Source organism: Phoxinus phoxinus, assembly GCF_949152265.1.
Source record: "Phoxinus phoxinus genome assembly, chromosome: 6".
NCBI classification, from domain to species: Eukaryota; Metazoa; Chordata; class Actinopteri; order Cypriniformes; family Leuciscidae; genus Phoxinus; species Phoxinus phoxinus.
In genome coordinates this window covers 43021372-43093460 of record NC_136881.1, presented here as the reverse complement: position 1 = coordinate 43093460, position 72089 = coordinate 43021372, and the positions used below count along the sequence as shown (strand labels likewise).

The following is a 72089-nucleotide window of genomic DNA, read 5'->3' as shown; positions in this document are numbered from 1 at the left end:
AAGAAAAACACACTGTCACGACTGTTTTTTAAATAAAAAAATCAGACCCTGGATTAAACACAAACAGTATGCTTTTGACAGGTTTTATCCACTGTTCTTATCAAAAATAAATAAAAATAAGCCAGTCAGGCTAAGTACTGAAAAGACAAAATAAATAAAGGTAGGCCCTATTTGGTAGACCTATTCAAAACAAGCAATCCTACTAGGCATGTGCGGTATCAAATTTTCATGCTGCGATTAATTGATTGAGCTTTTATCACAGTATACGGTATTATCACGATATTTTAATTGCACAAGAGACACTGGTTAAAAAGATAAACAAACTTCAGTGTTGTCCACTCAGTAACTTTAATAACTTTTTAAATAACAAAAAGTACCTCAAACATTTAAATACAAATAAATATAAATAAAACAATACACAACATAAAAGTAAACTGAGTAATTATATCAAAGAGAATAATGTGCAAACTGCAAATGAACAACATTGATGTCCTTGGCCCGATGAGGGTGCATATGAGACCCAATTACGATTTTTTTGCGGGATGTGTTAACATGTAAACAGGAAAAAAATGCATGCATTCAGGATATTTCGAAATCGGTTTCAGGCCTCGTTCATAATGCGCCTGTCATGTAAACATGACTGTCATTTTCTGAGGCATTTGCGTCTCCGCGGTTTAATGACGAGAGGAACCCCGGCGGGCCGACGCGCATCTGCAAAGAGAGGGAATGGCCCGACGAAACGTTGTGTCGTCGTAGTTGAGGAATGTGGACACACGTGACACAACATATCAAAGGTTGGCTTGCTCATCCTAAAATTTCGGACCATTTCATTTACAAAAAATTATGCCCATAACTGGTTCATAAAGGCTGCCTAATATTCGTTCGAATATCATTATTATTTTAAATGAAAATCAATCATTGTGTGAAAGGAAGACCATGGCTCTTTCTTGATTAAATAATACTTAAAATCCCAAAGATAACCATCCAACAATGGAAAAAAAGAGTACAATTGCCTTACGATCATAATTGAGCCACTTTCAACTAGTGGTGTGGGAAAAAAATTATTCTGTTCAGTATCGCGATATTTTGCGCACACAATTATATCAATACAGTAGCACAACGTATCGCAATATTTATTTAGAAAATTAGTTTTACTTTCGGGTTTTCCATTAGTTTTCACAGAGTTTACTCTGAAATACTCGCCTAAAACAGGTTCGAATATTAAAGGCTGCCTAATATTCGTTCGAATATCATTATTTTTCTTAATATTCGAATTGTATTCGAATAACGAACTTCAATATACACAGGAAGATATTAATTACAGATATAAAATAAACATATGTTTAGGCGTATTTATGTTTAATTCATTACCGTAAGAATATCATTATAATACATTATCATTATCTAAAACTTAAATGTGGCTGCTGTATTTAAACAGATTTCAGAAATTAAAAATGATAATGTGATACATACTTGTACTCGTTTCAGCATTGAAAATTAAACATGTTAACTATGGTTTTATTACAAATATCACAGTTAAAACACAGAGCTGTAGTAAGAAGGAAAGGTAAATGTGTGTTAACAACTAACGTCATACTATTATTTATTATTACAAATACGAAAGCAAAACTATGGTTACTGTGGTAAAATCATGGCGAATTCGTTTTTTATGATAAATGCGAAGAAGTACTTCATTTAAAGGTCATTAAAACACTACAGACAGAAAATCATCAATCACACAAACAGTTCAAAACATACCTCAGTTTCAGCGCGCCAGGCTTCCTCTTCTTCAGTGGCTTTACCGGCGGACTGAAGTGCGCCACAGCGACCTCTACAGGCTTCAGATATCGTGTTTACAGCAAACTTTCTCCGTCGTTTTCTTAATCAAAAACAAGCTTGAATTCCTGTGGTGCAGCTACGAACGTGAATTCATGTTTATGTTTTCTCTATGGTAAAAGTTAAATTGTTCAATTGATGACCACGATGTAAGATTTGTCATGTTAACTGCACCATAGGCTAACTTGATTTCCGTTACTGTATGTGTTGTATTGCATTTCTGTGTCTGAATCAGTTCTTCTCTGTAACATGAACTGAGGTAAATATAAAGGTCCTTTCTTGCCCTGTACTGCCATGTTTTTAGTATTACTGCTAAAAGATTTTGTGTTTACTCAAGAACAATATGCCAAATAAATAAATATATTTTAGGCTATAGACACTGGTCTGCACATTAAGCCGTCAATAAAAACAAAACAGTTTTTTCATCCAGAGGATTAATTTCTTTGCGGTAACATGGTGGCACAAATGCTCCGAGAAATCAGATGAAATTGAAAATCAATCATTGTGTGAAAGGAAGACCATAATTATGGCTCTTTCTTGATTAAATAATACTTAAAATCCCAAAGATAACCATCCCTACAAAGGAAAAAAAGAGTGCAATTGCCTTACGATCATAATTGAGCCACTTTCAACTAGTGGTGGGGGAAAAAAATAATTATTTTCAGTATTGCGATAGGCTACTTTGCGCACAAAATTATATTGATATGTAGCAAAACGTATCGCAATATTTAATTATAAATTTAGCTGTTTTACTTTTCGGTTAAACAGTTTACTCTGATAATTTACATTTGCGTATTACATCCACAAGGGATGTAAGAAATGTCTACATACAGTCCACTTGTTATTACTACACTGTACAAAAATATGTGTAAAAAAAAACAGTGAACTGCATGGCAGCACAGGGTGCCAAACTTTATCAATAATGGTGACAAATATCATTTTCAATAAATCAACATCTAAACCTCTGTTCATTTTTAATAAGAGCTTCTGTAGACGTCTGACAGAAATAAAGTCAGTCTGGTTATAATATTAAGCTGGTAATGCTGTTTGTGGAATGTCTTTTGTCTTCAGTTGATAAAATCACAAGGCTGTGGCTGGAAGTCAGTGTTACATGTCTACACTAATACATTTTTGTTTTAAAACGCATCTTTTTCTCTCCGTTTTGGCCGTCTGTCCATCACCATATGGACTGTGAACACTGTGACAGCGTTTTGAGTCAACGCAAACGTAGCGTTTTGAAAACGCTCTACAAATTTGATCAATTTGAAAATGCAGTATTTCCATCACCATGTGGACTGTGAAAACGGAGGCTTTTGAAGACGATGACCCATTTCTAATCATGTGATGCAGTCATGTGACCAATTCAGCCAAGATGGTGGACGACATCGTACAGCTGTTGTTTTTTGACGGAGACGGAGGTTTACTCGCAGTTGTTGTTCCGCGGCGAAACTCGAGGACAGTTGCGTTTCAGACCTGGGGCCTGTTTCAGAAAGGAGGTTAAGTGAAAACTCTGAGTATGTTAACCCTGAAATGAGGGAAACTGTGGGTTTCCCGTTTCAGAATGGGAGGTATATCAAACCCGAGAAAGCAGAGTAAGTCAAGCCCGTTTCTGAAAGAGAGGTAACTTATACTCAGAGTCAGTTACCATGGCAACTAACCTAACCTGGTCGAGAGCAGGTTTTCTCCGGTAAACCCAGAGTTTCTTGCGGTCTCCTCCCCTTTTTTAAAGAGGAACCGGTGTTTAAACACCGTATTCATTCTTTCTGTACATTTATTCATTCCTGTTTTTTTCACGGCTGTTTTTTTATTTTATTATAAGATGAAGTCTATATAACTCCTTAACTGGCAACTTAAAATACAGTAGATTAGAGTTATATCATGTAGTTCTAAACAAATTCTACAGAATTAAACTGTGGCATTTACTGAAAATCACTGAAGTGTGTTCATCTGTGCTCCAGAAGTTGATGGAGGTGGTGAAGGGTGTGTGATGATGTGCGGCTATTTTAATTCCAAAGGCCAAGGGAACTTTATCAGGATGCACAGTATCCTGGATCCATGAAATAACTGGCCTTTACAAATATAAATCCGCCGCCTCTATGGGGATTTAACACATAAAATAGAATATTTTCAATACTTCGACCTGACATTTTTCTTTATCAACTATTGCTTGCAAAATGATGGACAATGGATCACATTTTAAGCGTGTCCCATGATAATAAAGTCAAGTATATTATTAGGCCTAAAGTATTTACACATGCGTTTAAATTAATATACGGAAGTGTCATCTGTCCTCTGTGTTTCTCTGCTTGTCTTTCACACATATACACTTCACACATATCTTAACACTTTCTGACCGTGCAGATCTGGGTGTAACCGTTATAGAGAATAAGGAAGCAGAAACGTGAGAGAGACTGACGCAGGATCTGTGGACTTCTAATGATAGAGACTTACACCGCATTCAAGGAACACGTTTGATCAGTTCTTGCTTTCACTGGATTGTGATCGGATCTGGTTTTTCTCTGGATATCTGAGACTGAAGTCAATCTGGAATGAAGACTGCCATCATCATCTTCATTTTCATCTTCATCACTCTCTGCCTGATCTCAGGTCAGTTCTTTACTACTCAGTGTGGGACAAATAATATATTATATTACCCAGATTGAAGATAGATAATAACTGAGAGCAAATGATCTTGTGTTCGGCAGGTCAGGTACTGTGTTTCAATGTGTTTGGATGCAGTGGAGGGAGTTTAATGTTCAAGTGCATGTACACGACCAAGAGCGAGACTGATGATCAACATAAAGTGAAGAGTTTCTGCAGAGACAGGAGGTGTAAGACGGGCATCAGTGCTGATGTTCAGAGTCGATGGGTTTATAACGGGAGATTCGCTCTGTATGATGATGAAAACAGCAGATTCTTCACAGTGTTTATCAGGAACCTCAGCATAGAGGATGAATGGCAATATACATGTGGAAACAGTCAGACAAGGAAGCATGATGTTAAGTTAGTGGTGAACAGTACGTATGCTTTCTAACTTATGGTGCGTTCAAGTCATGTAGTAAAGATCGTATTTATGAGTTGAACGCACATGAACGCCACCACAATGTCGTAAACACGAGTGGAAAGCTCGGGAGTTTCTGTAAGCCCTGATCTTTACGAGTTGGGTGCGTGTCCCATGAACTAAAATTATAAAAAAATCATCACACCCCTGATGCACATTCCTTGTTCTTCATTTTCTAGAAGTAGAGTTTAAGAGTTTAAGAACTTTGCTGTATCTTTGTGTAATTAATTAAGAGAAAGTACATCGCCATCTTACGAAAGTAACTTGAACGCACATGACGTCATAAACACGACTTCCCACATCGTATATAGAACTTCCCAGGAGGACTTGAACTCACCATAACTACAGTAATTATTAATTATATTTCTATTAAAGGTGCAGTACGGAAGATTTTGAGTAATTTTGAACAAAAATGTATTACTTCCATGCCTTACACTAATTCACAATGGTCACCTTATAATAATAATTCATAATTAGAGCTGGCAGGTTGGATTATTCAGGGAAAATGACAGTTTTATGTTTTATGTCATTATTCTTTTGCATGTTCATGTCACTTTATTAAAAAGAAAAAATATACCTTACTTGTTCAGGTGTATGTAGGCTACACAGGGACCGTGAAGACACTGAATTAAACAAAACAGTCCTCATAATAATCACAAATACACTTACATTTCTATAAATCAGTGTTTATGAATGAATGGCTTGCTGTAATTGCTCTGGTCTTCGTCAACAACACGCGCTTGCACCCCCTGCTGGCGAGGTCGACTAACAGCAGATGGAGATTATGCTCGGTAATAGGCCCTATGCACAGCTTCACTACTTCCTGAACTTAAGCAGGGTCCTTTGTTTCCTGTCTGCCAGGATTGGCCAAACTGATTAATCCAGGTGTGTCTGATTATTGTTGTTGGTCAGACACACCTGGATTAATCAGTTTGTCCAATCCTGGCAGACAGGAAACAAAGGACCCTGCTTAAGTTCAGGAAGTAGTGAAGCTGTGCATAGGGCCTATCTACTGCTTTTCCTGCAGTTCCTGGATGTCAATATTGAATTTACTGTCGAATTTGAACCACTGAATTTGTGGAAGCGAATTTGTAAAGCGAAATAAAACGGACCGAAAATTGCCTGTTGAATATGATGTATTTTTAAACAGTTTGAATATTTTGGAAGTGAAATATGAAAGGTGAATATGGATAATTTAATTTTTAATAATGAAAATGTATTTGAAATGTTTTGAATTGAAATATTCACAGCTTAAATATTCAACCATGTTGAATTTGAGCCAATAAAAATTGCAAGTCCTAAAAATATAATGCATTAAAATGCAAGCATGGTAAATGAAATGCAATTTTTTTCAAGTAGTGCAATTCAACAGGCTTTTTGTTTCAAAAACATTTGTCATTAATTTACTTTTATAACCTAAAAACTACCACAATCCACGTAAAAATAAAAACTCTGCAAGGAACATGACATTGTATGTTTCACACAGAGATGGCGATAGAGAGGCCAAAGTTTCCAGTGCACCTTTAATAACACTAATAATATGTTAGATTTCAGAGCGTCACAAGGTTTTGTTGGAATCATTTTCAGGGTCTCGTTGTGGGAAGTCAGTTATCCGGGACGGGTATCGTGGACAAAAGAAGATCACTTTCCGCTGTGAATATGAAGAGAAGTTTAAAACACACACCAAAGTTTTCTACAGACTGAATGCGGATCCTGTCCATGTTCTGAACAGCTCACGATCATCACAATCATCCGAGGAGAAGTTCATTCTGTCGGACAGTCATAAAGATCATTTTAATGTGACCATTAGAGATATTTCTGCAGCGGACGGAGGAGTTTATTTATGTGGAGTGGAGAGAGACGGGTCAGATCATCGATCTTCAGAAACATCAATTCCTCACATATCCTTCAGTACAGAGATTCAGCTCAAAGTTTATAGTGAGTTTAGTTTCTTTTTAATGAAAATATCCTTACAGCTCTAAATAAGAAATGTAAAATTCCTCCTGACTTTTAATAATGTAATAAATCAACATATAAATCTCTCTTTGCAGGTCAAACGTCTGTCCAGGTTCAGGCCTACTCCAGTAAATCAGTCTTCATCACCTGTACATTTCCACAAGAGTTCAAAGGAAACAAGAAGTTCCTCCAGAGAGATTCACAGAAGAAGATATTAGTTGATGAACAGAATAAATGGGTTCATTATGATAAACTGCACATGTTTGATGATTCCAGTGAAGGACGTTTGCAGGTTTTTATCAGTGATTTAACCGCGGCTGATGAAGCGACGTACAGATGTGGAGTGAATATCGCTGATGATGAAGATCTGTTCTCTGAGATTAAACTGATAGTAAAGCAAGGTAAAGAGCTTCTCGGAGGACCTTCATTTTAGAGACTCACAATAAGAAAATTATATTTTGATATTACATATTTTTCATTGTTTTTGGTGTATAGTTGATAATTTTCCGGCATCAAGCAAAGCATCTGCTGTTATTGGTGAAAGTGTGAAGCTCACCTGCAAGTTCCCCGAGAAACACAACGAGACCTTCACACACTTCTGCAAAGAGAACAAGGAGAAGATCTGTGAACGCATCAGTTCATCAGAGAAACGCTTTGAGTTTTCTGCCGGTCCAGCAGGAGTTTGTACAGTGAGCATCAGTAATGTGAGCGTGAGAGACGCTGGAGTTTACTGGTGTGGAGCCGAAACCAGACACACAAACCTGACGTCTGTCTCTCTCACCAATCGACATCTACTCACTCCAACTCGTACACAGCAAAATCCCCAGTGTTAAATTAACACTGCTCGGAGCATATATGGTCCCACTCTACAGAGTGTTAAAATAACACTGAATCAGTGTTAAAGTTAATGAGATAATTAAGTGATTAATCAAGTGATGATTGAACATTAATGATGGACACCTGCTGTTAACAAGCAGAATCACTGAAGAACAGAGAAACACAAGAACTACAAATGACTTTTAGTCACAGCTTTAAATTAAATCAGCTGAAGATAAAAATAAGACATTCAATCTCTAAAGATTTCTGCAGAGGAGGATTAAACAACTCCACAAACAGCATTACCAGCTTCACTTATTACTAACCAGACTGACTTTATTTCTGGTATATGTCTATGGACAAAAGTTTAGATGTCGATGTAAAAAAAAAGGTCACCATTATGGAGATCAGTATTTCATTTAGTTGGGCAGTTAGACTCATAACATTTTAAGTGCAATTTTGCTCTTTGTAACAATATTTACCAAAACTCATAATATGTTACAAAAGAAGCTAAAAATATTACATGTCCTGGTGTAATCATTTTCATTATTATAAAGATGAAAGATTCATTAATCTTATCCCTGACAAAAAACAAAAGTTGTTATTAGTTATTAATAAAAGTCACTTTTTTTTACACAGAGCAGTCATCCTGAATTAAAAATTTGATATACATTTCCGATTTTTTTTGAAAATTATTATTTTTATATTAGAAACGACAGACATCAAGAATAAGTGTATGAATCTCAACAATGGTGACATGCTTCATGCTGCAATGCATGCTGGGAGCCATGATTTTTATACTATGGTGCCTCCCATAATGCATTGCGGCATAAAGCATGTCACCATTAATGAGATTCATACTCTGATTCTTGATGTCTGTGTGTTTGTCCAAAGATTATTTTCCCAATATTTAATAAAATAAAGATTCAGCTTGATGACTGATCTATGGAAAGAAATGAATGTTATTGAAAATCTATTAATACCAAATAACCATTTTCAGTAAATGATAGCATTTTTTAATATTTGTACTTGTTGAAAACTATAGGCCTATCACCTGACCATCTTTGTTGCTGGCTTTCTTTGCAACCTTTGTGTGTTTTGGTAAACACTGTTACAATGACCATGAAATCAAATAATAAAAAAAGAATCAAATTGCACAACTAAAGGCAACACTGTTCACCATAATGGTGATTTTTAAATGGTGACTAAAACATCAACATCTAAACCTCTGTTAATTCTCAATAAAACTTCTGTAGACATTTGACAGAAATAAAGTCAGTCCTGGTTAGTAATAAGTGAAGCTGGTAATGCTGTTTGTGGAGTTGTTTAATCGTTCACTGTTGAGATCTTCACAGATTTAATGTCTTATTTTTATCTTCAGCTGATTTAATTTAAAGCTGTGACTAAAAGTCAGTTGTAGTTCTTGTGTTTCTCTTTCCTTCAGTGATTCTGCTTGTTAACAGCAGGTGTTTATCATTAATGTTCAATCATCACTTGATTAATCACTTAATTATCTCATTAACTTTAACACTGCTTCAGTGTTATTTTAACACTCTGTAGAGTGGGACCATATATGCTCCGAGCAGTGTTGATTTAACACTGGGGATTTTGCTGTGTACGTACAGCAACCATAAACCAAATAACATTTATATTACAGCATATAAAAACTAGGTTTCACTTTATTTGGATGGTCCCTTTAACACATTCTGTTATCTATAAGTAACATTGCCCCTTCATGTCTACTAACTATCATTAGTGTTAGTAGAGCATTAGTAGACTGGTCGGGTTAGGGTTAGAATAAGTTGGCATGTAGTTGCAAAGTTACTTATAGTCAGTAGAGTGTGTGTTGGAGGAGCATCACGATAAAGAGTTTGCAGATATTAAAGGAACACTTCACCCATTTGCATTAGACTTTGTATCTTTAGAAACCCAGTCACGTTTTCGAATGGTCATGGTTTATTCCCTTATTTTCCCCTGAGATGGGAGAAATAAGGATTTAAGTGTTCCACTTCAACAAACTTCTTTGAATAAGGGTAAGACTACAAACACTAGCTCATCATTTATCCAGTAGAAGGCGCTGTTCCGCATGTTTTCAACCCGCCCATGGAGGGATCTCACTCACAGAATGTACATATAGTGTCAGCCATTCTTTATTTGGAAGCTAAGCTAACAGTTTCTTATTCTGTGGAGAAAGCTGAGTAGTAGCGGTGACCATCCTCTTTTTCCCGGACATGTCCGGCCGTCGAGATCGTCCAAATTGTCCGGGATTCGGCTTTTGCTTTCTGCAGTCGCATTCATTGTTTACATGCACACCTTTTGTTTCAATCTAACGTTAACTGAATTCATTCCGATTGGTGAATCTGAATGTAGTGTTTACATGAACGCTAAACAAGTGATCGTTTGATGTGCGTTTTAACCTTGCTAGGAAAATTCCCGCTCCTCCGTGAGAGATACGAGACCGGTGCGTCTCACAGGCGCCGGCGCCGCTTATCAGTAATCACGCCACCGGGCTCGCATCGTTCTCCCACTGCTGTCAGTCTCGCGTCGTTCTCCCGCGGCCGTAAAGTCTCGTTCCTGCTCGTCACAGTAAACATGAGGAATGGCGACTGTAGAACGCAAAAGCCGAATCCTGGACATTTTGGGTGACATCAAAATACTGGGCAGACTCACGGAGACTCACTAGTAGCATAGCCTTGTTGTTTACTGCGATCTCTTACCGGTAGGCGTGGCTTCCTAGGGCAGCGAAGCAAGTGCATTCTGGGAGTTGTTGTCTTTCATCCCCATAAGCCAAAAATACATTTTCTGGCTTTTCTCAGTCTAGAAGGCTCCAAATTCAAAAATAATTTCACATTTCTTCTACATAAATGACCCATTTTAAATGCACATTCATCTTTCCAGAGGTGAAGTGTTCCTTTAAGCAGACAGTCGACTAATACTCTAATGACAGTTAGTTGACATGTAGTTGCACAGTTACTTATAGTTAACAGAATGTTCAAAAGGGACCATCAAAATAAAATGTTACCAAAAACTTCTCCTTTTCTTTGACTATTAGTGCCTCCAGTGGTCGGACGTGAAGGAGATTCTTCTGAGATCAAATGCCCTTATGATGAAAACCATTCAACAGAAATAAAGTTTCTGTGTAAAGGAAAGTGTTTCACTCCAGATGCTCAAAATATCATCCGATCCGATGAAGCCTACATTAAAAAATCAAAGATTTCCGTAAAGGACGAGACTGAACTCAATCTCTTCACTGTGACCTTGAGTGACCTGAGAGCAGAGGATGCTGGGATATACTGGTGTGCAGTGAAAGAAGCGTTTAATCTTCCCATAAAGCTCATGATCCTGAAAGATGGTGAGAGTGTTTTCTGGAGAACATCTCAGTGTTTTCTGTCCTCATCCTCACGTGTGTGTTCTCTGCAGCGCTCCTCACTCCTGAAGCGTCTGTGGGAGGATCGGTGTCCATCAGCTGTAAGAACGTCACGGGTCAAACACTGAGGCTTTTCTGCAGAGGAGATCAGCCCAACATCTGTGTGCGAGACGGAGTTCGTGTTTCATCCAGTAACAGAGCAAACGGCCGATTCTCTCTGACTGACGAAACCTCAGCCGGAGTCTTTACTGTGAACATCAGCGGTCTGACAGAAGAGGATTCTGGGAAATACTGGTGCGCAGAGGAGACTTCAGGGTCATACGTGTTTACTGAAGTTCATCTACGTGTGATCGGAGGTAAAAGATTGATTTGCTTAAAAATATATAATTGCAATAATTTGTCACGATTGTTCTAATTTCAGAAATATTTTTTTTACATTTAAATCACAATTTTTTCACTATCAAGTAAGTACAAATCATCTGATTTATTATATTTATCATATACATTAACACACTGTAAACAAAACCATGAATCTCTCAAAACCTTAAACAGTGAAATTCCTGATAAACAAATCCAATAATTCCAAATTCTGTTAATGTTTCACTTTGTATCGTCACATAGTAAGTGCATTTACTCAGAAATCACAAACAATAAGGTCGAGATCCATGTTTGTATTTATTACAGTTCATCACTGAAGGTTTGATCGCAGATTTAGTCTCACAAACAGCACAAGCGGCTCGCGACAGAACAGACCGACTGAATGACACTTTTATTTAACAGAATATCTCAAATGGAGATCGAGAAACTCCAGCTTGTTTGTCTGTGTTTTCAGATCTGGGATAAACGGATGTCGATCACAGAGAGTGTGCATGCAAATGATTGACAGATTGCAAAGATAAAGTAAAACTAAGACATAAAATGCATAATTTTAAAGAGAAAATGTTTGGGGATTTAAACTCTTGACATCTGGCAACTGCAAGCATGGAAGATATTGAAGGCTTGATACCAATGCAAAATAACTGAATGTAAAAAATAAATAAAGTTTTCAGGATAAATAACCAACGGCGCAAAATTGAAAAAAATATTTTTAGAAAAGGAGAAATCGTAATCACAATAAAAGATTTATCATGTAGCGCTTCTTTCTACAGCTTTGTTTCTTACACTGTTAGACCTTACCGTTTTTTTTTACAGTAAAATACTGGCAACACTGTTGCCAGTAATTTACTGTTAATTGTACAGTTCTTTACTGTAATCTACAGTATTTTACTGTAATATACAGTTTGTTACTGTAAAATGCACTAAATTAAAACTTGAGTTAAAACTAATTTCACTTGCAGAAACCGACTGCCTTAAATTGACCAACTGTCATTTAAATGTATTAACTAAAATGTGTAATGCATTAATAATGTGAGAAAAGAGTTAAGAACTTTCATTAGAAACCACTAAAAAAGTACATAAAAAGATTTCCACTGGACCAGCAACTACACAATCACCGCCTGTTAAATAAAGCAACATGCAGCGTTTCATCAATATTAATAGATCTTCTGCTGGACTGAAGCACAGGCTCTACTCTTCAGCACAACGGTGACCCAAAAAAAATACATTTTACAGTTAACAACTGGCAACAGTGTTGCCAGTATAAACCTGTTTTATAACTTACAGTTTATTACTGTTAAAATACTATTCGTGGGTGTGTCTTTTTATCTTACACTGTTAACCCTTTCAACCCCACAGGAAAATCCACACTACAAAGAGTAAAAAGTAACATTGATAAGATAATGAAGGGAATATATAAGTGATTGTTGAGCATTAGTGATGAACACCTGCTGTTATCACGAGCAGAATCACTGAAGGAAAGAGGAACACAAGAACAGAAAATAGAGAAACACAAGAACTACAACTGACTTCCAGCAATTACACATTATTACACTTATATTTTTAACCAGTATGACTTTATTTCTGTCATACATCTACTGAAGTTGTTATTGAGATGTTTAATTGAAAATGTTTGATATGAAGTTACCAATATAGAGATCAGTGTTTGCTTTAGTTGGGTTGCTGATGCTACAACATAAGATCTTCACTTGCTGCTTAAGCTGCATTTTAACAAGTCACACTTGTACACACACACACACACACAGTTTGTGAATGATTGTGGCTATATTCAGTACGATAACAAAATAATATAGCCTGTCCATTCACTAAGAAGTTAATTCTCATTCCTTCAGAGTTGAATTCTCAATCAAAAGTGTTTTATTACCACCACTGTGAAACCACAACAATTACAAATTTAATTTTTAACACATGCATAACCAAAAATAACAGAGCTACATTGTCTTTTTGAAACACAGAGATATCACAAATCAGAACATGCATCTCAACAATGGTGAGAATATTTTTTATTATTATTATTATTCATGCAGCAGTGCATGCTGGGAGTTTTATACTATCCTGGAACCCAGCATGCATTGCGACATGAAACTTTTGATCGTCACCATTGTTGAGATTCATACGCTGATTGTTGATGTCTGTGTGTGCCTAAGTCAAGCAGTAGTTAATAAAATTTTAATGCACTATATGATTTCAATATTCTTCAGAAGAGCTGATTACAGAAATATTGCTGAATTTCATGTTGTAGACTATCAGATATATGATATTCATAGCTCCATAAATTCATAGCTTACACACAAAAAAAGAGCAGAAACTCACTCATGGATGATTGGGACATTACAAAACCACAAAATCCTGATCAACATCCTCTTGACTTTTTATTGCAGTAACAAATGTGCTTTATAAACTCACTGTTAAAGCAGCCAAAGAGATATGATTGATAGAAGTTTTCCAGTCAAGGTACAAGAGACCAACTAAAGCAAATACTGATCTCCATCATGGTGACAACAAACTTTATTATTAACTAAATCCCTGTTCATTCTCAACAATAACTTGAAATAAATAATGTTAAACTGGTTTCACACTCAGTGTGGCTGGAAGTCAGTTGTAGTTCTTGTGTTTCTCTTTTTTCTGTTCTTGTTTCTCTGTCCTTCAGTGATTCTGCTTATCAGGTGTTCATCAGTGTCTCAATTCACTCACTTCTTTTCATTCAAGTGGACTATATTAGTGAACTAGTGTAGGGAATAGTGAATGAGGGTATAGGGTGTGATTGGGAACACAGCCTCTGAGTGTCGACTTTGAGCGCTGTTAATTCACAGTATATTCCTGTAGGTATATTCCTGTATATTACTGTTTTAATGGTAAATGGTATGATATTGTAAGAATGTGGGCTTTTTCTACAGTAAGGGCTAACAGTGTACAGTGTGATCATGTATGTACTGTCTCTTTAAGGCAACATGCTGTGGTCAATTCTGCAGATTCAGGGTTATTTTCACACCAGCTGAAAACCACAGACAACATGACGCATCAAAAAAAAAAAACGACTGATTTTTAAAACACTCAAAAATTACTTTATTTGGATTAGTCCAAAGTACAAAAAAAAGGTAAGCATCAAAAGGTTTCAGGAGGGGATAAGGCCAAAACAATAAAAATAGTACTGACTTTATGGGGAACACTTTCTTAAAGGATTAGTTCACTTTTAAAATGAAAATTCTGTCATCATATACTCACCCTTAAGTTGTTTCAAACCTGTATGAATTTCTTTCTTCTGCTGAACACAAAGGAAGATATTTAGAAGAATGTCAGTAACCAGACAGTTTTTGGTTCCCAATGACTGCCATAGTATATTTTTTTCCTACTATGGCAGTCAATGGGACCAGTTAACTGTCTGGTTACTGACATTCTTCTAAATATCTTCCTTTGTGTTCAGCAGAAGAAAGAAATTCATACAGATTTGAAACAACTTAAGGGTGAGTATATGATGACAGAGTTTTCACTTTAAAAGTGAACTAATCCTTTAAGCCACGCCCATAAACACGCTCCGTTCGCTCTCTGTCTCATTCTCCGTCCACATGACGCTGTTTGTTTGTACATGTTGAAGGCTACAGAGTCCTCTGATTGGCTAGAATACGTCTTGGTAACCTTCCTCTGATTGGGTAAAAAAAAAATCCTCCCAGTGGCAATTTTTCCATTGGTGGAATTTGCCTAACAACATCGATTTCATTGGCCTTTTTATGCAGTGGTATTGAGCAACAGCGAAGCGTGTGTATAATACAAACGTGATATCACTGTTTTCAGCGGAATCTGAGGAAGACGGCAAAAAAGACCGCACCTCTCTATCATTAATAGTTTTGAAGATAATTGCACATTTGTAAAAGTATGCCATTTTGGGCGGTACCGCCCAATTCGTCCTCAGAGGGTTAATTAAGTGATGATTGAACATTAATGATGGACATCTGCTGTTAACAAGCACAATCACTGAAGAACAGAGAAACACAAGAACCACAACTGACTTTTAGTGACAGCTTTAAATTAAATCAGCTGAAGATAAAAATAAGACATTCAATCTCTAAAGATTTCTGCAGAGGAGGATTAAACAACTCCACAAACAGCATTACCAGCTTCACTTATTACTAACCAGACTGACTTTATTTCTGGTATATGTCTATGGACAAAAGTTTAGATGTCGATGTTTAAAAAAAAGGTCACCATTTTGGAGATCAGTATTTCATTCAGTTGGGCAGTTTGACTCATGGCATTTTAAGTGCAATTTTGCTCTTTGTAACAATATTTACCAAAACTCATAATATGTTACAAAAGAAGCTAAAAATATTAAATGTCCAGGTGTTATCATTTTCATTATTATAAAGATGAAAGATTCATTAATCATCCCTGACAAAAAACAAAAGTTGTTATTAATAAAAGTCACTTTTTTTGACACAGAGCAGTCATCCTGAATTAAAAATTTCATATACATTTCAGATTTTTTTTGAAAATTATTATTTTTATATTAGAAACGACAGACATCAAGAATCAGAGTATGAATCTCAACAATGGTGACATGCTTCATGCTGCAATGCATGCTGGGAGCCATGATTTTTATACTATGGTGCCTCCCATAATGCATTGCGGCATAAAGCATGTCATCATTAATGAGATTCATATGGGGATTCTTGATGTCTGTGTGTTTGTCCAAAGATTATTTTCCCAATAATTAAAAAATAAAGATTCAGCTTGATGACTGATCTATAGAAAGAAATGAATGTTATTGAAAATCTATTAATACCAAATAACCATTTTCAGTAAATGATAACATTTAGTAAATGATAACATTTTTTTAATATTTGTACTTGTTGAAAACTATAGGCCTATCCCATGACCATCTTTGTTGCTGGCTTTCTTTGCAACCTTTGTGTGTTTTGGTAAATACTGTTACAATGACCATGAAATCAAATAATAATAAAAAATCAAATTGCACAACTAAAGGCAACACTGTTCACCATAATGGTGATTTTTAAATGGTGACTAAAACATCAACATCTAAACCTCTGTTAATTCTCAATAAAACTTCTGTGGACATCTGACAGAAATAAAGTCAGTCTGGTTAGTAATAAGTGAAGCTGGTAATGCTGTTTGTGGAGTTGTTTAATTGTTCACTGTTGAGATTTTCACAGATTTAATATCTTATTTTTATCTTCAGCTGATTTAAATTAAAGCTGTGATTAAAAGTCAATTGTAGTTCTTGTGTTTCTCTTTCCTTCAGTGATTGTGCTTGTTAACAGCAGGTGTCCATCATTTAATGTTCAATCATAACTTAATTAATCACTTAATTATCTCATTACCTTTAACACTGATTCAGTGTTATTTTAACACTCTGTAGAGTGGGACCATATAAGCTCCGAGCAGTGGTGATTTAACACTTGGGATTTTGCTGTGTATCTGATCAGGACAATTAATAGTTCCTATGTTTGTACAGTTTGTATTACTTAAATAATACACAATAAAGCTTAGGTAACGTTAGATCTTGCGCTTCATTGACTTTTGAGTTTGTGAGCAAATAACAGATTCAATCTTCAATGCAATTATTGGATTTTAATAAAAGAGACTAAAGAATACAAAACTACAATTTCACACGGAGTAAATATGCATATATATATAGAGTAAACAAAACACATAAGGTACCAACGAAATAAATCAAATTAACGAATAATATGAGGGGAGAGAGAGAAAGAATGAGAGAATGAATCAGGGAGCGAGTGAGAGAGAGAGAGAGTGAGAGAGAGAGAGAGAGAGATAGAGTGACAATTTTCAATTCAGTTACTTTCCAAAGAGACCCCAAGTATGTATTAAAATATTCGCAGGAATATTCTAGACAACCTTTAAACAGCAGTTTCAATCGTGAGATAAAATACTTGCTTAAATCTGGCTCTCAGAGGTGTGTGTGCTGATTTCAAATTGTCCTGCAGTTTCCCGGAGTTCCTTCCTGACGCAGGTGTTGCGCAATTTCGGCCGCTCACACGAATGTAACACTTTACCGAAAGGTGACCGAACTCAGACGGAAATAAAGAAAAGCCTAAGATGAAAACGAAGTTTTCAGAAAATAAAACGAAGAAGCTCCTTGGCGGAGTTTTCTCGTGAAGATGAGTAGATTCTTCTCTTTGGCGGAGTGCCAAGAATAACGGCAGAGGCTTGACTTTAAAGGCGACTGGGTCACACCTATTTCTCGTGGCTGGGCCAATCGTTGTTCCGAAACGGAGGCGGGAAAGACGTTCTTTGTTTGAATCGTCCCACCCTCCTTACATAATTTAGAGCGATGTCAAAATTGAGCATTTATTCTCAGAAAGATGGTATTTCTGAAATAATGCGTCTTTTTGTGATTTGTCGTCGAGATTCGACGCCGTCGGGTTTTTACAATTCTACAGACACCACAAACGACAATTTTGCGAGTCCGGACACAGAGATATAGGATTGTTTGTAATTCTGGGCATATAAAGTTTGGTTTTCATCCTGCACACCTCAGAGATACATGTACATACATTTAACCACAAAAGCGATACATTTCATACATTTAAAAGCTAGTTTTCAGTGAGAAAAGTCCGTGAATTAGCTCATGTGTGTGTGTGTCTTGGTGTGTGTGTGTGTGTGTACGCGCAGACATTCCTGTTGCGCTGTGTTCCCTCCTCCCCTTGGGTGAGGAGAGCGTTCTGGGGGCTTTGAAGCTCGGTTATCAAGATCTGGGGGTCTGTCTTGTGTTGCGTGGTCATTCACGAGTCGTAAAGGTGTCAAGAGACACTCGGAATCCGGCCACGGTGGAGCCATGGCGGTAATTTAGGTTCTTGTGAGTCTTGATTTACATATCTGAGTTCAGAGGGTGGCAGCACGAAGGAATGTGGATTTTTGCAAAGAGAAATAGAATCATGATTCTGGCCCATTCGTTACACCGACTCCCAAATGATTCGTTCAACGACTCATTTTCCCAAACCCCTCCTTTGCGCGACGCTAATCTGCGTTGATTGGTCAGATGACCCAGCAGTGTTTACAGAGATAATACTTATTGTTTAACACGGAGTACAATGATGCTTTTATCAATTAAATCGTGTTATAATAATGATTATAGTCCACTGCTTTGTAGTTTGTAGTAAAAAACTAAAAATAAGATAAAGAATTTAATGTTATGTTAGCGAGCATAGCCCAGAGTTCATATTGTAAAAGCACAATCAGTCTTTGTTTGCGTTAGCCCGATGCATAAACAACGTTTAAAAAAAAATAAAAAAAAAATGCAGTTACGTTACTACGAGGTATTACTCTATTCTTTAAGACAACTCCGAAAACAACGACAAACACTTCACATATCTCAATACAATTGCCATTGAAGACCTAGAAGCTAAACGGTGATTACTCAACAAACAAAATAATTATTAAGCATGCTACATAAAACATAAAAGCAACAATTATTAATAACACTTACAGGTTGTGATACGGAGGAGGAAGCTGATGCAAATACACTTGGAACTGAACCTTCCTTCAATATCAGCCGGCTCGCGAATCCAAGTTTGAGTGCATTTAAGTTGGTAAAGCAATCGTCTTCAAAATGGCTCGGACTATACTTCTGTGGTATAGTTATATATATGAATTGTAGCCACTTAGTCTTCAAATGCTCCTCCTTGGGCAGATCGCACTTCAGAACACAGCGTCTCGTCGCCATGATGTTTCCCTCTGGAGCGCAATAAGTGGGCGTATCGTATTCAAATATGTCACAAGTTGACGTCATCTAGTGACAGAAAAAGCTTCGGTCTTCTAACGATTCATAAAAATGACTCAGAGTCGACTCTTACTTTTGAAAGACAATAACTTTATATAAGGTGCACTTTCATATTTCAAACTTTGCAGGATGTTTTTGTTCACTTAGATCTATGTTACACACACAGCAAAAACTCCAGTGTTAAATTAACACTCCTGGGAGTGTATATGAGTCCGCACTCAAGAGTGTAAAGTGTTAAAATATGAGTGTTAAATGAACACTCAAGAGTGTTAAAGTTAATGAGATAATTAAGTTATTAATTAAGTGATGATTGAGCATTATTGAAGACACCTGATGTTAACAAGCAGAATCACTGAAGGAGAAAATCACAAATTGTAAGCCACCATTATGGAGATCAGTGTGTGTTTTAGTTGGGCTCTTGACCCTTATATTATTAACTTTAGATTTTGGTTGTCTGCGTTTTCTGATTAGTAACAGTCAGATGAACAACGAGAAAATGTGATCCGATGGTGTTGGTCATGTTTTGTCAATCATATTGTGATATGAAATAAACAAAACTTACTTACATAGTTTGGTTTAACTTGTTTATAAAGCAGCTCTCTGATACTAAAGTGTATGATTTTCAGTATTTTTAATATAATCCGAAATATTTAATAAACATTGTTCTGATCAAGGAACTTTTAAATACTTTATTTAGAAACACAGACATCAATAATCAGCCTGTGAATCTCAACCATGGTGACAATAATAAAGCATGTTGCAGCGGCTGCCACCAATCAACTCATTAATGGCTCCCATCATGCATTGCGGAATGAACAAATTATATGAAGTAATTTCATTTTCCTAATTGAATATTTTGCTTGTCACCATTGTTGAGATGCATAGACTGAATCTTGATGTCTGTGTGTGCCTAAAATGAAGATTTTTTTTTTCAAAACAACTTTAAAATAAATTCTTCAATATTTATTTATCAAAAATGCTGGATATTTATGTAGAATCACAGTTATGCTGTAATAAACAACTGAAATTTTAATCAGAAATAAGAGTTCAGTGATCAAGTTCATATTATGATTGTCATAATATTACCAACAGATCACTTTTTTTCTTTGTTCATCTGTCTGTTATAAATTAATAACAGCAGGCACACAGAATTTTAAGTTAATAATATAAGGGTCAAGAGCCCAACTAAAGCAAACACTGATCTCCATAATGGTGGCTTACAATTTGTGATTTTCTCCTTCAGTGATTCTGCTTGTTAACATCAGGTGTTCATCACTAATACTCAATCATCACTCAGTTAATAACTTAATTATCTCATTAACTTTAACACTCTTGAGTGTTCATTTAACACTCATATTTTAACACTTTACACTCTTCAGTCTGGACTCATATAAACTCCCAGTAGTGTTAATTTAACACTGGAGTGTTTTCTGTGAACACTGGAGTTTTTGCTGTGCACTACATGAAAGGTAAATTTCAAAATTCCATAATAGGTGCCCTTTAAACGGTTTAAACTCAAGGAGAAGACAGTTCTGGCAGCCTGGAGTCAGAAAGGGTCACTCCAAACTGGGTCTTACTCTCCAGCTTTAACCACAAGCTTCCCCAGCCAGGAGCCAATCAGTGGAAACCAGGAGATGATGGTAGTTAGTGTCAGAAAAAAAAAAAAAAAAAAACACCACCAAAACATTGCACATGTTCCAGTCCACTTTTAGACACGCACTTGCGAACTTCCCCTCGGGGGAATCCCTGCTGCCATTTTGAAGTGCGTTCCACTTCGTGAAATGGACGAGGGAAGTATATATGGACAGACCCTTGTTCCCTCGATTTTGACCGAGGGAGAAAGTCTAATGCATATGTACACTTCAGGCACCTATGTGTCCCACAATGCAGTACGATTGTGACATCACCACATATCTAGTCTAATCACCACCACAACAAACAACTCTTACAACTTTTTATTTATTTAAAACAACTTAAACACACCTATATACATTTGGATGCTGCATTAAAACAAATTCTTAAAGGGATTTAAAAATAATAATAAATCAACTCCATAGTTGATTCCAAGTGATAAAGGGCTTAGGACGTTCCAGTTTTGTCCATTGCCGTTTCCGCCAGTGGCACTCATGCAACGTAAGCAATGACGCACATCCGAGTGAACGAGACTGAGGGAAGTTAGCGAGTGAAGGGCATGACGATTTTGGACTGGAACGCAGCCATAATAATAATTACGCCTTGGGACGAATTACGCCTTGAGATTCATGCGTCTGAATAATGTGGTAGAAATTTTTGGGCACAATTTTTTAAAATCTGTCTTATTATCTGATTATGACTGAAACACTGATGGATGATAATTATTAATGTGATAAAAGGCTCTACTAAATGTAATCGTATACAGAACGTTTTCTTCAAACAAAATCACATTTGTGTTCCACAGATGATCTGAGTATATAATGACACAACCTCCTCTAATTTATTTAACCATCTGTCCTCTATGATTGTGTATTTTCAGAAACAACGACACCACAGGATGGAGAAAAGTCTGGTAAGATCCAGCAGACCCATTGCTCAGTTTAGGTTGAAAGTGAAATCTTGAATCTGAAAGGAATGTTTGATGTACAGTGTGTGTATGCATGCTTGTACATGATGTCATAATCTCACCTTGACAATCCCTTTGTGTGATTTCAGGCTTTTCTGTTTTCTGTTTGTGAGGGTTTGATCCTGCAGGCTGAAATACATATGTAAGTGGTGACACACAAACACACACACACACACACACACACACACACACACACACACACACACACACACACACACACACACACACACACACACACACACACACACACACACACACACACACACACATACACACACACTCTCACTCTCACTCTCACTCTCTCTCTCTCTCTCTCTCTCACACACACACACACACACACACACACACACACACACACACACACACACACACACACACACACACACACACACACACACACTCTCTCTAATCATGAGACATGTCTAAAGAAATGCCGAAATTACAAGTTTTAAATAATTTAAGTCAAATTGAAAACAAAATATTCTCTGTTCATGTAATCTGCTTAAAAAAGTGAGATGTCAGTCTTTTGCGAGTCACCTCATTATCCCACGGAGAGCGATGCAAACACCTGTATCAACTCGAAAACACACATTTAGTCAGATTCATCCCAGTGTCAGAAGTCCCCAGTGGTAAACTAACACTCCTCAGTGTACATACATGTCCAACTACAGAGTTTTAAAAGTAACACTAAGGCCCCGTTTACATGTAGATGGTTATTTTGAAAAACTGAGACATTTCCCTTCGTTTGTGCCCCTCGTTTACACGCAAACGGAGAATTCGCCTGGAAAACGATTCTTTCTAAAAACTCCAGCCAGAGTGGAGATTTTGGAAAACTTAGTTTGCAAGTTTGCATGTAAACTGAGAAAAACTGAATTTTAGGCAGCCGACGTCACAGTATGTGACTATTTTCTGGATTCTGGCTTCTTGTGACACTGCCACCTACAGAGTTGGCATGCTCTTAACAGCATATACATGGGTTCGTGTTCGATCACTTTTCTGAAAACTGACAGGTGTGCACGATGTTATTTTTGAAAACAGAGAGGCGTGAAATGTCCGTTTATGAAAATAACCGTCCACGTGTAAACGTAGCCTAGTGTTGAAGTTAATGAGATAATTAAGTGATTAATTGAGTTATGATTGAGCATTATTGAAGACACCTGATGATAACAAGCAGAATCACTGAAGGAAAGAGAAACAAGGACCGGACAAAGAGAACCACAACAACTACAACTGACTTCAGTCTCAACCTTAGATGAAATAAAATAAGACATTAAATCTGTGAAGATCTCAGCAGAGGAGGATTAAACAACTCCACAAACAGCATTACCAGCTTCACTTATTACTAACCAGACTGACTATTTCTGTCAGACGTCTATGAACAGAGGTTAAGATGTTATAAAACGAAGCCAAAAACAAAGGTGTTCAGGTGTCATAGTTGTCATAAATTAGAATTATTCACTATTCTTATCCCTGACCTAAAGTTGTCATTTGTTATTAATAAATAACTATCACCTTTCCTGACACAGAGCACACATTCTGAATTTTGATTTGTATGTACATTGCAGACATATTTTGAAAATCATTATTATTATTTTACTAGAAACAAACAGACATCAAGAATCAGTGTATGAATCTCAACAATGGTGACATGAGTCATGCTGTTTTATACCTCTGGTGCCTCCCATACTGCATTGTGGCATAAAGCATGTCGCTATTGTGGAAACTCATATGTGGATTCTTGATGTCTGTGTGTGTGTGCAAAGATTATTTTACAAATAATTAATCTGATCTGTTGAAATAATGCTGTTGAAAATAATCTATTAATAACAAATAACCACTTTCAGTCAATGATAAAACTTGTGAATTGTTTTACTTTATGATATTGAAAACTATAGGCCTATCAACTGACCATCTTTGTTTCCATCTTTCTTTACAACAAGTTTAAGTTTTATTAACTACTGTTACAAAAACCATAAACACATATAAGAGTCAAATTACCCAACTAAAGGCAACACTGTTCACCATAATGGTGATTTTTAAACATCAACATCTAAATCTCTGTTAATTCTCAATAAGAACTGTAGACGTCTGACAGAATTAAAGTCAGTCTGGTTAGTAATAAGTGAAGCTGGTAATGCTGTTTGTGGAGTTGTTTATTCCTCCTCTGCTGAGATCTTCACAGATTTAATGTCTTCTTTTCTCTTCAGTGGATTTCATCTAAGACTGTGACTAAAAGTCAGTTGTAGTTCTTGTGTTTCTCTTTCCTTCAGTGATTCTGCTTGTTAACAGCAGGTATTCATCACTAATGCTCAATCATCACTTAATTAATCACTTAATTATCTCAATAACTTTAACACTACTTCAGGCCCTGTTTACGCGAGAACGCTCACGGTTGAAAACGTAAAAATATTTTATCACATGTGCCTTTCTTTTAGACGGCGACAGCGTTTTTGGGGCTTAAAACGCAAAAAAGTGAAACCACCCTCCAGAGTGGAAATCTTAAAGACGTTCCACCATCGCGTTCCCGTCTAAAGGGTAAAAACGCAAAAGTGTACTAGGGAGAGAAGTAGAAGGAAGGTTGTACGCAGGCGCGCGGTGTTGTTGTGTGGCAGTGCTTCACATAGCCGCCTGGAGTGCACACTACATCCAATTTCACACACTTTTGCGTCACCATATGCACGCAGATTTCCCCCCCATAACGCTCGTCTAAACGCAGAATAAAAAGTGATAACGCAACGCCACTTTTGCGTTTTCTCTTCAGATCGTTTCCGTGTAAACATAGCCTGAGTGTTACTTTAAGAGTAACAGTGTTGATTACTCTTAGCAGTGTTGATTTAACACTGGGGATTTTGCTGTGTATGTAAATCAGCACTGAAATAAGATAACTTACATAAACTGGTAATTCTTCAGCGTTCAGAGAAACAGTCGGGTCAGTGGGGTTGTACTTCTGCACTGCGGCTTTCCATGATTTCGTCAGATCTTCCTGAATTTCCAGATTTGAGAGGGTTTGTCAGTTTTATAGGGTTAATCAAACGTAAAAGAAAATGTAAATCAATGTGTTTTTCAGTTTCTGTCATCTGTCCAACCTTTGAGATGTTCTCCTCAGTCAGACGAGCTTCTCCCACACACTTTGGCAGTTTTCTCCTGACGATCTTGTCCAGGATGTTTCTGGATTCCTGCAGGTTTTCAGCAGTGGAGGACGAGATCTGCTCAAAGATCTCATCTGACAAAACAACAGAAGATTTATTATTATACATGTACTTCACATGTCCTGAGACACATAACCACATGTCTCAAAGGAGAGAATATGTTTATCCTGGTTTCTGTTAATCTGGTATCTTTAGCTCTTTTTGAGTTTACATGTTTTTCACCAGTACTTTCAGCTGACCTGTGAGTTTGCTGTATTCCTCTGCTGTCTTTATGCCTTCAGAAATCTTCAGCATATCTTCAGGTTTCCCTTCATGAAGATCACGGTCAGCTAGTACGAGCGCTTCTGCAAACCTAACACATAGAAAAACATTTGAGTTAGTGTTTCATACATGTGTAATGGGACATGGCTAGGGCACTACAAGTCCCATCAACCCCAGCGCTATATAAGGAAGTAGTGAGTTTTTTCGCTCTCTCGTTTCCTTTTCTTGATTGTGATTTGTGGATGAATGGATGTCGTGGCACATCTAAAACTTCAAAGGATGGTAGGTAAGAGATATTAGTTTGTTCTCTCGCTTTCTCTTTGCTACGATTGATTGTGAGTCATGTGTAAATGAGCTGAACATATGATACACACCGTTAAGGAGGTAGTCTTATAATTTTATGAAATTATTTTTAGGATTATGTTTTAATGATTTTATTTCCTTATGTTTTTAGTGTTGTGGCTGGATTATTGCCTGACTGGTTGTTGTCTGAGTGTCAGTCAAAATAGAGTATGTTCGAGGGATTGTTTTATTTAAAGGGAATTTTTTTAATGTTTTTTTCTATTATGTGCAGCATTTATCTTTAGTGTGTTTTATTTTATTGATGTGTTTTTTATATATGATAAATAATTATTTGTTGTAATTAACTGTGTTAACGCGGTTACCGTTAACTTTAGATTTAATTGTCTTTGGTTTAGTTTTAGTTTTTTTCAGAGGTGTCAAAAGTATTCACATTCATTACTCAAGTAGAAGTACAGATACTAGGGTTTAAAATGACTTCTGTAGAAGTTGAAGTATCAACTCAAGCTTTTTACTCAAGTAAAAGTGTAAAAGTACTGGATTTTAAAACTACTTAAAGTATAAAAGTAAAAGTAATGCAAGGCAAAAAATGCCATTAAGAACAAAAGCTTAGACCGCGCCAAAGGGGCCTATAGTGCATCCCAAAAAAAAATTCTAAGGCCATAATGACTATAATGTTATATCTATTAAAATGTAAATGTTGAAAAACTTGTGAGGCACTAGGCTACCTGTTTCAGCCACATATACTGTAAGGATTTCAGATATTGCCATCTTTGTGGGGATATTTTGACACTATAATGGTTGCGCTCGCGCGCGCGCACACACACACACACACTCACTCTCTCTCTCTCTCTCACACACACACACACACTCTCTCTCTCTCTCTCTCACACACACACACACACTCTCTCTCTCTCTCTCACACACACACACACACACACACTCTCTCTCTCTCTCTCTCACACACACACACTCTCTCTCTCTCTCTCACACACACACACACACACACTCTCTCTCTCTCTCACACACACACACACACACACACTCTCTCTCTCTCTCTCTCTCTCTCTCTCTCTCTCTCACACACACACACACACACACACACTCTCTCTCTCTCTCTCTCACACACATTCACACACTCTCTCTCTCTCTCTCTCTCTCTCTCTCTCTCTCTCTCTCTCTCTCTCTCTCTCTCTCTCTCACACACACACACACACTCTCTCTCCTCTCACTCACACGTCACACACACGCGCGCACGAACACACACACTAACGATTATGTTTGCCACTTATCCCGCGATTGTCATACAGTAGGCAATATTGTAAAAACGGCTGTCCCCAAAGCAATATTTGACGCGATTTGCTCCGTATTCTTGAGCACAAAACTGTTGATTCATTTCTACCTCGCTTACCGCATCTACAGTAACCAAATGTAACTACAGCGCGCCGCGCGGACAGCCTCTCACAAGTTAGAAAGAAAACACAAAGCCAATCAGTTCAGCGATGTGTGTTCAGGAGGCGGGACTCAGATCTATTGTATAATTGGCCATTTTTTTGAACGACGACAAGCCGAATGAAAACAAGCAGAAATGAAATAGGAGTAACGAGGCTATTTTTAAAATGTAAGGAGTAGAAAGTACAGATAATTGCGTGAAAATGTAAGGAGTAGAAGTAAAAAGTCGGCTGAAAAATAATTAGTAAAGTAAAGTATAGATACCCAAAATTTCTTCTTAAGTAATGTAACGAAGTATTTGTACTTCGTTACTTGACACCTCTGGTTTTTTTGGATGTTGGACCATAATTGCATAGGGAAAACCTAGGCTAAAAAGAATAATAATGCTTTCATGGTGCTGTTTGTTCTACTTGCATTGCCCAAAGTTAATTAAAATAGTTTTTGTTTCTTTTCATTTATTATTTTTCTTTGTGGGTATTTGCATTGAAAGTCTGTTACACCTTTTTAATATGTTGAATTATTTGAATAAAATATGTACCTGTTGATTAAGCTGCACTACCGCCTTGCGCCTGATTATTTGGGTGATAATATTATAATAAACATATATAGGAATCACAGTCGAATGGACCCGTTTATGAAGCAGCGGATGCACCGCGGATCAGATCTGGACCCGTTTATTTAGTGGGTCATTTGGTCTGGAAACCTTTCAGATCCCTCATTCAAAACAAGTAATCTGGCCAAAACTAGCTAAATAAATATTTCAAATCTGACCGTAATAGCAATAGACTCCAGGGCGGATCCGCCCTCAAGCCACCAGGTCCGCTGTTCTCTCAGACTCAATTCGGCGATGAGCACAGAATATGCCCCGCCTTCGGACAGCGCACTGTCAACTCGCGGACTTCGCGGAATTCGCTGACCGAACGCGCCTATTTTCAACTGTCACCATCACTGAATCATTCTCCGCACATATGGCTCAGTGGTTCATGTAGGTTGTCTACAAACCGGAAGGTTGGTGGTTCAATCCCCGGTTCCACTTGACCAAGTGTCGAGGTGTCCATGAGCAAGACACCTAACCCCAGCTGCTCCCGACGAGCTGGGTGGCGCCTTGCATGGCTGACACCGCCGTCGGTGTATGAATGGGTGAATGTGAGGCTAAATGTAAAGCGCTTTGGTGGCCATATCTGTGAAAGCGCTATATAAATGCAGTCCATTTTACCATTTTTTTTTTAACTTGGAAAACACACTCAGAATGGGTTTGCACTCGGCTGCACCAGAGACTGTACTTCTTACGTAGATTGCGTTCTTATGGAGTCAATAAGAAGATTATGATGTTGTTCTACAAAGCGGTTTTAGAAAGTATAGTTAGGTATGGTATTACAATATGGTTTGGGAACCTAAATGTACAGCTTAAGTCTAGACTAGCACACCTGGTGTCGACGGCATTAAAAACTGCTGGACAAATTGAACAGTTGAATCTTCAACATTTATATGATAGTTGCATTCTGAATCATGTACAGGAAACTGTGGGGGACCAAACTCACTTTCTATACTCACATTATGAAATGCTCCCCTCTGGAAGAAGATATCCCAATGTGCAAACTAAATCGGTATAATAATTCCTTTGTGCCTGTAATGTATCCGTACGATTATTGAATAATTGTTTATCTTAGCAGTTTTAAATTTGTAATGTCTTGAATCAACTGTCTTTCTTATATGTTTATGCAACAACATGTAGTCCACAACAAATTTCCTTTCGAGGACAATAAAGTATACTACTACTACTACGACTACTACTACTACTACATCAAGTTAATTCTTATTGATTTAAATATTCATAATTAATTATAACTATTTATACTTAATTAATTAATCAATCCTATTTTCTTTTTGGGCTAATTTGCTGATAACATTGTTTGGATTATTACCATTCTGATTTGTGGATTGTGCATGAATTTGGCATGGATTATTACTCGTGCAGAAATGCTGGCCTCGTTTCTCACTTCTGCTATCAGAGCTTTAACTACTGCTTTCCACCAGTTAATATTTCCCTGTGCTTGATGATACTTCTCAATAGTGCAGTGCTGTTATAGAGCTAGAGAGTTTATAGTTGTTGAATCGTCTACAATTGGTTTCAATCATTTAAGGCAGCATATTTGAAAACTGGTGATCAGCAAACCAAGACAGAAAAAAAGTCACACCAGTGAGCCTTTAAATCTGGATACCAAAGTGATCGATGAAAACGGCTGCAGGATTACATAAATATAGATTTATTCAGCAGAGACTTTTATTGAAAATGATATATGAGAACATTAAAAAACACATCACTAAATCAAAGCAGAACACAAGCACAATCAATACAATTTGTTTAAAAGAAAGCCACAAACAAAGATGATCAGTGTGAAAGCATTATAAAAGACCACAAACTGACATAAAAACTAAAGAAAACACGGTTTCACTTTATTTGGATGGTCCCTTTAACACATTATGTTGTCTATAAGTAACATTGCCCCTTCATGTCTACTAACTATCATTAGTGTTAGTAGAGCATTAGTAGACTGGTCGGGTTAGGGTTAGAATAAGTTGGCATGTAGTTGCAAAGTTACTTATAGTCAGTAGAGTGTGTGTTGGAGGAGCATCACAATAAAGAGTTTGCAGATATTAAGCAGACAGTCGACTAATACTCTAATGACAGTTAGTTGACATGTAGTTGCACAGTTACTTATAGTTAACAGAATGTTCAAAAGGGACCATCAAAATAAAGTGTTGCAAAAACACTGATCACAATAATGTTGACCAAACATTTTCAATAAAACATCAACATCTTAACCTCTGTTAATTCTAAATAAGAACTTCTGTACATGTCTGACAGAAAAAAAGTCAGTCTGGTTAGTAATAGCCGGATACGGGCTGTATCCAGATCAGATGGTGGACCTGCGCCTAGACATGACCACAACGCATCCCTGAAGTGCCAGCAGATTGTGTGAACTAGACTCTCCCCTGTGAAGCTCATCGACACGACAGTCATCGGAACTGATCCTCAACACACCCGTCTCCATACCGGCGTGATGATCTGATCTTAAACCAGATGGAACTGGATAATATTCTGATTGTTCCAAACCAATCTGACTTCTCTGTAATGCTCCTGAATCATAATCATACACTGTTCGCTCATTGGCCAGAGGAGAACTGGCCCCCGACTGAGCCTGGTTCCTCCCAATGTTTTTTTCTCCATTCTGTCACCTGATGAGTTTTGGTTCCACTGTCGCCTTTTTCGCCTTTGGCTTTTGTCTTGCTTAGTTGGGGACATTTCATTTAATATTCAACAATATTATTGATCTGGCTGCATTGACACCATTAACTGAACTGAGCTGGATGATGACATCACGATTTTCGCCAGAGCAGCTATATATTAATTAACTAAATTAATTACTTTTTTTACAACAAAAATGAAACATCACTGAACTTACTTAAGCTGGACTGTGACGCTATTTTCTTCTAGAAACTACATTTATTGCATTATTTCCCTGTTATCTCTGTAAAGCTGCTTTGAAACAATCTGTATTGTAAAAAGTGCTACACTCTAAAAAATGCTGGGTTGTTTCAACCCAATTTTGGGTCAAATATGGGCAAACCCAGCAGTTGGGTTGAATTTTTAAATTAAAATTTTAACCCAACGTTTGGGTTCGTCCATATTTTACCCAAAATTGGGTTGAAACAACCCAGCATTTTTTAGAGTGTATATACATAAAGATTCTGCTTGTTAACATCAGGTGTTCATCACTAATGCGCACTCATCACTTAATTAATCACTTTATAATCTCATTAACTTTAGCACTCTGTAGAGTGAGACCACATGTACTCTGAGCAGAGTTCATTTAAATGTGGATTTTGCTGTGTGTTCAATGAAACTGAATGATTGTTCCAAGTGTCTCAATCATTATTCTCAGTGACGTTCTAGATTTGACTATAAATATCTCCAATGGTAATATTAGTGTGGTGTGTTGTTGTGTTTGACAGATGCATAATCAGAGTCAATCTCATTCTTCCTGAAGACGACTTTAGTGTCACTGAGAGACTCTTCATGCTTCTGGAAACTGACAGATGCGTAAAGGACCCCGTCAGAGGGGATTGTGGGTAACTGGGCTGTTGAGTAAAGTGGATTCTGTAAATCAGAGGGGATTGTGGGTAACTGGGCTGTCGAGTAAAGTGGATTCTGTAAATCAGAGGGGATTGTGGGTAACTGGACTGTTGAATATAGAGGAGTTGATGTAGGATCTGAGTCTTGAACCTGTAAGAGAAGCAAAATCCCCCAAACATGAAGTCTCGGTTCAAAGGTACAGCAAACATGCCCACTTATCTGACAAAATGAACACAGATCAGTTCTGAAACTCACCCTTTCATGATCTCCGGTCTCTCTTCTGTCTGATGATGAAATGATGCCTGTGTGAACAAGAGCCACATCTGAGACTGAGGAAATCAGAGATAATTTAACCGTATGTGTATTTCTGAACAGCAGAGGGCGACACACATTTAATGTGTGTGTGTGTGTGTGTGTGTCTCACCATGTTTACAGCTGTATTTTATTTTGAGCAATATAAGCACTAAACACACCGCCAGCAGGATCAAACCCACAGAAACCGCAACTATCACAAAGGAACCTGAAATCACACAAAGGGATGTGATTTCTCACAAGGTGAGACTGTGACGTTCATTTACAAGCATTCTTACACATGCTGTACTTCAAGTGCTTGTTTATATCATAAGATCACTTCGAACTCAAAAATGAAATATGGATCATACCAGACTTTCCTTTATCCTGGGGTGCCTCTCTTTCAGTGTCGGGTGACGTTGTTTCTAAAAGTACACAACCACAGTGTATTGGTTAAACCAAATAGAAACAGGTTCTGTCAAGAAATCTCACAAAGGGATTGTCATGGAGAAACAAGGTGAGACTATGACGTTCATTTACAAGCATTCTTACACATGCTGTACTTCAAGTGCTTGTTTATATCATAAGATCAGTTCGAACTCAAAAATGAAATATGGATCATACCAGACTTTCCTTTATCCTGGGGTTCCTCTCTTTCAGTGTCAGGTGACGTTGTTTCTAAAAGTACACAACCACAGTGTATTGGTTAAACCAAATAGAGAAACAGGTTCTGTCAAGAAATCTCACAAAGGGATTTTCATGGAGAAACAAGGTGAGACTATGACATCATGTAAGTTTGATGTGACGTCACTGTGACAGTGTTGAGAAACAGGAAGTAGAATCTCCATCAGTGACGATATTTGAACCGCCTCTTCTCAACATTACGAATTCACAATGAGCTCATATATTACTGACACTGAGTCTCACCGTATGAGAATGGTGTGATGTCACTGTGATCATCACATGATCTCACGTGTTGACTGGGACGGACACGTCTAAATGTGGGTGGTGTTGGGACATCTGCTAACAGTATATCACTGCAAAGGTATTTCAGAATCCCTTTTACTCTTGAGCGAAGACAAAAAATAATGTTCCAATGATTATATGAGGGCCGTAAAGCAGCTCTAAACAGACAATAGTCATTATTCAGCTCAATTCAGATCCGTGTTGATTCAGTTCAACTACAGTGTGAATGTTCAAATGTATGATTATTTCGAGAAAATAACTTGTCGAGTATGATATCGAGTATGTGCCAAGACACATCTTTTCAGTGCATAACTATTAAAATTCAGATCAACTATTTCATTGTATGGAAAAGAGCAGCAAGAATGTTAAAAAACATAAAAACATAAAGAAAATAAAAAGAAAGCGTGACAGTAAGGTGAGGGTTATTTTTGCACATCTGGAAACAGAAATGCTTTCTCTGTGATTGTTCATTAAGCTTACAGACATTTCCTTTAACCTTAAACCATTAATATGGAAAATTATTTATTTACAGTAAACTTGGTATATATTTTTACACTGTAAAATCTAATGTTAGTCTTGCTTTAAAAAGCATGCAAACCGATCGCCTTAAAAAGCCCAAGTAAAATAAGAATAGTTTGTTGTACTGACAAATGCTTTAGTTCACTTACACAAGAGTTCTAGTAACTAAAAGAACTGAGAGTTTTCATTACTTCATTCATTCATTATTAATCATTAATTCATTTATTATCATATTAATCATCATTAATTACTTTTTCATTTACTTTAGGTTTACTCTTGACTTAGTATGGCTACCATTGCTTTACCACGGTTGTGTTCTGCTGAATGTTGAAGTCTGTGTGTGACTCAAGCAGGATCTATACTGAACACAAATATATGGGAATATACTGCAAAATATAATGCGATATATTACATAATACATTTTCATATATGGGAAACTAGTGTTCATATTTCCCAATATATGCATTGACAATGTATGGCTATATTAATACTTATAAAGAATTTAAATAATTAAGACAAAAATAGCATTACATGTAATAATCAAAGAGTGTTATCCTTTATTTTGTACATATATTGCACATTCATATTCCCATATAAATGTGAATGTATGTTCACACACACATATAAACACACATTCATGTAGTGAATTACAACAGTGAGTTCCCAGCATGCTTTGCTTCTGACTGTTAAAGGAGAGCAAATGTTAAAATGAAGTGTTATTGAATGTGTTTTGCTCAATATTAATATAGAGGGGAGATTTGTTAGTGTGTAATTTTCTATTATTTTGGAATTTAAAAGGTTGTCTGGTATGTGTGAGTTTTTGTGGTGACCATTGTGCTGTAAGTCTTTTACCTCCGATCACACGTAGATGAACTTCAGTGAACACGAGCGACCCTGAACTCTCCTCTGCGCACCAGTATTTCCCAGAATCCTCTTCTGTCAGACCGCTGATGTTCACAGTAAAGACTCCGGCTGAGGTTTCGTCAGTCAGAGAGAATCGGCCGTTTGCTCTGTTACTGGATGAAACACGAACTCCGTCTCGCACACAGATGTTGGGCTGATCTCCTCTGCAGAAAAGCCTCAGTGTTTGACCCGTGACGTTCTTACAGCTGATGGACACCGATCCTCCCACAGACGCTTCAGGAGTGAGGAGCACTGCAGAGAACACACACGTGAGGATGAGGACAGAAAACACTGAGATGTTCTCCAGAAAACACTCACCATCTTTCAGGATCATGAGCTTTATGGGAAGATTAAACGCTTCTTTCACTGCACACCAGTATATCCCAGAATCCTCTGCTCTCAGGTCACTCAAGGTCACAGTGAAGAGATTGAGTTCAGTCTCGTCCTTTACGGAAATCTTTGGTTTAATAACATGGGCTTCATCGGATCGAGTGATATTTTGAGCATCTGGAGTGAAACACTTTCCTTTACACAGATACTTTATTTCTGTTGAATGGTTTCCATCATAAGGGCATTTGATCTCAGAAGAATTTCCTTCACGCCCGACCACTGGAGGCACTAATAGTCACAGAGAAGATAAAGTATTTATATGCTGTAATATATGCATGTGTTATCTGGTTTATGGTTGCAGTACGTACGAGTTGGAGTGAGTAGATGTCCATTGGTGAGAGAGACAGACGTCAGATGTGTGTGTCTGGTTTCGGCTCCACACCAGTAAACTCCAGCGTCTCTCACGCTCACATTACTGATGCTCACTGTACAAACTCCTGCTGGACCGGCAGAAAACTCAAAGCGTTTCTCTGATGAACTGATGCGTTCACAGATCTTCTCCTTGTTCTCTTTGCAGAAGTGTGTGAAGGTCTCGTTGTGTTTCTCGGGGAACTTGCAGGTGAGCTTCACACTTTCACCAATAACAGCAGATGCTTTGCTTGATGCCGGAAAATTATCAACTATACACCAAAAACAATGAAAAATATGTAATATCAAAATATAATTTTCTTATTGTGAGTCTCTAAAATGAAGGTCCATCCGAGAAGCTCTTTACCTTGCTTTACTGTCAGTTTAATCTCAGAGAACAGATCTTCATCATCAGCGATATTCACTCCACATCTGTACGTCGCTTCATCAGCCGCGGTTAAATCACTGATAAAAACCTGCAAACGTCCTTCACTGGAATCATCAAACATGTGCACTTTATCATAATGAACCCATTGATTCTGTTTATCAACTAATATCTTCTTCTGCGAATCTCTCTGGAGGAACTTCTTGTTTCCTTTGAACTCTTGTGGAAATGTACAGGTGATGAAGACTGATTTACTGGAGTAGGCCTGAACCTGGACAGACGTTTGACCTGCAAAGAGAGATTTATATGTTGATTTATTACATTATTAAAAGTCAGGAGGGATTCTACATTTCTTATTTAGAGCTGTAAGGATATTTTCATTAAAAAGAAACTAAACTCACTATAAACATTGAGCTGAATCTCTGTACTGAAGGATATGTGAGGAATTGATGTTTCTGAAGGTCGATGATCTGACCCGTCTCTCTCCACTCCACATAAATAAACTCCTCCGTCCGCTGCAGAAATATCTCTAATGGTCACATTAAAATGATCTTTATGACTGTCCGACAGATTGAACTTCTTCTCGGATGATTGTGATGATCGTGAGCTGTTCAGAACATGGACAGGATCCGCGTTCAGTCTGTAGAAAACTTTGGTGTGTCTTTTAAACTTCTCTTCATATTCACAGCGGAAAGTGATCTTCTTTTGACCACGATACCCGTCCCGGATAACAGACTTCCCACAACGAGACCCTGAAAACGATTCCAACAAAACCTTGTGACGCACTGAAATCTAACATATTATTAGTGTTATTAAAGGTGCACTGGAAACTTTGGCCTCTCTATCGCCATCTCTGTCTTCCTGTCAAGTAGGAAGAGAACCCTGAAATGGTTCTCTTCCTACTTGAAGGATAGGACTTTTTCAGTCAATTTAGGGGATTATTCTTCTTCCGTTGCCCCTCTTGTGTGTGGGGTTCCACAGGGCTCTATACTGGGACCAATTTTATTTTCGCTTTATATGCTGCCTCTAGGTTCGATTTTTGAAAAATTTGGGATTCAGTATCATCTATATGCGGATGATTCTCAAATTTATTTACCACTGAAACATGGGCATAAATGTGCCATTCAGTCTCTTCATGCATGTTTGGCCGAAGTTAAGTGTTGGCTTGCGAAAAACTTTCTCCAACTAAATGAGGATAAGACCGAGATGATTTTATTTGGAAATAAGGGCTGTGTGGCTGATGACTGCCTGGGGTTGTTTCCTGGGAAAAAACTGTCTAGCGTGAGTAACCTTGGTGTCATTTTTGACTCTGAGCTTAAATTTGACCGGCAAATCAATGCTGTCGTTAAGAATAGTTTCTTCCATCTTAGATCAATATCTAAATTGAAATCTATCCTTTCTTTTGACGATTTGGAGAAGGTTGTTCATGCCTTTGTGTCATCCCGTTTGGATTATTGTAATGTGTTGTATCTGGGTGTGAGTCAGGCTTCACTCTCCCGTTTGCAGCTTGTTCAGAACTCAGCTGCCAGACTTTTAACCGGTACTAAGAAGAGAGAGCACATTACTCCGGTGTTAATTAAACTACATTGGTTACCCATACAATATAGAATTCAATACAAAGCGTTGTTGTATGTTTTTAAGTCTCTGCATGGTCTAGCACCTGAGTATGTTACTGATTTAATCATTCGCTGTCAATCCAGTAGATCTCTGCGCTCAAACGACCAATTGTGTCTCATGGTTCCACGATCCCGTTTAAAATGTAAAGGTGATCGAGCTTTTTCTGTTGCAGCTCCTAGGCTCTGGAATAACCTTCCTCTGTCTATAAAATCCTGTCCTTCGTTGGGTGCTTTTCAGAGTGCGCTTAAAACGTATTTGTTTTCTTTAGCATTTGATAACGCTTTGTAAGTTGTGTATGTCTGCATTGTTTTTATGTTTTTATTTTCTCTTTTATACCTTCTGTACAGCACTTTGGTTCCACTTGTGGTGTTAAAAGTGCTTTATAAATAAAGTTGAGTTGAGTTGAGTTGTGTGAAACATACAATGTCATGTTCCTTGCAGAGTTTTTATTTTTACGTGGATTGTGGGTGTTTTTAGGTTATTTATAGTTGCCGGTGATCAGAGCAGTGTCATCAAAACATACTGACAGAAAAACGCACTTCTGAATATGTCACCTGAACATGTAAGTTATATATATTTTTTACAAAAGTGACATGAACATGCAAAAGAATAATGACATAAAACATAAAACTGTCATTTTCCCTGCATAATCCAACCTGCCAGCTCTAATTATGAATTATTATTATAAGGTGACCATTGTGAATTAGTGTAAGGCATGGAAGTAATAAATTTTTGTTCAAAATTACTCAAAATCTTCCGTACTGCACCTTTAATATAAATATAATTAATAATTACTGTAGTTATGGTGAGTTCAAGTCCTTCTGGGAAGTTCTATATACGATGTGGGAAGTCGTATTTATGACGTCATGTGCGTTCAAGTTACTTTCTTCAGAGTAAGATGGCGATGCACTTTCTCTTTATTAATTACACAAAGATACAGCAACTCTTAAACTCTTAAACTCTACTTTTAGAAAATGAAGAACAAGGAATGTGCATCAGGGGTGTGATGATTTTTTTTATAATTTTAGTTCATGTATGAAGCCACTGTAAACTTTACCGTTACATATTATAGTTATAATATATGCTATACGATATTGTGCAGACAATTAACTGTAAAAGCCTGACAATATCACTGTTAAATACCTTAAGTATTGTGGTATTCCACCATATTTCTCATTGACACGCACCCAACTCGTAAAGATCAGGGCTTACAGAAACTCCCGAGCTTTCCACTCGTGTTTACGACATTGTGGTGGCGTTCATGTGCGTTCAACTCATAAATACGATCTTTACTACATGACTTGAACGCACCATAAGTTAGAAAGCATACGTACTGTTCACCGCTAACTTAACATCATGCTTCCTTGTCTGACTGTTTCCACATGTATATTCCCATTCATCCTCTATGCTGAGGTTCCTGATAAACACTGTGAAGAATCTGCTGTTTTCATCATCATACAGAGCGAATCTCCCGTTATAAACCCATCGACTCTGAACATCAGCACTGATGCTCATCTTACAGCTCCTGTCTCTGCAGAAACTCTTCACTTTATGTTGATCATCAGTCTCGCTCTTGGTCTTGTACATGCACTTGAACATTAAACTCCCTCCACTGCATCCAAACACACTGACACACAGTACCTGACCTGCCGAACACAAGATCATTTGCTCTCAGTTATTATCTATCTTCAATCTGGGTAATATAATATATTATTTGTCCCACACTGAGTAGTAAAGAACTAACCTGAGATCAGGCAGAGAGTGATGAAGATGATGATGATGATGATGGCAGTCTTCATTCCAGATTGACTTCAGTCTCAGATATCCAGAGAAAAACCAGATCCGATCACAATCCAGTGAAAGCAAGAACTGATCAAACGTGTTCCTTGAATGCGATGTAAGTCTCTATCATTAGAAGTGCACAGATCCTGCGTCAGTCTCTCTCACGTTTCTGCTTCCTTATTCTCTATAACGGTAACACCCATCGGCACTGTTAACAGGGCGGAAAGTGTTGAGAGATGTGTGAAGTGTATATGTGTGACAGACAAGCAGAGAAACACACACAGACAACACATGCGTATATTAATATAAACATATACATTAAGAGTGACAGAAGGGCGTATATTAGTATAACATATACATTAAGAGTGACAGAAGCGTGTAAAGACTTCATCCTGCATTCATCATGAAAACCACAGAGAAACTGACATGTGCGAAACAGTTTTAGTAGACCTGAGTCATCTTAAAACATGCCAACAGAGAGGGTTTAGATTAGGCCACGATTAGGCCTTAGTTAAATTAGGACATTTATCTAAAAAAATAAAAACATTACTGATGTGCATCTAGAGACAAAACAATGACAGTGACATATTTTAAGATATGCCAGTGCAAGTTAAAACAGACATTGAAAGCTTGTCTTTGGAACTGGGGGCAAGTGTCATTTGCATGTAATTTATTACGATCTATTTGTGGATCTTACATTATTTCACTTCTGCTTTAGAGGAAATAAAAATCACCCACTTCTTCTTGGAAGCATTTTCTCTTGACACACATCCATGCTTTAAGGGCATTGCAGAAGCATTTCTTATAATTGTGTTCGCTTATGTCTCATTCATTTAAAATATATATAAACTTATCTCTTTCACGCATATCCATCTTATTTTGCGAGGCGATAAGCTATTTTACAGCCGCTACAGGCAAATTGCTAAAAGAAGTGCAGTAAATGACAAAACTAGTCACGCTGTGTTAATAAGATAAAATGCCATGATATCATACAGTTTGCAATATCAAGCAGAATAACAGACAGTTTTTGTAGAGCTGGAATAACTGGAAGCAGACCGAAGCCTAAGTTAGAAATGGCTGTTCTGCTCTTCTGTTAAAATAAGGTGAATAAAACCATAGATATGTATACGTAGATGACACATTCGACCGCTCCAGACATGTCTCGCACCCGCCATCTTAGAACAGTCAATGTATCGTCACTCACAGTCAGAATCAATGATGTTTCAACATTGCAAAAACACCCGAGATTTAAACTCTCGAAGAAATGGGATAACATTTCACATGTGAGAATATGTTGGTTTGTATTTGTATACATATTAACTCAATATTACAGGGGTTTAAACTTGTGTTAGCTGATGTCTTCATCTTGTTGTATTGTGTTAGTTTAGCATTATCATCTGCTGAAGTCTATTGCAGATATAATATTCATATTTGCATCTACGGTTGCAGACGTTTAGTCCACTCCCTCTCAAAAGTTCACGGACCGGCTTTGACCTTTCCAAAATGGCGGACAGCTTACAGCCTATAGAAATAGCCGCTAATGAGGCATCTATATATATATACTGTATATAGATAGAAGAGTATCATGATGTTTTGCTGCCCTCTGTTGTAATTCGGCAGTCATTACAACAGGTCTCTATTAATTATTCATTTTATAATCTGTCAATAATGCTCAGATAAACTGTCTGTGCAAACAACACCCTCACATTAATACACACTATATCACTCTGTGTGTGTACAGAACCACTCCTGAAATTATGATTGACATGGCAATAACCATAGAAACATTCTGGACTGAACAATAAAACTAGGACAATAGATTATTCATGTGAGATTATTCAAATCACACACAACTACGGCCAGGAATGCTAGGAAATATTAGATCCCAAGCTTTATCTAAACTCTCTTCTGAAACACAAGTTCATGATCAAAAACAAATACATGTTTAGATCAAATTAATCGATTCTCATCCTCTCATTTGCTCTCCTGAGCAGTTTTATTCATTTAATCTGCTTCACTGGATTCACTCATATTATCACATAAAAACAGTGTTTCTTTGTCTTGTACAAGGCAAAGTGTAATACACTGTTTACTTATAAAACCTGAAGCAAGCAAAGTACAACGTTGTATATGTAACTTTTGCACATGTTTTTTTGCAACTTGAAGACTTTTCTCAATTAGATATGACACTCGACGATTAAGGTTATAAGCTAACAACACAAAACTAGAAAACTGGATTGGCTTATCTTTCTCAATTAAATGAAACTAAAACCTCCTGTGATCCAGCTCCCATCATGCACTGCGGCTCTGATGGAAAATGAGAATGATTGATTTACTGCTTTATAGTTTGTTATTGCACTGGTGTCATTGTTTCTGTATCCTTTGAGTTATTTATTGCATTATGTTATTAAGAACAATAACTGTATCATAACTCTATGATATATACAGTGTAATATGTAAAAATCAAATACTCTTTCTCTGTTTGCATTCACCAAAGTCATCTTGAATGTTGAATTTTCAATACAACTGAAAATTTTAAGAGAACATCACATAAGCTGACTTCATAAATTGATGCTGATTTTCAACATCCACGGAATAGGCAATAGGCAAGAAATCCAAAAAACCAAAGAGACATGAAACCAGGGAAAACGCTTGATCATGCAGTGCAACAACATACAAAACTTCGCCGTGAGTGATAGGGTGAACCAGGCTTATATGGGGTGAGCTAAACAAGACAATGAGACACAGGTGAACGTGATAATGGATGAAGAGTCCGGGCAGTGAGTTATGGGAAATGCAGTTTGTGAGGGAATGACAAGAGTCTGATGTGGAGTGCCCTCTGGTGGCTCTCAAGGGCACTCCAGCTGGTGACCGTTACAGATATAAACACACACTGATATAAACACACACTGATATAAACACACACACACTGATATAAACACACACTGATATAAACACACACTGATATAAACACACACTGAAGAATGAGCTGGAGAGAGTCGATCACTGAAGACAATAGAAACCACAGAGAACAGGAACAGAACATACAAAGAACCGAACTAAACACAGAAATACTGACACAAACTCTGGCCTTAATTTTCTTGTTTAACTGTATTGCATGAATATGAATTGAAATTTAGGGAAGCAATTATTTAAAATAAAGCAAAATATGAATTATTTTAAAGAATGACATGCTGACAGGACGGTAGTGTCGCAGTAAATGAGTTTATAATGACAAACTAATCGAGGAGGAAGAGATTAAATGATCATTTCACACAACCTTTGACCAACTTGTTGCCCAGTTAACTCATAAAAAACTTATATGATTGGCCTGATACTTTTATAAGTCCAAAGTCTGTTTGTCTTGCTTAAATTAATAGTATCTAATTAAAGTGACGTTCATTCTGTTCATGTATTCTGAACGGCTTTATATTGTACTAAAAAAAGTGATGAATCACTGGATAAATGTTGGCTTTTATTTATTGTCTCTTGATGGAATCTCAGTCCATTTACATTCACACTGTTGCTGTTGTTGCTATTGTTGTTGTTGTTGTTGTTGTTGTTGTTGTTGCTGTTGCTGTTGCTGTTGTTGTTGCTGTTGTTGTTGTTGTTGTTGTTGTTGTTGCTGTTGCTGTTGCTGTTGCTGTTGTTGTTGTTGTTGTTGTTGTTGCTGTTGCTGTTGCTGTTGCTGTTGTTGTTGTTGTTGTTGCTGTTGTTGTTGCTGTTGCTGTTGTTGTTGTTGTTGTTTAGACCCAATTCACAACATATTCTCAACGTTATCTCTACATATTGTTGCTGATGGTTTGTAAATTTTTATATGATTTTGTGGCTTTGGGTTTATATTTTAGGTGAATTGTTGTCTGTATTTAAAGTGATATTTTAGGAAATATATTCAATAAAATAAAATAATATAAATGACTCATCTGTGTGTGTCCTTGTTGTACGGTAACCACAAAGTCAAAAATATGTTGGCATTATGAAATGGTGGAGTTCATGTGGAACATAAAGTTGCATTTCGATGGAAGTGAAAACACGATATCAAAAGGCATCAAATGGATATTTTCTTTTCAGAAGCACCAGCCTTTAACAGACTAACAAACTCATTATAATATCAACATGAACATAAACTGCAACAGCAGAAAACCACTTAGCCGACTGAAACTAAACATTTCTGCAAATGTTGGATTTTTTTAAATGATCAAATTCACCAGTCAGTGTGACACACCATCTTAATTTAAAGCCAACAAACTTCCTGATAACAAGCTGTAGTGTTTTGAGTCTGTGAATTTATAAGCTCGACACAATCTAAGTTATTGAGTTTCCGGGTCGAGAATGCTGTGCGCGACCGGCTGACGCTTCATACATGGATTGTTGTTTGTGTGTCTACATCACCATTGGGATTAGTGTGCTGTTCGGATGACTCCACTTCTAACTGCTGGTGCTTTGGACTTGACTGTTGTTACGTTCAGAGATGCATTATTTAATGTGATGGTCCATCAGAAGAGTGTGGTCTTTAAGTGTTTCTCCGTGTGTTTGCTCTTTGGCTCCTACTCAATCCTTCTGCACTCAATTCTTTTTTATGTCTAAACATAAAATTTATGTATTTGAATTGCATATAGAATTTCCATCCATTTGGATTAGTTTTAACATAAACAATTAATAATCGGAATATGATTCATATTATTAAGTCATATATAAATGAAACAGATAAGATTTATGTAATTGTATTAATAAACTGAATGATTCATATTTGTCAGTCATATGTAAATGAAATGGATAAGATTTATGTAATCATACACAGAAAAACGCCCATGTTAAATTAGCACTGCTCAGTGTTCATATGTGTGCACACTACAGAGTTAAAGTACCATTGAAGCAGTGTTGAAGTTAATGAGATAATTAAGAGATGATTGAGCATTAAATATGAACACCTGATGTTAACAAGCAGAATCACTGAAGAACAGAGAAACACAAGAACTTCCACTGACTTCAGACATAGTCCCATGTTGATATATACTGTTTATAAAAGTTGCTTAAGCAGAATGTAATCAAATTGGTTTTATAAGTTGTTTATGTATAACTTTTCTGTTCATCACATCCATGTTTCCATCATTGAATTCTAGAGTCGATTCCTGACACGAGAACGTTTATGGAGGTTAAATGAGTCAAACATCACACTCATTTATATTTACATGTGTTTGTTTATTTGTTTAACAGGTTTTTTTAACCACAGTAACTTACAAATGAGGACAAATGCAAGCAGTGATTCAATGGAAGGAAGAAAAAAACATTTGAAGCGCTGCAATTTTATATTTTAACTTTTGCACGATACTTTATTTTTTTTTTCTTTGTCATTTTATTTAACTCAGATATTACTCTCATAAATTACACAATATTAAATACAAAGCCTGAAGAGATTGTGAAAGTGAAAGTGTGTATGGAAATACAACAACTTATTTGCTCATCTGTTCAGGAGAACCAGATTGACTGGATTCACCGCATTAAAGCACTGAATGTGTTCATTGTTCTTGTGAACACTTGAAGGAAACCTGATCTGACCTGTTTATTCTGAATGACTTTTAATCAGTAATGACTTACACTGTTAACCCTTGCTGTAGAAAAGGCCAAATTCTGACAATATCATACCATTTTCCATTAAAACCGTAATATACCGTAGAACATAAAAGCCTACACTGTAAAAAATTAAATCTTAAAAAAACAGTAGTAGTTATTAACGGGCACTATGTGTCAAAATGATTGATGACTTCCGGTTGACCTTGACCTTTGACCTTTTCCGGTCCCGCCTTTTCCGGTATCTACTGATAAGGATTGACCTATTGACCTCACCCTCCAATCGATCATGTGTTTTTGACAGGTTGTGCATCGGGTGTGTATTGATAAAGATTGAGCAGTTGACAGTTTGACCATCCGGCCTCTATAGATAAGGGATTGAGCGGTTGACCTATCTATCCGATCAATCAAGTGTTTTGACGTAAGCTTTGTGTGTTTTTATGGCAGCAAGTTTGAAGCGGTTGTTATAGGCCATGTCAGCATTCCAGACTGCATTGTGGTTTCCTGTGTAATGTGAGACGGAAAAGTCATTGTCACAGAGGCTTCCCTCCCCTCCGTCTGCAACTGTGTCACAGGGATTTCCTAATTCTAATTTATTGTATAAGTATAAAAAGTTTAAATTAGATCTTTTAAAAATAAAAAGATTGTTTAAATTCAATTCAATGAACTAATAAAAACAAATGTTGGACATTGATGGTCTATGGAAAAACTTGACTTGAACTTAAAGTATATTTTTTTATTTATCAGGTTGCATGTAAAGAACTTTGAAATGTTTGGGTCTCACAAGTCATCTCACGCATTATGTGAAATGTTCAATAATTCCTTAAATAGTATCTGTGAGAAGATCACCACATAGGCCTAACTTTAGAGAGAGAGCAACAATGAAGACATTTTAGAATCTGTGATGCCTCAGACCGACCCCCATCGGCTGCTCATAATGTCCTTCCGAACCCCCGCACATCTTCACAGAAATACCTTACTTGACAATAATGTTATCTTCAGGATATAGGGTGACAGAGCAGATGAGCCTCTGTGCATCCTGTAATGTTAGTCTGCTAACTCCTTTCCAGAGCCAAAGTTTTGTTCGTACTACATTTATTTCAAAGCATAATCGTAAAAGTTTAAATATGATCTTTTAAAATGAAAAGATTGTTTGAATTAAATCTTTAAAGTTTTAATACATTCGTTTAATCTATCTTTTAGAAGATTACTGTAATGATTTTGTTTAACGGTGACCCTAAAGTATAATTGTTATTAAACAATGTCTGTTCAAAAACTTGTTGGAAAACTGTACTTAGTCGTCTTAAATTTCATTTATGAAAAGATTCAATCAGCATTTTTTGTCCATGCGGGGGTTACATTTTTATGGTGCGGCTTTCCACAGCCCTAATGATTTGTGTACCGTAACTATTCTATCCCATACACCTAAACACGACCATCACAGAAAACTATGAAATAAATAAATAATTTAATATCCTTTTTAAGCTGTTTTGCACCCAGCAAAGTTGGTTCTATAAATGAACTAATCTCTATTTTTAAATGAAATTAATAAATAAAGTATATAACTCAATGAATAATAACAAATATGTTACTAAAATGTATTCAAACAATTTATACATAGTTTTAGCTAAATGAATATATATATAAATAAAAATTATTTATATAAACACTTTACATTTTCATAGAGCTGAAGAAGTAGTTCTTTATGCAATGATAAAAAACAATCCGAGTTACAGGCCAGATGAGCCTCTCGGGCACAATGTCACAGCATATATACAGTTAGTCTGCGTTCCAGAGCTTTATTCATACTAAATGCATTTAAAAGTTTAAATTAGATCTTTAATTTAATTAGATCAAATCTTTAAAGTTTTATTAAAATCGTGTCTTCTATTTATCTTCTTACAAGACTTCTGTATGATATATGATATATATATATATATAAGGTATAATTTTTTACTAAACAACGTATGTTCAAAAATAAAATAAAAAATGTTTTAATGCAAAAACTATGTGCTTTGGTGTCTTAGATTTATAAAAAATATTCAATCAGCACTTTTGTCCATGCGACATGAAACATGCACTGTAAAAAATTGCTGTAAAAAAACGGCCACATTTTACAGTAACATGCTGTTTTTCATTAAAACAGTAATATACCGTAAAAAAATGCATTCTGTGTGATATTTGTCGTTTTCGAGAAACTAGCCTACAGGAATATACTGTGAATTAACAGCGCTCAAAGTCAACACTCAGAGGCTGTGTTCCAAATCACACCCTATACCCTCATTCACTATTGCCTAGTTCACTAATACAGTCCACTTGACTGAGTGAATAATTTCATAGTTAATTCAGTTAATTTTCCAAGTTAATTGAGACACTGACACTGAACACCTGCTGTTAACAATCAGAATCACTGAAGGAAAGAGGAACAAAAGGGACAGAAAAAAGATGAAATCAAGATAAAATAAAAGAAATCTTAGCAAAAGATCTTAGCAGAGGAGGATTAAACAACTCCACAAAAAGCATTACCAGATTCACTTATTACTAATCTGACTTTATGTACGTCTACAGAAGGACTTATTGAAAAGTGGCAGAGGTTTAGATGTCATTTTATTTTCATTTGATGTTACCATGATGGTGATCAGTGTTTGATTTAGTTGGGCTCTTGACCATTGACCTTTGAACAATTAGATTTTCTTCGGCTGCGGTAGCTGTGTCTTAAAAATACATTTGCTATGGCTCAAAAGCTGAAAGAACACAGGATCAGATGATTGTGGCTGTTAGATAATGGTCTCAATCATCATATAGTGGCCCAATTCACTGATCTCATTTGTTGTATAATGTTAATATCAAGGCTTTATATATTTTTTATTTTGGTGTTATTATAATTTTATACAATGAGAGTTTACAAAAATTTGTCATTTAGAAAATAAGAAGAATTTAAAAAAGTTTGCGCTAAGAACATTTTGAATTTCCGGATCAGCTATAAACACACACAGACATCAATAAACGGAGTATGAATCTCAGCAATGGTGATAATCATAAGTTTTATGATGCAATGCTTGTTGGATACCAGCATAGTAAAAAAAGAAAATCAGCCATGACTCCCAGCATGCATTGCAGCATGAATAAATTATGCCGCTGAATTGTCTGGTTTTTTTCTTTAATTTGTACTTTTTGCTTTTATTTTTGCTGTTGATTTGTGTTGACTTTTAGCAGCGTATTCTGTGATGTTCAGATTTTATGTTATCTTTTTTGTTGATTGTTACCATTGTTGAGATTCATTGGCTGATTCTTGATGTCTGTGTGTGTCTAAGTGAAACCATAGTTCAACATTTTTTGATGAATGATGAGTTTAAAAATCTGTCACAACCGATTGCTTAGCACTGCTTTGTCTTCCGCAGTAGTTTCACAGCGTAGTAATATTAAATTAAGCTGTGTTAATAAAAAAAAAAAAAAACATTTTTGATAAGTGATTAGAAACTGATTGAGATCAGTGCCAGAAACATTATGTGATGACATAATATTCAACACATAACCAGCAACACCTAATCTCATTTTTGTTGGCTTTGCTTCTGCCTCAACAAATGTGTCTTATACATACACAGTTCAAGCAGCCAAATAAAAACAAATGTTAAAGTCAAGGGTCAGGAGGCCAACAAAAGCAAACACTGATCTCCATAATGGTAATGTCAAATGAAACAAAACAACATCTAAACCTCTGTTAATTCTCAATAGGAATTTCAGTAGACGTATGAAAAAATGAATTAAGTCAATCTGGTTAATAATAAGTGAAGCTGGTAATGCTATTTTTTTGAGTTGTTTAATCCTTCTCTGCTGAGATCTTCAGAGATTTCATGTCTTCTGTGGCTGAAGTAAGTTGTAGTTCTTGTGTTTCGCTTTTTTATCTTCTTGTTGTTCCTCTGTCCTTGTCAGGTGTTCATCACTAATGCTCAATCATCAGTTAATTAATCACTGAATTATATAATTAACTTCAACACTGCTTCAGTGTTACTCCAACACCCTGTAGTGTGGACATACAAGTGTTCATTTAAAACTGAAGATTTTGCAGTGGGGTTTAAAGGGTTAAATGTGTCAAATAAAAAAAAAACAGAGTGAAGTGTAATTTAACGGTAATCAACTGTAAATTAATTTACGGCATAAAACTGTAGAAAAACAGCATTTTACTGGCAACCCCAGCTGCCAGTAGATTACCGTAAAATCAAGGAAAAACAGCAATATTCTGTAAAATTTAACAGTCAGATTTACTATACAAAAGAAGTTAATTTCACTGAAATATTAGTAAAAGTTCATAGAAAAAAGTTATGCGAAGTCAATAACTGATAAAGAGAATAAATATTAAACTGAAGTGTTTTATGTGTTTTGCACAAGATGATACAGGAGAGATCTGTTAGTTTAATTCATTAGTTTTGTGGGTCACCATTGTGCTGGAGAGTAGAGCCTGTGCTTCAGTCAAAGATGAGCAGAGTAACACTGATGTTATGCTGCCCGTTGCTTTATTTAAACGCAGTAACTGTAGTTGCTGATGCAGTGACAATCTCGTAGCTAAATACTTTAGCACATACATGTGTGCTACTGTTCGCTAAATGCGAACTGCAAGATGTTAGTTAATGTCATGTTTTTAATTAATTCACGATTACACATTAGATGTTTGCAGTTTTACATTAAGAGATATTCATTTTCAGTAAGTTCACAATACTATCAGTATAAATACTCGTTTTTAAACTTGAACTGTTTGAAGCAATCGGTTTCCCAAATGATATGAGTTACCTTCCATTGTATTTTTACAGTAACATACTGTAAAAAAGGAGAGCTGTATAATAACGGTAGAGGGCTGTAAATTAACAGTACTTTGCTGGCAACCACAGCTGCCAGTAGATTACTGTTATTTTACAGCGCAATTTTTTACAGTGTGCCGTCAAAGTTTGTCCCAATGTTTTTAAGAAATCCCAGGACTTTACAGTTCTCTAATTTAGATTAAGTTTTATCATTTAGAAAATCACCACATAATTTCAGAGACGCGATGTGCCTCTGTGGCCCACGAGTAAAGTTTGTCTTGAGCGAATATTACATTTTACTCGTCTTAATTCAAAGCATGATCTTACTTTTCTACGCTAGCTATGATCTATTACACGTATAAGATGAATATATAATTTTTTACTTATCTTTTATCTCCTGAATTATCCTTAAAGGTCCCATGACATGGGGTTATTATATTATTTTATAATGTTTCCTGGGTTGCCCTTATAATGTTAGTATGTTTTTTAGATAAAAAATAGTCATAATTTAGAAACAAAAGGCATTTTTCCTAGCCCAGTTTTAGCCTCTGATTTGAAGAGAAGGGTATTCCTGCACAACGGGAGGCTGCAGTTTCAGGACCCCAGTTCTAGGACCGCAGCAGTTTCAGGACCCTAGTTTAATATGACAGCGCCACCTACAGAACTAGATCACCAAAAACACTTTCGCGGCAAAGATCACATTGTTGATCACAACAGATTGTTGTTCAACATTCATTAGCCTACTCGTTAAAACATCACACTCTTACTTATTTTATCTGGACAAACTGAGCATCATTAGAAAGATTTAAGACTCGATAGTGTTTAAAACTCAAACAGCGAACACAGAGAGATCTGCGTCTCCTCTTCCTGATTTGCGTCAGTAATGTACGCAAGTCTCATTCGCTGTACAGCTGTCAATCATCTCACGTGGTTCAACGTGACAATAATCCTGCCCTTCTGCATGACGCGGTCCTGTTATCCATGATAACAAAGCTAAGACACATCTCTTCACCTGAAACAAGAAGCTAATAAATGCACAATTTCGAGTATATGTGGTTTGTGTGTGATTTTCGTGCGATTTTGGGTATTTTCATATGAATTAAGAATGTTTACAGTATTGCCAAGCAAGGTGTAGCCATTAGCTGCATATAAATTGCTTTATTATACCATATTTCAACATCTTTTTATGACTTAAAACCATTTTAAACCGCGACCGGAATATGGTAACTTACAAATACTCGATGGTGGTTTAAAGTGAGCTTTAAGTAAAAGTGTAATATTTATCTTTTAAATTGTGTCGTGTAGCTGATGCTACTTGCTCTAATCCACCTGCTGCAGGAGCTTTTCTTTTCCATAATCTTATTTGTTAAAATATATATTTTTTTCTAATGAGACTTAGGATCAAGGTGGATCTTGATACTATGTAAAAACTAAACCACCTGGATCCTAGAACTGCGGTCCTGAAACAGCAGCTGCCGCTATATCATCCAGTTCGGTAGGTGGCGCTGTCACAAAAAACTAGGGTCCTAAAACTGCGGTCCTAAAACTGGGGTCCTAAAACTGCAGCCTCCGGTTGTGCAGGAACATACTACTGGATTTGAACGCTCTGTTTGAAGGGGCGTGTCTGTGTGAGACTTCAGTGTAACCGGCCACTGCTGTGATTGGCTGACATGCTTGCATATGAAATAGCTACTTATTACATGTGAAACTCTCTCGAATACTTTTTTCCTACAGTTATTATACGTTTTTACTATTACAGCTATCGAGATTAACAAATCGTCAGAAGTTTTTAAAGTATTTAGATCTATTCCCATCACATAAAATGTTGCCGTGATGAGCATTGAGCAGATGACAGTCTGTTGTTGATCGCGAGAATGAAGATCTTATCATTGCAACGCAGTTTCTGCACTCTCTCTGCTTTCACCAATGCAAACACGAGGATGTAAATAACGTTACAGTAAGAGCTTCATGTGCAGTGTAACGTGCGTCATTGATTTCATAACGAGTTTGGCAAGTGTCCAGATAAACTCGATCGCGCTGTGTCCATGAGAAAATGAGCTAGGAAGTATAGGAACGCGTGCGCGCGATTCCTACAAAGATTGTTCTTTGATCGCTTTCTGTATATAATTTATTCACAATTTAAATACGATTATTTTCATCCTACTAAAAGAAACGATGTGAAGTTTATATTTTAGTCACTGGCTTGACTTACTGAGGCATAAACAGTATTGAACGATTTGAGAGAAAGATTACCTGTCTGAACTTGAACAATTACACATCAGAAAGTGTTGCTCGGCTCGATCGATATATTTTCAGACGTTCGTCGAAGCCACCTCTATGACCCAAGTTGAGGAAACAGTCGTCGGTGAAATGTTTGCCGCAGACATGCAAAACTTTGGGGAGTTGTGTCGGCGCATTTCCAGAGAAAATGAAATGAATCCACTGGTTCTTCTGGGGCTTGGATGCAGGAACTAAAAAAAGGCTTCGGTGTTCATTTGTACATCCAATTATTGAGCAATTATTATGCTTCGCTCGCTCAAAAGCCATGATATCTCCGTGGACAAACTAAAATCGCGCGCACGCGTTCCTTCTTCCTAGCTCATTTTCTCATGCGGGAAATATTCTCTGGGCGGGCAAAGCAGAGAAAGGGGAGGTAACATTTCCTCCGTATGACGTCATACGGAGGAGATTCAAGATCAGCCCGATTGAGCTTCCACTTTCTCAAAGGCAGAGAAAGATAGCAAAAGCTCGATTTACACCGATTGAAATTTCTAGAAATTTGGGGACCATATAAAGGCTAGGGGAACTCATATTAATGTTAAAAAACCTCAAAAAGTGAAAATTTCATGTCATGGGACCTTTAATCAGTGTGGAAACACACATGGTGAAATATATGTAGAATTTTAAAATGTTAGCGTTTGTTGATGCGACAGTTTGTCTGTTGGCCGCATGATACTATATCAGGAAGCATGCCCTTTGGCCTCCTCCATTTTGTAGGCTTTTTGTTAATGACCCTAAAGATCGTCCTTAAAGGTTCGCTGTGTAGGAATTTCCCCCATCTAGCGGTGAAATTGTATTTTGCATTCTAACGAATAGTGCTCTCTAGCACCTCACTTTTCAAATGCGTGTTGCAACTACGGTAGCCGTTATGTGCCGAGAAGCGATGAATATGTCTTCCAATAGCACTTCATCGAGTTTAACTAGACATGCTATGCTGCCTATATAATGAATTACACAACCAAGCAATGAAAAAGCTTGTAATTTAGACCGTAACATTGACTTACCTGTCGAGAAGAAAGCAGCGTCCCTTCATTATCTCTTTCCACCTGGGAAAAGCTATCGTGATATCTACCATCGTTTTGAATTCGCCGGTCACGTTTCCTTTAATATATATATATTTTTTTTTTTTGCTTTTTGGCTGCAAGGATACCTTCTCCTGTGGCTCGGCATACTGTAAGTATGATCCTGTATTATGAAGTACCGTGCAGTGTAGCCCTTCAAATTTGCCTCTCACTGATCTCCTCGTCTGCATCAGCTGGTGTCAGTCAGCCGGCTCTGAACCAAAACCTGGTTTGGAAACGCGTTGAGGTAGGCTAGTGCTTTTTGCCCCTATCTGCTATTATATATATTTTTCAAGATGGCGGAACGACATGGAACCCTCCATGGACTTACCCGTCCCGTATGAATAAAGATAAGAAATTCTGTGCTTACGAGGATAAGCCAAATCATTGGCAGAGGTAATTTTACACCAATGAGGACATATTTATGAATCAAGACATTGATTTTAGCTAATAAAATACTTACTCTATACTGTATATAGCGGTCTACACAAGTCATAACTTCAGGGGTCAATGGGTCTCCTGAGAATATGTAATTTCCCTTAAAACCAAAGATTAAGCTAAATGACACTACTTTCCACCGTTCCCCCCAAAATCAAATACTCTATACGATTTCTATTACACTTTTTCAAAGGATAATCTTGCTTTAAAGTTTGAAAAGCATTCCTTCATATTTGCTGTGTTCTGACACAATGTCATTAATTGGTACTTTTTATTTTAATCTTCTTTTAAAATGTACTTTTCTTATTTCTACAAAGGTACAATTTCAATTCATGCAAGTATAATGTAAAAAAATATGTCTGATGCAATGTTTTGCAAAGAAATAGTAACTGCAATACTCCAAACAGTTCAACACAATGACATCATTAAGGATGGACAATGGGTGAAACCATGGCGTGTGTCGGGTAGTTTTCCAGATTTGACCCAACATCAAATACTCTATTACACTATTCAAAGGATAATCTAGCTTTAAAGTTAGAATAAAAAGTTAAAACCAAACATATCTTTATACCTGTTGTGTTCCGACACAAGACCATTAACTGGTTCTTTTTGTTTTATAAATAGACTTTTCTTATTTCTACAAATATCACCCCGATAAATATGGACTTAATATGGACACAATGTTTTTAGGAAAAAGCAGCGTTTTAAAATACAACTAAACCAGATGATTTATTTTTGACAGACCTATGGAAATGCATGTTGGTTTCTAAGTGTCAGGCATAGCGAAACCATGCAATGTTCGAGAAAGCTAATATCGCTGTAATCTTTGCGAGGTCTCACCCACAACGCAAGACTTTGTGTTGGGCTGATCCAAGCATAGTTTTACTAAAATAAAATATTACGGAAGTCATTTTCAAACTGTAATTATACCATATTTTATTGATCAGTATTATGGTATCGTATTGATTTAAAGTGTTGTTTGTTTGTTATTAACTAACACTTCAACATCCAGCACAGAATTAAAGAGATGAATGAGCTAAGGACGTTCTCTGAATAAGCAGATAATGGAATGCTCACGATCTACAATATACAGTTAGATATGTGTATCTGTGCTTAAATATTTAGTGATGCATAGTTCCACACTCTTGTAAAGCCTTTGGACTAACTTTAAAACACGAATTCATAAGTCCAAAACACCCATATAAGATTCAAAATAATTTATATTTATATAAAAAATACACAAAAGTCTGCAAATGATGATTTTATTTATAGATTTATAATTTATTATTTATAGATTATTTATAGATTTCGTCATCTTGTTCAGATAGCAGATGTCACTGTTTCACATTTTGTGTGTTGGACCGTATGTGTTTTAAGTCGTTTCTTTGAGAGTCCTCAACATGCAATGTTTATAGGAATTAAGAATTTAAGTGATACTTTGTTTAGTGCAAGTTTCCCTCTATCTACGATGTGGAATCACACAAAGTATAAACACGAAAATTAAGTTTACACTTAAACTATTACAACAGAATCACATCTGACTATTGCATTGAGAGATCCATATTCATTAAAGCTTGAGGCTGTTGAACAAAGTTCCCCACTCCGCTGAAACCTGCAGATAAAATTGCACAAAAGTGAATACAACATGACCCATTTAAAACAAATACAGAAAAGCCACTTGTGATCAGTTTTGAATGTTTGTAATTGACATTTTATATACTAGTCGATTACGCCGTTTACATCTGGTTTCTTTTTGTTTTTGTACAGTTTGCAAAAACTATAGCCGAGAGTGGTCAAACGTATAGGAATTTATGAAAAAATATAGCATAAAGAGAATTAAATGACGGTCCTTCTACATGAGAGTGTTTAGAGACTAAACAAATCATATTTCTCTTAGAACATCTTTCTGCTATGTCTACGAAACATCGACATGAAAGATGAGTATATTGCTGTTACCTATAAAACTATTACACTTCAAACTCGGCTAACTATCACACATAAAGATGTGCATAGTCACTAAACAACGGCTAAGCTAACGAATTACAGTTGATAAGTGGTATTTTTACGGTAAAAGTGGAATGATTCATTTTTTATTCTGGCCCCACCGATACTTTGACACCAGAGTTTTAGGCATCGGTCTTTTAGGCCTGATCCAGAAAACAGACGTTGTGTTTTATATGTTAATAATTGTTCTTCTTTTTATGAAAAACATGTGGCAAGCAGTTTTTGGCCTCATCGGCAGAATGCCAAAATGTTTTCGTGCATTTCAATTGTTAGATAAATGACCTAACTATCATATCAACAGTTATATGTGAAACGAGCTCAGTCGCATTATTGTTATTGAACAATGGTGTTAGTTATCTCGGCCTCATCAAAGCTCTCACGAGCATACCGACTCTGAAACAAGACCAAATATTAGCATGTAGCATTTTGGACATTTTTGATTTTGTTTGCATTTCTTCTGAAACACACCGTTTTGTAATTGTTTACCAATTTTTAACATATTATTCTTATCACTTTTGAAAAACTATGTTTTTTCCTAGAATGTCGTCAGATGCTAGAAATGTCTTGCGTACGTCCATCTCACACCAATCGTAGGTGTTGCCTAATCTACAGCTAAAGAAAACATTTACAAGAGTTGTATGTGCGTTTGTATGTCGAAATGTATATAAAAAAAAATGTAAATGCTGCGAAACAAAGACAAGAAAACATCTTTCTATAAGCGATCCCTCAAAATATGCGCGTACAACAAAACACAGTGCATCCGTGTACGATGATTTATCAGAAAATTACTTATGTCGCTTTGTTTGAAGAAAAACTTAAATCAGCAGGTGCTTAATAACTATATTGAAGTTATTAAACACCACTGAATTCGGCGATGACGTGTTTTATGCAAAATGTATACCACGTTTTAAGTAAAGTTAACTAAAAAGTGTTAGTTAGAATAATGCCATAAATCCTGTAAATCCATGTTGTTGTTTTAGTTATATTTGTAACTCTATTGTTTATTTAAAGAAACAGAAGCTTTAATTTCATTCTTTATTTTGTAACAGTGACGTGTAAAACAAATGTGAAAGTTCACAGTGGAAACAAACAAAGATCATCTGTTCATCTGAAGCTGCGTCGCCTGTTCTTCACGCAGAACCTGTTTCACTGCAGATTCTTCATAACATTTTTCCTTCGTTTGTTCATGTGATCATTTACATGAAACATTCCTCACCTTACAGTTTGAATGATTATGTCAAAACATAACCTGAACAACTTTTCTCTCTAAGAGTTATAACTCTGATACAAAAGCTAAACAAATCTAAAATAAAAAATGTAAGGGTTAAGAGCCCAACTAAAGCAAACACTGGTCTCCATAACGGTGTCTTAAAAAATAAGTTTTCTCCTTCAGTGATTCTGCTTGTTAACATCAGGTGTCTTCAATAATGATCAATCATCACTCAATTATTAACTTAATTATCTCATTAACTTTAACACTCTTGAGTCTGGAGCCATATCAACTCCCAGGAGAGTTAGGCCTTGTCCACACGAACACGGGTATTTTTATAACCGTGACTTTTTTTACGCGGTTCGCCCGTTCGTACACACGGAAACGCAGTATCAGGTCACTGATCACTGAAACCGAACATTTTTGAAAACCCCTGCCAGGGTGAGGATTTTCAGAAACGCCAGTTGCAGTGTTGTCGTGTAGACAGTAAAACCGGAGTTTTTGCCTTGCGACGTCAAAGTGCGCGCCGTTATCCGCTGTGTTTGACGTCAGATTGTGCGTCGCTGACGGCTTCTGATTGGCCAACGTGGCTTTACGGTTAGGGTTATATCGCCGACTGCTGGTGTGAAATGCTCTTGACGGTGCTTGATAGCGTGTTTTTGCGTTTTCATGTAGACGGAGATTTTTTCAAAAACGCAGGAGGAAAAACTCCGGTTATAAAAATACCCGTGTCCGTGTGGACATGGCCTAAAACCGAACATTTTTGAAAACCCCTGCCAGGGTGAGGATTTTCAGAAACGCCGGTTGCAGTGTTGTCGTGTAGACAGTAAAACCGGAGTTTTTGCCTTGCGACGTCAAAGTGTGCGCCGTTATCCGCTGTGTTTGACGTCAGATTGTGCGCCGCTGACGGCTTCTGATTGGCTTTTTTAAAATAAATTAATTAATTACTTTTTTAGAGTAACTGACCCAACACTATAGTTAGCAGCAAAGCAAGGGCAATTTTGTCTCTAAAAAATGTTTCATATTAACTGACACAAAGGCTTTATAGCATCAGTTATAAGTCACTTTGCTCACAGCTGATTGGTCCAGTTTTAGTCTGACATCTTTTATTCAGAATAATACTGTATTTAACAGTGCAACAGATAAACACAATGTGCCACCGCCCATACTGGACAAACAATACTATCATGACTCATGAGCATACAACAGTCAGTTTCGTTTGTAAGGAAACAGCATTCACAGGCGTGGACACCAAGAGACTGTAAAACCAGCAGATGATCTCACAGTCTTCAGACTCCAGCATAAACCTCATCAAATGGCAACCACAGTAAGTAAACAATTCTTAAAAACTAACATCACACTTATGACAGACACAATCACGATAACATAGTGAGAACCAACTGTAAAACGGCTGATTTTTAACTAATTGTCTTTTAACTATTATTATTAGCTATTATCATTTACAGCACTGTGGCATTCATTCATTAAACTATAATTCATATATAATTCACTATTCAGTAAACTACACTGTAAAAATTAAAACATAGATTTTATTTATATTTAATTAATAAAAATTAGGTAACATTTTACAAGCAATATTATTAATTAAATTTAACAAATTAGAATTGAGTAATAATTAATCGAATTAATTAATTAAATGTTAACCATTTAAAATGAGTAAAAATTACAAAATATATGTTATTGCCAACATTGAAGACACCTGATGTTAACAAGCAGAATCACTGAAGGAGAAAACCATAATTAAAGTCAACATTATGGAGATCAGTGTGTGTTTTAGTTGGGCTCTTCACCCTTTAATTATTAACTTTAAGTTTTGTTTGACTGCTTTACATGAGTTATAACAGCCAGATGAACAAATAGAAAAGGTGATCTGATGATGTTGTTTGTGTTTTAACATCATCATTATTTCACAATCATTTGACCTGAATCACTGAACTCATTTCAATTCACCGAACTCAATTCATGAGTTAAGTTACCTTTATTAACTATAGCAGTACTGGCCTTGTACACCATAATATTATTAACTTTTACAATGTAATCCAAATAAATTATAAAAAGTGTCTCTTATATGATAAAGAGACACACAGACATCATGAATCAGCCTGTGAATCTCAACAATGGTGACATTTATAAAGCATGTTGCAGTGCATTCTGGGTTGCACCAATCAAAACTCATTCATGGCTCCCATCATGCATTGCTGCATGAATAAATAATGAGCTTATGATCAGAGGTGATCTGTTTGTCACCATTGCTGAGATTCATACGCTAAATATTGATGTCTGTGTGTACCTAAAAAAAACTGTCCCAAAAAATGTTTTTTTATATATATTTTTATTGATTGTTTGAATTTCATTGAAAAGGCTAAAAATATTATGCAGCTAAAATTAATAAAATAAACTTAACTCATAAATTGGACTCTATATGAGTTCACCGATTCAGGTTAAATGATTGTGAAATAATGATGATGTTAAAACACAAACAACACCATCAGATCACCTTTTCTATTTGTTCATCTGCTGTTATAACTCATGAACAGCAGCCAAACAAAATTTAAAGTTAATAATTTAAGGGTGAAGAGCCCAACTAAAACACACACTGATCTCCATAATGGTGACTTTAATTATGGTTTTCTCCTTCAGTGATTCTGCTTGTTAACATCAGGTGTCTTCAATGTTGGCAATAACATATATTTTGTCATTTTTACTAATTTTAAATGGTTAACATTTAATTAATTAATTCGATTAATTATTACTCAATTCTAATTTGTTAAATTTAATTAATAATATTGCTTGTAAAATGTTACCTCATTTTTATTAATTAAATATAAATAAAATCTATGTTTTATTTTTTATAGTGTATAGTTAGTGTAATGCTTAAAGTTTTAGGTTACACTTTATTTTAAGGTGTCAATGTTAGTGTAATTATATATTTAAGTACTTTAAGAAACTAACCAGGACTACTTTCTTAAATAAAACTTCCAGCGGCGAACTCTGACCAGGGAGGTGACCACAGAGTGGGTCAGTGTGTATGCACTATAGTGCCGGTAAGGATTGCATAGAACTTCATGTATTAAATGGGCGAACTAACCCTTTAAGGAAAAGGAAATGTTTTTTTTTATTTTTTTTTTTTATGTTAAGTGCTCACGGAAGAGATGAGTTTCAGTTGTCTTTTGAATGTTGTCAAAAAAAAAAAAAAAAACCCTGGTAAGGTCTAACACTGCACTTTTAACTAACTTTATCTTCTCAGACAGGCTTCAGCGCAAGCATAAATGTACGCAACAAACAAGAGTTATATCTTGAGGGAAAACACATTATCCTTCAAGATCTGAAATTGAGAGATGACTTAAAACAAGAAAAAATGTTCACCTATCTCTCAAAAAACATCCCAGATTATCCGACTCCTGTTGAATTTCACATCACAGAATTGGCCCATGTCACCAAGAAAACTAACCTTCAGAAAATCTGGGACTCGGAGGGATTCAAGGGTCTTGATCAAGATTCACTTTTATGGTGGAGCCTGAAGATCAATGAAGCGGATATAAGAGAAGCTGAGAAGTGGTACCTTAAGAGTTCGATCCAAGACATATCCGAAGAAGAAATAGCAGCTCAGCAGCCGTTCCTGAGTAAATTCACCACATCACCAGCATTCATAAATGAAACCTCATGCTACGGCAACTTCGCATTCACGTTTCCTCTGACTGAACTGATGGAGTCCTACAAGAAGCAGATGTGTGAGGACGAGGAGCCGGTTCTCAGGGTATACGGGACCAAACTTTTCAAGAAGCTGATTGAGTATGTTGTTCTCGTTCACAGCCCGCGGTTTAATGAGACGTTTAGTAAACATCCACTGCTTGCATCCAGCCCACTGGTTGTGTATGAGGGAAATCAGATCATCTGGAGAGCACAAGCCATCTGCGAACTCCACAACTGTCAACTGGAAATCCATGGAAAAACAGCAGACACACAAACCATGGATCCAGTCGAGTTTTATGTGTGGGATCATGTTACTCTTGCCTTTCACGTCAATAAGGATGAGGTCCTTACCTTCCCTAAAACAAGGCTTAAACCAAGCCTCAGTTGTTGTAAAATAGAATCAAAAGAACTTGCAAACGGGGGTATCTCTGACCTTAATGAAGCTACGGCATTTCTTGAAAGTTTGTCAGAAACTAATGAATAAAGTTGGGAAACGAGAGTGAAATAAGGATGTGCAAATTTTGAAACAGTCTTACAGTACTTGGCTTTCTATGTTTTTCCTTTCCACACTTTAAAATCTGACAGTTGTTCTAACACACACTTTTAGTTTCTCACCATCATGGTGATCAGTGTTCCCTTTGGTTGGCCACTTGGAAATGTATCTATATTATTGTAATTCTTTTCCTGTTTATGCAAAACTAAATTATTAACGGTAATAATTAGGCTCCCTACAAAAGGTGATCTAACAATACCATTGATTGGTCTTTTTTGTCATGATAAATTATGATATTTTAAAATGTTAACACTTAAAAATCTTGTGAAACTTTAAAAGTGTTGATATACTGCCTCTATATTTGTGACAATATATTGTTATTAACCATGCTTGTGTCACACACAGACTCACTCATGCACAACACAACAACGGTAACAATTACATTTTATTTAAAGTAAATTATCAAGTACTATCAGTTCTTTTTAGTTACTATAATTATTGTGTAAGTGAACTATACTAACTAACCATTTGTCAATACAACATACTGTAACAATCCACCTTTTTACTTCAGGCTGTGTTATCTTAAATGCACAAGGGGTTCTTTTGAAACATTGACCAAATTAACAATAACCAACTATAACATTTGACAAACAGTATCTTCTGTCTACTAGCATGAAAGGAAAACACTCACCAAACAAATACACTATTACAGCTCACAGAATAAAGCTTTATATTTTCACACATTCAAATGACCCACACAACCCCCCAATAGTTCAATGTCCTTTCTCTTTCAGTCCCGAAATTCACCTAAAAGTCCAAACTAAATGACGGATATTCTGTCCTTTATCCTGATGGCTGCGAGAGAGTGAATAATCCAAGGCCGATGCCGGTCAATTGTCCCATAACATAGCAAACAAAAATAGTAATCCACAAAAGAAAAGAAACCAGTACGCGATCGTTGGTTTGCAGTTATACCACGCACATAATAAAACAAACAAACAAAACAAATCGGTCTCACCAAACTCCGGTGAATCAGTCCAGCCAGCCACCTGGGAAGGTTATTTAGTCACGTCCTCAATTTGGTAACGCACCCGTATTCCACTCATTACACACGGCGTTTAGGTCCCATAGTCTGTTTTCCCAGTTGGAATGCCTTCTTTCTCTCTCCCACCCAAGAGAAAACAGTTTACCAATGCTAGTAGCATGCGGCAGCAGCCCTGAGTACGGGCGCCACTACCTCTGGTTTCACACACCTGGTTTCCTACAGACCGCCCCCTATAGATATAAGTTTGCGTGTGCGGTGATAAACGTATCGGCCGACCAGTGGCCTAATACCAAACACCCTTCATATACCATTACACACAGTGGAATTAAACATGAAAAAAAAGATACATATAAATAAGTACATATACATATCACTCAGACATTATATGAAACCTACAGACCTATATGCCTCAATCAAGTACTTAAACTCCTTGCCGAATTTTAAGAAACATACCTAAACTTATGTGGCAGTGTCACAATACTATTCCTATTTCACTTTACTTAGTTATTTAAGGCAATTGGTTTGCATGTTTAAAAAAAAAAAGTAAATCTAATGCAATTTTAGAGTGTATATAGCTTGCAGAAATAAGTAACTATAAGTATCTAACTAATATCTGGATCTCTTCAATGGCAGACTATAATAAAAAGTGATTTGTTTAAAACCGTTTTGAAACTGTCTGGTTGTGTATGTGTGTGGAGTTGTGGAACAAAATACACAGAAATGACCATTATTTCAGTAAAAACTGCTATCTCACTGGTTCGGATTAATTGAACATCTACAGGATGAACATTTAGAACATTACATCTCACAGCAGTCTGTACTTCAAGATGATTTATTGTGCAACTTCAGTGTATGATTAAGTATGTAAACATAAACAATAAACAAATATAAATAAATGTACAATTACAGATCAATAAAGCAGTATTCAAGTAGTATTTAGACAGATGGGAGGTAAGATGGAGGAGAAGAAGATGGTGCACAGAAAAATCCCCAGTGTAAAATGAAGCAGTGATTCTGCTTGTTATCATCAGGTGTCTTCAATAATGCTCAATCATAACTCAATTAATCACTTAATTATCTCATTAACTTTAACACTCTTCAGTGTTCATTTAACACTCTCTGACTCATATAAACACTGAGCAGTGTTAATTTAACACTGGGGATTTTGCTGTGTGGAAGAGGCTGAGAAGTGCTTCGAGATCTGGTGTGCAGAACATTTTGGACTCCATTAATGTGTGATTTATTAATATCTAAAGTTTATGGCTGAAGAGTCGGTTTGTTTAATGAATGAATTACTGAGACACATTATTATCAAGGAGATGAAATATAATTCATGTCTCTGCTATTGAAGAAATATACAGATTATAAAAATATAATGGAAAAGATTTTAAAATCAAGGAGTGTTCATTTTATAATGGGAATTGCATTTTTATTCAGTCAGAGGAAGAACTTGTCATTGATTTATAATGTGTGAAGCAGAGTCAATCACTGCTTTAAAAAAACAGGGCCAGTTATCTGTTTGACGTGGGTAAATTATGAAAACAAATGTGCTTTTTAACTTCTTATTTAAGCTTTCAGTGTTTCACACATAAGTGAACAAACTCACTGACTAACAAAAAGTTAGTCGTTTTAGCAGATAAGGAACTCCCGCACACTATCCTCACTTGCAATTTAAAATGAATGTTTATTAACACACAACGTTTCGGTCACACGGCCTTCATCAGGAGTTTTACACATTACAAAAAACAATCTATAGTTGAACAGTGATTCACTCTCTATATTTAATACATGTAACTGTTCAATCTTGTTGATTTTTCTGCTGCACAAATGTCATATTTTTACCATGAATGGAAAATAAATGTGTGTCTTTAACACACTTTTGGAGACAGAAACAACATTTTGTCTTTGTTTTTTTTTCTCAATAATAATCTGGGAAAACAAAGAAAAAAAGTCACATTAAAGGACAATATATAAGCAAATAATCTGCATATTAACAAAAACTAAATTCATTAATTACTTCTATATTGTTTACAATTTTTCAAAGAGTTTTTTCTACACCCAGGCCCTCCTAAAATAATATACATTTATTCATAATATTTTATTGATTAATTAACCCTTATGTGCTGTTGTGGCTGTTTTCAGCCACTATGGGGTATTTTTGAGTCTTATTTTGGCCATAACTTTTTCCGTGTTTCAGCAAATGGAATGATTTTTGGTGACAAAGCTTATTTTTACACATATTTTAGGAAAATGCTTTGAAAATTTTCAAAAACTCAACAGTACACTCTGGGCAAATTCACTACCCTTTCGTTATGTTCGTGGCTGAAAACAGCCACTACTTTAAACTGCTGTAGAAATTGATCAGATAAATATTTTTTTGCCATTTTTTTTGCATAAATCTATTAATCAACCTCAGGCCTGTTCAAAACTACTAAATGTTTTAAAAGAAATCAAGATTTTAACTCTTTAATTGCCAAATTCATAAATTATGTAACTGATTTGGGAGGGGAAAAAACACAAAATTACTTATTTTCAAAATAAAATGTGATTGTGGACTGGATTTTTTTTACCTTTTATCACAGTCTTGGACATGTCAAAGATTAGAAACAACATTGGTTTTGATGCATTGTTAGTTTTTGTGCAGCATCAGATTTTAACTTTTTCTCCCTCATTTACTGTTCGTGGCTGTTTTTGCCCCATTGACTTCCATTATAACCAAATTTTTTGATTGCAAAGCCATGACACCATAAAATCATGCATTTTTGATTGTTGGTGGTTTTCCCTGTTGGGAAGAGGTAAAAATTTAAATTTTTACTGTTGATAACCAGGTGGCACCATTAACCCTTTATATAGGCCTGTGCAAAAAAAAGCTTAGTTTCTGGCTTTTACATGGAGTTATATGGAGTATAATAGCATAATAAAGTGTGTGTGTGTGTGTGTGTGTGTGTGTGTGTGTGTGTGTGTGTGTGTGTGTGTGTGTGTGTGTGTGTGTGTGTGTGTGTGCACAGCAAAATCCCCAGTGTTAAATCAACACTGCTCGGAGCATATATGGTCCCACTCTACAGAGTGTTAAAATAACACTGAAGCAGTGTTAAAGTTAATGAGATAATTAAGTGATTAATCAAGTGATGATTGAACATTAATGATGAACACCTGCTGTTAACAAGGAGAATCACTGAAGAACAGAGAAACACAAGAACTACAACTGACTTTTAGTCGCAGCTTTAAATTAAATCAGCTGAAGATAAAAATATGACATTAAATCTGTGAAGATCTCAACAGTGAACGATTAAACAACTCCACAAATAGCATTACCAGCTTAACTTATTACTAACCAGACTGACTTTATTTCTGTCAAATGTCTACAGAAGTTTTATTGAGAATTAACAGAGGTTTAGATGTTGATGTTTTAGTCACCATTTAAAAATCACCATTATGGTGAACAGTGTTGCCTTTAGTTGTACAATTTGATTCTTTTTTTATTATTTGATTTCATGGTCATTGTAACAGTGTTTACCAAAACACACAAAGGTTGCAAAGAAAGCCAGCAACAAAGATGGTCAGGTGATAGGCCTATAGTTTTCAACAAGTACAAATATTAAAAAATGCTATCATGTACTGAAAATGGTTATTTGGTAGTAATAGATTTTCAATAACATTAAATTCTTTCTATAGATCAGTCATCAAGCTGAATCTTTATTTTTTAAATATTGGGAAAATAATCTTTGGACAAACACACAGACATCAAGAATCAGAGTATGAATCTCATTAATGGTGACATGCTTTATGCCGCAATGCATTATGGGAGGCACCATAGTATAAAAATCATGGCTCCCAGCATGCATTGCAGCATGAAGCATGTCACCATTGTTGAGATTCGTACTCTGATTCTTGATGTCTGTCGTTTCTAATATAAAAATAATAATTTTCAAAAAAAATCTGAAATGTATATCAAATTTTTAATTCAGGATGACTGCTCTGTGTAAAAAAAAGTGACTTTTATTAATAACTAATAACAACTTTTGTTTTTTGTCAGGGATAAGATTAATGAATCTTTCATCTTTATAATAATGAAAACGATAACACCAGGACATGTAATATTTTTAGCTTCTTTTGTAACATATTATGAGTTTTGGTAAATATTGTTACAAAGAGCAAAATTGCACTTAAAATGTTATGAGTCAAACTGCCCAATTAAATGAAATATTGATCTCCATAATGGTGACCTTTTTTTAACATCGACATCTAAACTTTTGTCCATAGACATATACCAGAAATAAAGTCAGTCTGGTTAGTAATAAGTGAAGCTGGTAATGCTGTTTGTGGAGTTGTTTAATCCTCCTCTGCAGAAATCTTTAGAGATTGAATGTCTTATTTTTATCTTCAGCTGATTTAATTTAAAGCTGTGACTAAAAGTCAGTTGTAGTTCTTGTGTTTCTCTGTTCTTCAGTGAGTCTGCTTGTTAACAGCAGGTGTCCATCATTAATGTTCAATCATCACTTGATTAATCACTTAATTATCTCATTAACTTTAACACTGATTCAGTGTTATTTTAACACTCTGCAGAGTGGGACCATATATGCTCCGAGCAGTGTTAATTTAACACTGGGGATTTTGCTGTGTGTGTGTGTGTGTGTGTGTGTGTGTGTGTGTGTGTGTGTGTGTGTGTGTGTGTGTGTGTGTGTGTGTGTGTGTGTGTGTGTGTGTGTGTGTGTGTGTGTGTGTGTGTGTGTGTGTGTGTGTGTGTGTGTGTGTGTGTGTGTGTGTGTGTGTGTGAGAGTGAGAGAGAACTCACCTTGATGCGTCTGAGAAAATCAAAATATGCACCTCAGCTCTCAGAACTACATGGAGTAAACAAAAACCAAGTAAGTGTATTTATGCATCTACCTTTTGATGGTGAGAAATGCAGACTAAACAAAAACTAAGCAAGTGGATTTGAACACTTGCATGCAAGCCTGCTGGTCATTTGATGGTGAGAAGAGCAGCAAGCAACATGAGAAAGGGCTTGACTTGTAGTGAAGTTCTAGAGATGATCATGCAGCCGGACCCTCCAGCGAGCTGCAGGATGTATTGTCTTCTCCCTCTGACACCACAGACTCAGGAGAGGCAGATCCTGATTTGGATGTGGCACCCTCATCATCCTCTCTAGCTTCCACTGAAGGCGAGGGGGATTCGGAAGATCCTGGGTCTGGGTGGATTGGGAGAAACGGCGAAGTGTGGTTTTCCACCAACGCGGAGACAACTCCCTTTCTTCAGCCTGCCAGAGGCATGACTTCATGGCCGACGAGATGATTGACCTCATTGTCAGCATGACCAACCTCCAAAACGCAGAGCTCTGGTGATTTCTTGAATCTTGAGAGGGACATGGTGGCTCTAAAAATCGCACGACCACTGTGATCATCCCACAGGCAACGTGTGGACTCCCCTCTGGACCTGTAGACGCCGGCCAAAATCAGTAGCCCCATGTAGGCACGGAGATCTGTGGAGTCCACCCCGGTCCAGTTTCTCATTGTGCGGCGCCCGTAAAAAACAGATTGAACACAGAATCAATGTTCTGGACCCTTGCGATGGCATAGCGCGTCGGCCATGAAGTCACGCCTCTGGCAGGCTGAAGAAAGGGAGTTGTCTCCGCGTTGGTGGAAAACCAAACTTCACCGTTTCTCACAATCCACCCAGACCCAGGATCTTCCTAATCCTCCTCGCCTTCAGTGAAAGCTAGAGAGGATGATGAGGGTGCCACATCCAAATCAGGATCTGCCTCTCCTGAGTTTATTCTTTCTTTATTTCACGTTATCATTTTGAAGACACATACTAAGTACAATATAGAATGGTTATTGTGTGAAAAAAGGGGAAACCCCAAAGAAGCTATTTAAAGCTTTTAGAAGGGGGCCCAATAACAACATACAACATATAATATACAAACAAAAAACTCAATCCATAAACACATATAAACAAATATAATAAATACAACAAAACACAAACACTACAAGCAAACAGACGATCCCAGCTCAAGTATAACACTTACAAAGTGTTCAGAAGGTGTATGTTAAAAGCAATTTTTCCTTAAGATTTTCCTTGAAGATGGAGACAGAATGCAACAATTTAAGATTTTCCTCAAGTTCGTTCCAAATCTGAGGACCTCTACAGACTACACTCAGGCTCGTACATTTCAATCGTCTTATTTTACCAGTAATTAAATGTTTTTCCCTTGTGTGATATGTATGATGGGGTCGACTGATTGGGACAAGTTCACACAATCGGTAATTTAACTGATGAACAACCAAAAACATCATACAGGCATTATGAAAAACATTATATTCGGTAAGTCTTAATAATCCAAGACGATGAAACAATGGACGCGAGGGGGTATTTGGCTCAGACCACGTTAATACCCGTATAATTTTTTTCTGTAAAGACTGTATTTTTTTCAGGTAGCTCGTAAAAGTATTACACCATATGACATTACAATAATTTAAATGAGGCTCAAACAAGGTTTTATATAAGATGACAAGTGCTGACTGTGGCAGAAAATTTCTTACTTTAAAAAATAATCCAACGTATTTGGATAACTTTTTTATTAACTGATCAATATGATATTTAAATTGTAGACATTCATCAATAAAGACTCCGAGAAATTTAGTGGTGTTTACTCTTTCAATAATTTGGTCATTTATTTTAATACAAAAATGCTTATCTGCCAATTGTTTTTTTTTGGAATGAAACACGATGTAGTTTGTCTTGTTTATGTTAAGAGATAATTTATTACACCGAAACCAGATAGCAACATTTTTTAGCTCTCTATTTATTGTTTCTTCCATTTCATCTGGATTCTTATGTGACACAAATAAGTTTGTGTCATCAGCAAATAAAACCTTGTGTAACGCCATTGTGGAATTTTCAAAATCATTTATATATATTAAGAAAAGAAGGGGGCCCAAAATGGATCCCTGAGGGACTCCACATTTAATGGGTTTACTTATTGAGGTTTGTTCATTGATACTTACATACTGCTGTCTACCAAATAAATAACTTGTGATCCAACTAAGGCCTAATCCTCTAACTCCATAATGGTGTAATTAATTCAATAGGATGTCAAAATCAATAGTGTCAAACGCCTTAGATAAATCTAAAAAAATACCAATCCCGCTGTCGCCTTTATCAATGGCATCATTAATCTTTTCAATCAGATCGAGTACCGCCATGCATGTGGTTCTTTTTTTCCTAAAACCATATTGAGAAGAAGCAATAATATTAAATTGATCAAGGTAGCCATATAGCCTATTGTACACTACTCTCTCTAAAACCTTAGAAATTGTGGGCAAGATTGATATCGGACGATAATTGCACATATCATTTTTATTCCCAGATTTATACACTGGTATAATTCTGGCAATTTTTGTCCTTTTTGGTACAATTCCAGAAAGCAGAGAGAGATTAATACAATACGTCAATGGCTCCATGATATTATGTGCTATGGCTATAAGAATTTTACTACAAATTTCATCCTCACCAGCAGTGTACGAGCTCCGTAAGTTTGTAATTATTTTATATACTTCATCACAATTAGTTGGTTTCATAAAAAAAGAATTTACATAAGAGCCCCGCAAGTAATGGTCAAAACTAATACCCTGAGGTTGAACTATTTTGTTAGAGAGTTTTTCCCCAATAGAGTTAAAGTAATTATTAAAATTATTTGCTAAATCAATGTCATGCATGTATTTATTACCCAAGTTAGAGTGTATGCCCACAGCATTTGGAAGCACAGCGTTGTTTTTGCTCTTGTTAAGGACTTCATTTAGCACTTTCCAGGACCTCTTAGAGTCGCCCTGTGATGCTTTTATGAGGTATGTATAGTGGTTATTTTTACTTTTCCTTATTATATTAGTAAGTTTATTCCTGTAACTAGTATATATGTCCTTATTCATTGCACTTGGGCATTTTAAAAAACGTTTATAAAGCTTATTTTTATGGGTGATAGATTTTAAGATACCCTTTGTGAGCCAGGGGTTGAGACCAGTTGCACGGTGTCCGGCGTTTTTTTCAGGGATAGTACAACAAATAGAGTTTGTAATTTCATTTATCAAGTTATCATAAGCAGTATCAGGATTTTTGCAGTCATAGACTGATTTCCATGTTTTAGCCTGTAAGTTTTCACTCAGTAGTTTCAGGGTTCTCTCATTTAGTACTTTAATTTTTGTTTTCCGCCGTGGTAATTCATTCTTGTTTGCAAAATCTAAAAACAATACAATCGGAAAATGGTCAGTAATGTCAGATAACACAACACCAGATTCTAGTTTAGTATTTCGAATATTTGTGATGACATTGTCAATAACTGTCCTAGTGGAGGACGTTACTCTGGTAAATTGATTTATGGTACAAAAAAAAGAAAATGAATGCAAGGTATTAACAAAATCTCTTTTTACAACGTCATCTTTGGAGACATCAATATTGAAGTCCCCAAGTATGACACAATCTTTGTTTTTCTTGTTTATGGAGAATAAAATGTCCTCCAGTTTACTCTCGAAAGCATCAAGGTCAGAGTCAGGTGGGCGATAAATCACTCCTACTATAATTTTCTTTGCATTAGTGAGAATTATTTCAACAAAAAGTGAATCAGAATGATTGTCATCTAAGACAATGTCATCACAAACATTAATATGATATCTGGAGTGAACATATAAACAAACACCACCACCAGTACGGCCAAGCCTATTTTTGATAATGAGCTTATATCCATCCAGGTTAAGAATATCGGTAAAGGTCCTGTCATTAAGCCAAGTTTCACTGCAACCAATGACATCAAAGCTACACTCAGAATTAGAAAGTAAAATAGCCAATTCGTCATGGTGTTTACCCAAGCTTCTAATGTTAAGGTGCAGAAATGAGCAACTGTTTGTATTATTTAAGCTTTTTAATTGTTCAGGAGTGTAATATCTGCAATTTAAATTATTATCTATATCAATACAATTTTTTACATTCTCTCCATCATGATTCAACTCATCAAAGGCCATGTGAAAAGGTAGTATCGTATTTAAGTTGATTAGTCAAAGAGGTTGCTGGGATCATATAAAAATAAAAATAACTTATACACACAAAAACCATACATACATACACGTACATGTTTACACAGATGACGTTAATTTACTGCTACAGTAAATTAAACTAACTCCCTATTTAATTAGCTCTCTACCCACAACATTATGTTGAGAACATTTAAGAAAGAAATAAATTAAATTAGGGCCAACAGTAATGTAATAATCGAAAATATAACTTTACACACTATACTTCAGAAGAAATAAAATTGCTCTCCCCTTTTAGGAATACATGAATTGAAATAGGCTACCAGAACACATATGATAATGGAAGAGTGAACACCTCTGAAAAACATGTCTCAGTAGTATAGTCTTAGAACGTCATAAATAAAAATAAAGCCCGTAATCATCAATACTTTGTTTAACAGTCTGGTGAACATACGACTGTATTGGGAGGATATGCGTACACACACACTCCCCGGGACAGTCAGATGCAATCGTGCACAATGATTAGTGAATAGCGTTAGTTTGACGAAAAGATGCTATATAGTCTTTTGCTTCCGCAACTGATGTAAATCCTTTCCTGCCTCCCTCTTTCAGTTTAATGGTGAGCCTGGCAGGGAACAGCAGGGCTGGTTTAAGTTCTAGTTTATATAGCTCAGTCATTACCTCCCGGTATTGTTGTCGTTGTTCCAAAACCTCCGGAACGTAATCCTCATATATGGAGATCGGGTTATCCCGGTACTTCAACTTCCCTCTCATTGATCGTGCTTCCCGAATTATTTTATCCTTTACCTGGGGATTGTGAAGGCGGATGATAACCGGTCTCGGCCGCTGACCCGGCTGTGGTTTCCTAGCGAGGGTCCGGTGAGCTCTGTCGCATTCCGGCGGAGAGTCAAGAATCTTGTCGCCGAAAATCTCAGCCAGCATATTCGAGAAGAAAGTAGTGGGATTATACCCCTCAATCAGTTCAGGAAGACCAAGCACTCTGATGTTCTTGCGCCGACTACGAGATTCTAAATCAATGACTTTAGCAACAAGTTTAGCGTTGTTCTCGGTTAGCTTGGTACATGTGGTTTCCAGAGCTAACAAGCGTTCGTCCTGCAGATTAGCATTCAATTCGAGCTCTCCGATCTTCACAACGTGATCCGTCTGTGGTGTCAGAGGGAGAAGACAATACATCCTGCCGCTCGCTGGAGGGGTCAGGCTGCATGATCATCTCTAAAACTTCACTACAAGTCAAGCCCTTTCTCATGTTGCTTGCTGCTCTTCTCACCATCAAATGACCAGCAGGCTTGCATGCAAGTGTTCAAATCCACTTGCTTAGTTTTTGTTTAGTCTGCATTTCTCATTATCAAAAGGCAGCAGATGCATAAATACACTTACTTTGTTTTTGTTTACTCCATGTAGTTCTGAGAGCTGAGGTGCATATTTTGATTTTCTCAGACGCATCAAGGTGAGTTCTCTCTCTCTCTCTCTCTCTCTCACACACACACACACACACACACACACACGCACACACACACACGCACACACACACACACACACACACACACACACACACACACACACACACACACACACACACACACACACACACACACACACACACACACACACACACACACACACACACACACACACACACACACACACACTTTATTATGCTATTATACTCCATATAACTCCATGTAAAAGCCAGAAACTAAGCTTTTTTTTGCACAGGCCTATATAAAGGGTTAATTGTGCCACCTGGTAATCAACAGTAAAAATTACAAATTTTACCTCTTCCCAACAGGGAAAACCACCAACAATCAAAAATGCATGATTTTATGGTGTCATGGCTTTGCAATCAAAAAATGTGGTTATAATGGAAGTCAATGGGGCAAAAACAGCCACGAACAGTAAATGAGGGAGAAAAAGTTAAAATCTGATGCTGCACAAAAACTATCAATGCATCAAAACCAATGTTGTTTCTAATCTTTGACATGTCCAAGACTGTGATAAAAGGTAAAAAAAAATCCAGTCCACAATCACATTTTATATTGAAAATAAGTAATTTTGTGTTTTTTTCCCTCCCAAATCAGTGACATAATTTATGAATTTGGCAATTAAAGAGTTAAAATCTTGATTTTTTAAAAAACATTTAGTAGTTTT

The 72089-nt window shown here is 36.4% G+C and overlaps 4 protein-coding genes across 5 annotated transcripts in view; 2 read left to right on the top strand and 2 right to left on the bottom strand.

Moving 5' to 3' along the window:
• LOC307001034 (uncharacterized protein) overlaps positions 1-1845 on the bottom strand; it is a 13546-nt gene extending 11701 nt beyond the window's left edge. The window contains exon 1 of the mRNA XM_079617133.1: positions 1759-1845. The gene's annotated coding sequence lies outside the window, so the exon portion shown is untranslated. The remainder of the gene's footprint in view (positions 1-1758) is intronic.
• Positions 1846-4269: 2424 nt separating this feature from the next.
• On the top strand, positions 4270-25152 carry LOC307000240 (polymeric immunoglobulin receptor-like). The gene is made up of 10 exons (XM_079615675.1): positions 4270-4443; positions 4542-4853; positions 6485-6835; positions 6949-7254; positions 7349-7660; positions 10722-11021; positions 11090-11392; positions 21701-21733; positions 21877-21929; positions 24855-25152. Exons 1-9 carry the CDS (start codon positions 4386-4388, stop codon positions 21897-21899), a joined length of 1998 nt encoding a protein of 665 aa, XP_079471801.1. The 5' UTR covers positions 4270-4385; the 3' UTR covers positions 21900-21929; positions 24855-25152.
• A 4050-nt stretch (positions 25153-29202) lies between these two features.
• Positions 29203-38458, bottom strand: LOC307000705 (polymeric immunoglobulin receptor-like). 2 transcript variants are annotated; one of them, XM_079616488.1, is made up of 12 exons: positions 38251-38458; positions 37841-38152; positions 35291-35641; positions 34872-35177; positions 34465-34776; positions 34085-34384; positions 33716-34018; positions 32003-32056; positions 31750-31803; positions 31512-31607; positions 31343-31389; positions 29203-31237 (listed from the first exon to the last, which is right to left on the bottom strand). In XM_079616488.1, exons 1-12 carry the CDS (start codon positions 38303-38305, stop codon positions 30938-30940), a joined length of 2490 nt encoding a protein of 829 aa, XP_079472614.1. In that variant the 5' UTR covers positions 38306-38458; the 3' UTR covers positions 29203-30937. The 2 variants fall into 2 exon arrangements, with proteins under 2 accessions (XP_079472614.1, XP_079472613.1); XM_079616487.1 differs by lacking the exon at positions 37841-38152 and having other exon boundaries at positions 38251-38385.
• An 18401-nt stretch (positions 38459-56859) lies between these two features.
• Positions 56860-61556, top strand: LOC307000397 (uncharacterized protein). Its single transcript, XM_079615959.1, has 2 exons — positions 56860-56975; positions 58917-61556. The coding sequence occupies exons 1-2, from the start codon at positions 56964-56966 to the stop codon at positions 59844-59846; spliced, it is 942 nt and encodes a 313-aa protein (XP_079472085.1). The 5' UTR covers positions 56860-56963; the 3' UTR covers positions 59847-61556.
• The last annotated feature ends 10533 nt before the right edge of the window (positions 61557-72089 follow it).

Coding starts and splice junctions, on each gene's coding strand:
- LOC307000705 (XM_079616488.1), bottom strand. CDS start 38,305: ATGAAGACTGCCATCATCATCATCATCATCTTCATCACTCTCTGCCTG. Junction 34,777..34,871: donor TAAACTGACAGTAAAGCAAG/GTAAAGAGCTTC, acceptor TTTGGTGTATAG/TTGATAATTTTCCGGCATCA. Junction 32,057..33,715: donor TCATCTACGTGTGATCGGAG/GTAAAAGACTTA, acceptor GTGTACTTTTAG/AAACAACGTCACCTGACACT.
- LOC307000240 (XM_079615675.1), top strand. CDS start 4,386: ATGAAGACTGCCATCATCATCTTCATTTTCATCTTCATCACTCTCTGC. Junction 7,255..7,348: donor TAAACTGATAGTAAAGCAAG/GTAAAGAGCTTC, acceptor TTTGGTGTATAG/TTGATAATTTTCCGGCATCA. Junction 11,393..21,700: donor TCATCTACGTGTGATCGGAG/GTAAAAGATTGA, acceptor GTGTATTTTCAG/AAACAACGACACCACAGGAT.